The sequence below is a fragment of the Ixodes scapularis genome, unplaced genomic scaffold, assembly GCF_016920785.2.
Source record: "Ixodes scapularis isolate PalLabHiFi unplaced genomic scaffold, ASM1692078v2 PGA_scaffold2__306_contigs__length_199485367, whole genome shotgun sequence".
In the NCBI taxonomy this organism is placed as follows: domain Eukaryota; kingdom Metazoa; phylum Arthropoda; class Arachnida; order Ixodida; family Ixodidae; genus Ixodes; species Ixodes scapularis.
This window is the reverse complement of record NW_024609857.1, coordinates 87,803,004-87,875,092: the sequence shown is the minus strand read 5'-3', so window position 1 is coordinate 87,875,092 and position 72,089 is coordinate 87,803,004. Positions and strand designations below refer to the sequence as shown.

Here is a 72,089-nt window from a genome sequence, read left to right as displayed (position 1 = left end):
GCTCTGAAAGTGCTTGTGCATATTAAGGTAATCACACTTACTGTACGAAAAATATTCCTGGCTGCACGAGCCTCGTTGACGCAGCGGAAAGAGAAATGACACACCAAAAGAGGGATGGAAATGATCAACACGTGTCAAGCGGTCCACAATTGGCAAGATACAAACAAGTGCCGAGGAAACTAAAACAAGGTCAGGTATATTTCCCGCTGAGTTCTGAATAATATTGCTTTGTACAAATCCAAATAAATAAATAAAATCTAACAGGCTGGATACTTTCAGGCTGGTGACCTTGCTCGCCAACGAGTCATAACCTGCCAGCCAGTCAATTTCTGGTAAATTGAAATCCCCATAAATCTGAGCACGGAACTTCGTCATATCAAGCTGTTCTTCTAGATTTTGAAAATGACGTGCAAACACCTCAGAGTCAAAGTGTGGTGGAAAATAATTAGTCCCGTATTAGATAATTCAGCACGTCACAGGCCGTAACCTCAACCCATACAGATTCCCGGTAAGTCTCCAGGTAATATCTTCTACATTCACACAGTGACACGTCCACGGCAGTTGAAATGCCCGTAATGGCATAATTACGGTCTTTCCAAAAAATTGATTATGACGGAGTAATACTGTCCTCTAGGCATGTTTCTATAAGGCAAACAATGATGTATGGGTTGCCCACGATTTCCAACATAAACTCGGAGGATTTCGTTCTAAGGCCGCGAACGTTCGGGTATGTTGCGTGCATTCCACAGTAGAAGGTTAAGCACTTGCATCGACCGCTGTCGATGACGTGACTCTAAGAATGCCAAAAAAGGGCGAAAAAGACATCCGGTTGGCCAAATGTTCGGTACATTGATATCGTCAAGGTCGTCGTTCTCGACAGCCACGTGAAAGGAGGCATAGCTATCGTATTTCGTTACAAGCGTGGTGCACGTCACTGACTTGCTTCTCAGAACACTTTCCAGGGATTCCGTAATGTCAACTTCCGTTGTTTGAGGATCCAGCCGGGAGACGAAGAGCCCATGGCGTCTGGGTTGCGTGGCAAAGAGCTCAGCTTGCTGCCGGCGTCCTTTCCCTCGGCAGGCGTGGGACTTTTTTTCCTTGTGACAATCTTGAATCCTTCAGCGTCCACGGCTTCCTCGTGGCCTGGATGTGCAGATGATGACGATATTCCATGAGCCGTGGTATTTACGGGAACATCAGGACGTTGTTGCTGAGTCGCAGACTTGGGTCGGGCACCCAGAGCAATAGGACTGCGTCGTTGACCCCAGAGCGTCGGACGACGAGCTATTGGGAGCCCCCGCCATGGTCTTGTTCACAACTGCTTGGCGAAGTTGGGAGACATCCACTCGTAGTGCACTGTTTTCTGCGCGTAGCCGCTCAACCTCAGCCGTCAAAACTTCAAGTTGAGATGAAAGCCCCATGAGCAGACGAAGGATTTCCGAAGAAATCCCTGCATGTGTCAACTCACCGTTGTCGCATCCGCCGTTGTTGAATTCCGAGTTCCTTGTCGTGGGCGTAGCCCCGCTATCAATCTCAGCGCCAATAAGCCTCGTCGCAGAAGGATTTGAGCGCCTTGAACAATCCCTGCATTTTTAGCTACTTCTTCCAGACTGCATGAAGATGTCGTATTCTGCTGCCTGAATATCTAGGCACTTGCAGCGGAACCGACGAGAACATGACGCAGAGTGCAAAAATTGTTGTCTGCCAAAAAATTGGGCAGAGCACCAATTGTACACGTCCTTGCTCCCGGTCATTCGCGCCGTGAATGACGAGGAAGACGGAACGGTACAGGCGGGCGAAACCATTCAAGCGTGTCGTATTATGGGGCATCCTATACCAGCGTAATGAATCACGACGGAACCATGGAGGCGGATGAAACCATTCAAGCATAACGTAGTATGGGACATCGTATAGCAGCGAAAAGGCGATATCATAAAGGTCGAGCCATATGGTTCCACCGTGCTGGTATTGCCTTCTCACTGTTATAAAGGGCGATTTTTTAAGCTTTAAATATTTGTTTAAAAAGGTCGCGAAATCTATATTAATGCGGTTTGTGCAGGCGAGTCATACGTCCAGGGGTATGTTGTATAGGGGCCTAACCGTGACGATCAGTCGGATAATGAAATGCAATTTGTTAATCGACTTTTTAATTACTGAAAATGAACATATGGTTTCAATTAAAAACTTGCGGAAGTCTTCGAAAACCACTAAATCAACTTTTTTTAGAAGGATATAACGCAGGGGTAGGATTTTACGTGTTCTGTAAAAACGATTTATTTGGATCCGTTTCTAGGTTTCGGTTTCTTATCGGAGCGCACCTCTGCGCCCACGGTCCTGTTCCCAAGGTGTTTAGACGCGCAACACACCTGCGCCTTGCATCCCTCCATCCTACGAGGGAGGTGAGGGGGTGGCTTTGCGCTGCTGCCACTAAGCAGGAAGATCGCGGGCGCGAAAATGCGCCCTAATAAGAAACTGAAATCTGGAAATACGTTCAAATTTAGATTTTAGATGCGACATCTCTTGCTCGGGTCTATGTCCCGCGGCGTCGTAGTCCGCACTAACACTACGCATGCGCAACTCTCCTCCTTCCCTCTCTCCAACAGATGCGAGTTACTCTCTCCGCTCTCTCTCTCTACCAGCCGCGTGCACTTCGCGTGCGTTCGCTTCTACTCACACCGCGCGCGCATGCGCAACTCTCCTCCTCTAGTCTCCTCCCCTTAAGTGTGAATATACACGTTTGCAAGTCCGGCTTCAGGGCGCTGCCATCTTGCCTGTCTGGGGTGCGCTTGGACCAGTGATAATCCGATTACGAAGCCTTGCTAAGGCGTCGTAATCGGATTATGGCCGCTCTCGAGAGCGCACCCCACTGTGGAAGATGGCGGCGCCCTGAGACCGGACTTGCAAACGTGTATAAGCAGCGGTAGCGCGCTGCGCGCGTTCAGTTCACCGCTGTTTCTCTCTCTCTGGTGCGCGCTGCTGCCAGCTCTGCCAGCAGCAGCGACGGCGTGTGGGCACGCGCTTTTCCTCCTCGCCCGCCGGGAGGGAGGGAGGGAGGGCAGTCGACCCTCAAGGCGAGCGAGCGAGCTCGTCGGCGCAGCGCCGCTGTCCAGCCGATCGCTGGCTGCTGCCGGCGGCAGGCTCTTTCGGGGACGACGAGAGAGCCCCCCTCCACTCCCCGCCGCCGGAGCACCCACAAGAAGAAACGGTGGGGAAAAGAAATTAGACCATCTTCCCGAGGGGAACCATGGGGTGATGCGGAGCATCGCGGAGTTTCCAACAACGTTCACGCGATGTGTGGTAACCAACGCAAGTTAACAACGTAATAACACGCAAGTTAACAACGTTACTAACAACGTTACTAGCACCGTTAATAACACCGTTAATAACGATCCGCGATCCTCCGCATCACCCTATGGTTCCCCTCGGGAAGATGGTGTAATTTGTTTTTTTAAACGCCGTAAAATGTTGTTTTTGTCTTATGTCTACACAAAAAATGTTGACTTAGTGTTTTTCGATGACACTTAGCAAGTTTCTAACTGAAACCATGTGTCCATTTTCACAAATTAAAATTCTAAGAAACATATTATATTTAAAGGTAAACTGAAGCAGTTTTATATTTGAGGAAACACATTTAAATCTTCTTCAGTTGACCTCCTGAATCGCAAATATCAAAATAATTTTGTAATTTGGTGAATCGAAGCTGCATAGAATCACTTTTAAAGTACCGCTGAAGGCACTCTTTCACGGAGAGTGACGTCACGAAAAGAGCTTTCAAAATCTCCGCTCACGCATCTTCAGCGCCCATCAAAGGTATGCCGCACACGCTGTTTCTAAAAAGGGCAGAAAAAGACACCACGACTGGTGCCAGTGTGGGAGAATATACCCAGAAAGCTTGCGATTGCACGCGCGGCCCTCAAGCGAGACACGCTCGCCTATTGAAAAAACCCGCATACATATCTCATACGGGTCCTGTATAAATTTTATACGATGTTATTGCATACAGGATCTTGTAAACGTGTATGGGACCCACATTTACATACAGGATCCCGTATAGCTACATAGGATCTGGACCCGCATACAGGATCCCGTATAGCTATATAGGATCTGGACCCCCATACGGGATCCTGTATAGCTTTATAGGATCTGGACCTCCATACAGGATACCGTATAGCTATACAGGATCTGGACCCGCATACAGGATACCGTATAGCTATATAGGATCTGGACCCGCATACAGGATTTCGTATAGCTACATAGGATCTGTATCCGCATACAGGATCCATCTATATATTGAGACCTTAAGGCCTACATGAGCACGCTATACCTGCTTCTCTAAATGATCTGTGGCAACGTGCATTAAAGGGGCCCTGCAAGGACTTTTTTACTGATTTTTAATTTGCACCAAACCTGAGCGCACTGAACGTAGTAACTTAATGAAACTTTTATTTTCTCGAATTTCGCTTTATTTTAAATGTTATGGGCAAATTAAAGTTACAAAAACAAGCGAAAAAAAACCTCCTTCAAGTCGTCCTTGGTTGCTTGAGTGGCCGTGAAGTAGAGGAGGGGTAGTGAGCTCAGCGAGCGCTCAGCGCAGCCGCACTCCGTGTCGACGGTTCGAGAGGGCGCCACTAAAGCATGTTCTGGATAGGCTGCGTGAAGTGGGCAGCCAGGGGGGCTCGCATTGCATTCACTGCGCGATTAAACATTTATTCGGCATGACACGCCATTGGCCACAAACGACGGCAAACATGGGGTAAAGATCAGTTCAGAACGGGAGCCACTTTGCGCTGCCATACCACCAAAAGACCAAACCGCAAGCCAAAGCTGCTCGCCGAAGGCCTTGGGAACACTCGAAACCGGTCGTATCCTCCAGTCCGCATGACCGCAGCGCCGCCGCCTACATCCGGGACCTTTCTACGCTCGCCGCTCTTTGGCGCCTGATTCCACTACACCTTTCTAGTATGCGCCGCCTTTTCCACCGCTTAAAGATGGGTATGTCGATGGGTGATTTCTTGTTTCCGTACTTCCTAAATTGTATTTGTTTCTTTTCTGATCTAAAATAGTGAGCAAAAACTACTTTTATAAATAATTGAAACGGTTCGGCGCCACTTATATTTTGGATTTCGACAAAAAAGAAGCTTTTAGCGGCTCTGACCAGTAGTAAGCCCAGGACCTAAGACGTCACATATCGCGCGCTTACGGCACTGCGAAACGCCCCCGTTGGTGGAAAGGAGGAAATACGACGCACCGATATTGAGTTACTCTCTCCGTGTCCGCTGGCTTGCCCGAACCCCCAAAAAAAGGTAGACGCTTAAATATGATTGCAGGGCCGCTTTAACAGGTGTGCCAGAGTTGTCAGCAAAAGCCTTCAAAAGAATGCGAAGTGACAGCAATCGCTGCGTGGTGTTCGCACAATGTGGGCGAAATATTGGTGGAAACTGTGAAGACAGGGGTGTACAATGTTTCTTTTATTGTAGTGTGGGTGCACTATTTTAATGCGCAAGCATTAACTGTCCCGTGGAGCGAGCTGACGTCATCAGTTCGAACCGTGAAAACGGCACCTCAAATCCTTTATCCAAGTGAAGCCAGCTCCCAATTATGAAACCGCATGAAAAGCCAAGACAACGGCACCTAATTTCCAGTCTTGGGTAAGTTGCTTATAAAAAGTAATTCGTTACACTTACAGTTAATTTCAGAAAAGAGTAGCGAAGTTACAGCTACAGTTACCGCAACAAAATAGAAACTTGTTACAGTTAGTTACTTTTAAAAAGTAACTACGTTACTTTTCAGTTACTTTTCTATAACACAAAAATTAGGAAAAACTAGAAAACACCCCTCACCAAGTTTTATTGCATTACATTAAAAAGGTACGCTTTTCTGTTCAGATTGTAACTTAGCAGCAGTTGCTTCTCGAAATTAGTGTTTTTTGAAGTTTCCAGGCCGGAGTAGTGGCGATAATCAAAATACGAGACATGCGCAGTGCCCTCCGCATGTATTGTTGTTGCAGGGTTGATTCACCCAAATAACCATTGAAAAAAAAAAAACAATTGCAACATAGATAGTGCTTCAAGACACCAAAATGTAAGTGTTCAGTCACAAAGTAGAAGCGCGTGCGTAAAGATAAGATTTTTTTTTCGTCAAATCTACACATGGCTATTTTCGGGTCGTGACTCGATAGAAAGAATGTAATCCCAAGTTTGTGAAGGGTTAACTTGGCACTCTAAATGTCGGATCAGACAATGTGGAAAGTGCAAGCAATAGCTGGATTGTACTCGTTCAATGGTAGGTTATTCACTTAACAAACCTGAAAGTAGCGACAACAGTAACGTCGTTACCTTCATCGTTACCTGATAAAAAAGTAGAAGAACTACAGTTACAAGTTACATTTTTAAAAAGTAACTCGTTACAGTTCCAAGTTACCAAAAAGTAACGAAATTACAGTAACGCGTTACTACTAACGCGTTACTACCCACGACTGCTAATTTCCCCGATCCCAAAGCAGCGGAGTAAAGCTGATGGATTTTCGGCTTCAAACTTGTTGGCTGCACTCTAAGAAAAAGTGAGCACCCCCCCTAGTCATCATGCGTTTTGACGGCTGTAACTACACCACAGGCTTACGTAACTACCCACTGGGCTTGAGCCATTGAGCATAACCACCTTGTTGGCAAGTGACAAGCATGGGGAAGTCACGTTTTATAAACCCTTGAATTGAACATTCAAGTGCATGCAGTCGTTCAAAAGTAAAAGTAACTTCAAAAATCTCAAAAAGTACTTGAAACTTAATGATATTGTAGTGAGTGCGCCGGCGAGCTGGTGGAAATTAACCATTATTGTTGTGAGTGCGCCGGCGAGCTGGTGGAAATTAACCATTATTGTTGTGAGTGCGCCGGCGAGCTGGTGGAAATTAACCATGTTTTCTTCGTGCCGTTGGTTACCATTTATTCAAATTTGAACCGGGCGAAACAGGCGTGTGGCTCAGTTCGCCTAAACTGGCAGAAAACAAACATGCCAAAGAGTACAGGCAACCTTGGTAGGCACCCACTAAAACCCGAGGCAGATAAAAAGTATCGCGGTTGTCCTTTTTGGTTCCGTCGCGGGTTTTACCGTGTACTGGTAGTGAACAGCTGGCAGCTGGCGTCGTGCTCGAGGAATTTAACCAAATCTCTAGAAAAGCACAGGAAGCTACCCACAGGCGTGGGTTGACTAGAATGTTCGCCGGATGAGATACTTTTGTCGTATTTTATTCTGCAGTTCAGTAAAGAGCGTGCTCTCATTGAAGGTGTGATCGGTCAGTTTGCGTGCAGATCAGTTACAAATGGCCTGCTCGGTTCCGCCGAACCTGCACGCCTGTATACCCAATTTCTTTGCTTTCAAGTGCAGTGAAGTATGAAGCATTGAACACCACGACTGAGGCCGGACAGGACGAACGTACGCAGATATCTGGGATCATGCCCGTATATTTCAGTATTTCTCTGTCTCGGGATATATGATTCGCCTTCACTGGCTCATTGGGCAGATTTCATCGAGCATACTCGATAAAAAATGCTTGAAACAAAAATGCTTCGAAAAAGTCTGTGTCATCCAAGGTGAAGTACTTTGAAGGGGACTAGGATTTCAGGCCTTTCGGCACGCGTTCCTTTTACCTATATGAAAAATTCCAAATAAATTTAAAAAAAATAAGGCGTTGGCATACACGTGCTATTCGGTTTAAATTTTTTTTTCTTTTTTAGAAAAAGTACTGTTGGAGTAGCCAGCAGGTGCAGCGTAGAGAACTATGTTCTCGACGTTCTTTGATGCTTGAGGCCGGTTCAAACACTTGCGTTTGAATGCGTTTCACAGTGCTGCATCGAGAACCGAAAGCGACTCACCGGCACATCTGTGCTTCGTATGAAGCGTAGAATCTAATTCAAGGAGTCGTCTTGGCCCGCGATATACGCAGCAGGGATGTCCTGGTTTCTCGCTGCCGCAAGGCAGTCAAACGCAACTGTCTGAACCAGGCTTCAGATAATTTAGCATACGTATTTCGCGTTCGCTGTAGGTGAAGGCACGGGCCCGAAAGCGGCAATTCTGCACTGTCCTCTTGGCGCGAGCGCGAGGGCATAGAACGCATAATTGAAAGACACGCGCTTAAGCAAAAACAATTGTAGCGAAAAGAAGACAACTGAAACAACGCTTCGGACAGGACCGGCGGACGGGCTTTGCTAGAATCACCTGCGCGCGCTCAGTGTACTCAACATTTACTCAACCGCCGCTGAAGTCATTCGGGTGTGTAAAAAGAGAGAAGAAAATGCATCAGCGTGTTCAGAAAGTTGTGATTGCAGAAATTGGTTTCGATAATTAATACAATTAATTAAACAGGATTCTGTATACTTGAATTGTAGGCAAGCGAGAAAACGAAACTGATCAAAACGTGACGTGTAGCGACTATTCAATTTGATTTATAACCTGCAGTTCACTTTTGCAATGGATTACATTAGAGATACGACCGCTTTCCTAAGGGCACTAGAGGAAAATAATATATATGGATAAATCTTGCACAGTCTTTTCGTATTTATGGAAAATATGACAGTGGTCACCATCCTTATCGGTCACAGAAAATACAGCAGTATATAAGCTGGTGGTGTCGACTATTCGTGTGTATAGGAATGTAGAGTGTCAGTATCTCATGTTGTAGCTTGTGTTCTTATTAGCGGCGAGATGTTTTGGTGGCGCCCTCCTATGGTTCCCCCTTGTGACGTCATTACCTTGCGAACAACAAGTTCGATGGTGTTTGTAAATAGCACTGTGGAAGCTCGAAATCATTGCGCTCTCAAAGCAACACTGCCAACACCGTCGAAATTAAAGTTCGTTCATTCCTCTTATTTCCGTCGATGATATACCCTTTCCGACGTCATGGTCAGCTTTTGGGCCAATCGCGGAAGGCCGCCCACAGCGACGCTTTCGGTCGCGCACGTCGCCAATAGACGCGTTCGTGTTTGATATTGTATGGTATCTGTATGTCGCCTATGTGTGAAGTGTGGTGTGGAATATGTAGTACGTGCATGGTCTGGCGAGGGCCTCAGAGCAAAGACTGTTGGTTTCTTTTTTCTTAGTTTGAGCGCTGTCCGCTAGGTGGCGCGTGTCGCCGCCCAATTCAAGGAGTCGCGCGTTTATGTGTCTACTTATTTGAGTGAAAAACACGGAGGCGCTCCATGGCTCCACGGAGCAGCCAAAAGGGTTCGGTTCTAGGCCTCTCGTACCAGTGGGATCAGTCCCATAGGCCGCCGGCAACGGCCAGGCGGCGCCAGCAGGGTGAGAGCGCACGGTTATACCCTGTCTCGTTGATACTTGGCAAACGGCGAACGATAAGTCCCACATTGCGTGCCGAAGGCTTCGAAATGCGCGACGTATACGAGCGCAACGCACGCATATTGGAGCATAACGCAGGCGAAAAAGCCTGATACTTCTTCGTAGTTGAGGCGCGCTCCGGTGATACGCAGTCGCGTTCTGATTGGCCCGCCAGGCCCGTAGCTCCCGCTCTACTGGCAGGTTACGCGATCACGGCTTCCTGGGATACCCAGTATTTCTTGTTTCGGACACTAGGCTCAGCGGCGCCAACAGAGTAATAGCTCACATTTGAACAATGCAGCCGCCACTCCCAGGGGTACCCAATATTTCGTGCTTCAGTCGCTAGATGGCGCCAAACCAAACAGCATTGCAGGTTGCCTTTAGCCAGATGAATGGGTGTTCCGTGCGGTGAATAGTGCTTGCACAGACGCGGTGGGGATTACCAGGGACTTGAAAGTGGATAACGAACGCTAACAGGTGAGCAGGAGCGTTGAACGATCGGAACCGACGCCGCTTGAATCGGTGATGCCTCACTTTGCCGCTGTCAACCGAAAACGCCGGATCAATTCCGGCAAGCACAGCAAGCAGATTCTCTGTTCAATAAAGACAAAATTTCATTTGTCGCTATACGATTCCTTCTTTGAATGTTTTCTGGCCGCGAAGTAAATGCAGCCGGCCGCGCGAAAGCAGTTGCGGACAAACCCCCTCGAAAGCCCCCCCTTCACATCGCCGCCCCTACTCTAATAGGTGCGGTGCCGGTGCTTCGAGGCGCGTTTTGGGGTGCTTTAGTGCGCACGGAAGGCAGCGAACGGGCGTACCACTTGAGAATCGTATTTTAGCAAAAAGCAGTCCAGCTCACTAGGCCTTACTCGTATTGCTCCACTGTCGCTTGCCAGCCGCCATGTTGCTTTTGGGGGTGCTCACTGTGACTACCGGTTAATTGCATGCCGCGTGACTACCCATGGGGTCGTTAGTATTACTAAGGGGGTAGCGATATCTGTGACGGCTTCTGACTACCCCAAATGTAGTACCGTACGACTACCCTTTTGTTGAAAGTGTGGTGCATGTCGACGAGGCTCCCATTGGCTGCTGCGCGTCAGTTTCAACGATTGCTCACCCCATGGCGCTGCGTGCCCGTAAGCGCGCCGTTAATACAAAGCGTCCAAAGTCAACCTGTGCGCGCGCGCTGATTTGCGATGAAAAGTGCACAGCAGACGAAATAAGAGAGCGAACGAGCGGTTTCTATGTTTTCGCATCCACAACTCTAAGTGCTTAGGTGTACCTCGAGCCTTTTGACACACCGTGACGGCAAGGGTGGACAGTCACTGATACTTGAGTGTGCGTGCCACAATGTTCTTGTAGTAGTAGTCTGTAGAAGAAATTATGGCCGCTGTTCTGTGTGAACGTCACCCGCGCCACGGCCATTTTAATGGGAAAGCATTAACTGTCCCATGGAGCGAGCTGATGTCAGCAGCCGCTCCAAACGGCACATAAATTCGTGAAGCTGTGATATGAGGCATCCCAGCTTTGATGCCGCGCGAATAGCCACGCAAAACGGCAAATAAATGAAGCCGAAGGAGTCCGTCTGGCGTCAGTTTCAATCATTGCCACCCCATGGAGCTGCGTGCCTGTGCCGCCAACACACAAGCCAATTCCTGCAGCCGATTTCGTACCGCCGACAAAGCGGCGGCGCGGCCGATGTCAGCAATGCGCAGGAACTTCGCAAGGACGCGCGCAAGAACGACATTCCTGCTTTCGCATTCACAACTAAGTGCTTAGGTGTACCCCGAGCCTTTTTACAAAAAGGGGATGCGGTTTAAAGAATTGAGGTAGAGGAAGGGGGTATCTGCCATTGGAGGTCGACGTCTGTCCGCAAGCAAGTTCATCCTTCCTACTCGGCAATTTCCGCAGAGCGGGCAAGCTAGCCCAGCTGCCTGCATGCAACAGCGGCCTCGGCAGAGTATGCCCCTTCAACGCGACGGATCCTCCTCAAACGGCGCTCTCGCAAGCTTGTTCACCACGAGAGAAATCCCCGTGCATGACCTCTATCTAAGAAGGAGGAGGGTGCGCACATGCAAGGGCGCATACGAGCGGGAGCCCTCCACGTGGGAAGGAAGGGAAGAAAGTTTGCGTGCCCACAAGTTCTGCAAAGTGTCACCCGTAAAGTTATCACTTTAAAAGAAACAACACAAAACATACAGACCTGTTTTATTTCTAGCCCAAGACAACGAGAAAACAGGAAAAAAAGTTGAGCACACGACCGTTGACCTAAACGCCTGAAAAGATAACAATGGGAAGATCAGGTGCCTGCTCCACCACAGCCAGTGGCACTGCTAGTCAGGAGCATGGGCACATGCGTGCATTCTCCCACACTCTAGGTGCTGTAGATGTCAGAGAAGATATGGTAATATCCCTCTCCATGGATAAACTTGAATACGACTACGGATGTATTGCTACCTTAGACCGAATATAAATAAAGTTTTGGGGCTCAACCATGAGGCTATGTAAATAGCGTAGGCAGTAATAGCCCCCAAAACAAGGCAGTGACATGTCTCCTTCCTATCTGTCAGTCCCATAAAATATTACATATGACCCCTTCCCCTTAAAGACTGATGTTCGACCTTGATCTTCTGCAGAGGTGTTAATCTCTTAGCAATCTCCTCTCTTAAACTGCCAGGGGGAATGGCATTATGGATGGGAGACGTGGAGAGGATATAGGAAAGAGGGATATACGAAAAAATTGGCGCCTTTAGCCCAGAATGAATTTAGAAGTGACAGTGATAGCAGTGTGATATTCGTGCAATGCGGGTGAAATCGTGGCAGAAAGTGTGAAAACGGTGGTGTACAATGTTTTTTTTTTTTATTATAGTGTAAGTGCAATATTTTCACACACCGTGTGATGGCAGGGGCGTGTGCACTGTGCACCATCGCACGTGCACATAAATGTCGGTTTGCATCGATACTTCATTGCAGGTGCGATGGTGTTCTCATAGTAGCGGTCTGTAGAAGAAATTATGGCCGTTGTTTTGCGTGAACCTGGTCACCCGTGACACGGTCGTTTCTACGGGAAGAGGATGCGGATGAAAGAATTGGGGTATAGATATCGACCTCGCGGCAAACCAGTTGACGCTGCGAAAGCCTGTCCTGCCGCCGGTGGAGACCAACACGACGTCAACCGCTATCCGAGTTATCGCTGACCATGTGAACCTACCACCGCGGTCTAGTGTTTTCGTCACCATTATAACCGACGCAGCGATGCACGGCGAAGCTCTTCTGGAAGGCAGCGTCCAACTGCTCCTCGAAAAAGGAATTGGCGTCGCAAGAGGTGTAACGGATCTCCAAGAAGGGCGTATAACCGTTCTTGCGACCAACTTTCGAGAGGAGCCGCAGTACTTAACGAAGGGTACCACCGTGGGCCACGTCGAGGAGCTTCAGGCACCAGCCGTGGTCACCACAATCTCCGAGGAAACCTCGTCGCCACAGCAGAAGAGCACGACGCCACCGCCGCTCGACATCGACCCCGAGCTCCCAGCCCCGAAGCGCTGGCAACTGGTTGATCTGCTCGCCGAATACAGTGACTGTTTTGCCACGACATCGAAAGTTCGCCAAACACCAATGGCGAAACATCGCATTATTACTAACGACGACGCATTCCCTGTCCACCAGTCGCCGTATCGAGTCTCCTTAAAGGAAAGGAAAGTGATTCAAGATCAAGTCCAGGAGATGCTCGACGACGACATCATTCAACCCTCAAGAAGTCCATTGGCGTCCCCAGTCGTCCTTGTACAGAAGGAGGACGGAACCCTGCGGTTCTGCGTGGACTATCGTCGACTGAACGCTGTGACGAAGAAGGACGTCTATCCGCTCCCTCGCATCGACGATACGTTAGACCGACTGCGCCACTCCCGATATTTTTCGTCGATGGACCTGAAGAGTGGTTACTGGCAGATTGAAGTCGACGAACGTGACCGGGAGAAAACTGCCTGCGTCACTCCCGACGGACTGTACGAATTCAAAGTGATGCCGTTCGGACTTTGTACAGCACCAGCCACCTTCCAGCGCGTCATGGACACCGTGCTGGCAGGTCTGAAATGGCAGAGCTGCCTCGTCTACCTGGACGATGTCGTGGTATTCTCACGAGATTTCGACGAACACTTTAGACGACTTCGAGCCGTGCTTCAAGCCATCAAGACCGCCGGCCTGTCACTCAAGCCAAGAAAGTGTCGGTTCGCCTATGGGGAACTAGAGTTCCTCGGCCACGTCGTGAACAACAAAGGTGTTCTACCTGACCCCGAGAAGACCCGCGCCGTAGCTGGATTTGCGCCGACGTCTGACAAGAAGGCAGTGAGAAGATTTCTCGGACTCTGTGCTTACTACAGGCGCTTTGTTCGAGACTTCGCCAAACTATCCGCACCTCCACCAAAATGTCACGGGTGGTGACCAAAAAGAACAAATAAACAGGAAGAAATAAACGTTTAATGTGGCGAACTTGTGCCAAAAATAAAAGAGTACAAAAGATAATAATAGAGCGTCGCGGGCGTCGAAATCGGCGTGGCAGCAGAGTCGAACGCTGGAACGAGACTGAGTGCAAATCGCCACGCGGAGACCCTTATGTACACGTGTGGGCTTCTGGAATAATCGGCGTAGAAGTTTCGGCGTGTAGAACATTCTGACCTCGAACGAGCCGAACATGGTTCTCGAATTTACCACAACATTACTTTACAGAGTCAACAAAAATGCGCCTCCGCGGCCAGGAATCGAACCCTGGCCTTCTGCGTGGAAGGCAAACGCGATAACCGTTAGGCCACGCGCGCGCTGCCTACTTCGCCAGCTGCGCGCGCGGCAATATGAAGGGGGCATCTGCTATCAGGAGTCGTTGTCTGCGCGCTAGTTCATCCGTGTCCAACTTGGCACTTTTCGCAGGGCGGCCAAGCTAGCCAAGCTGTCTGCACTCGACAATGGCCTCGGCGGATTAAGCGCCTTTAAAGCGGCGGAGCAGTCACCCCCCGCGGCATCTTTCCTCCGCGAACAGCTCTCTCCCGAAACATAAATAAACACTAAACCGCGAAAAACGAGACTGAGGACACAGGACAAGCGCTTGTCTTGTGCCCTTCTCTTCCTTGTGCTTCGTCCTTCGCGCGTCAGTGTTTATGATGTTTAACCAACTAGTCCAACAGTTAATTTTTGTACAGTTTGCATGCGCGCCGTGTGGAAAGCCTGCGGATGTGCGCGGGTAAGCTCCTTTCTATTCGTGGGAGACCTCCGTGTAAAAAGGGGGAGGAGGGTGCGCACATGCGAAGGTAAATGTGAGTGGCAGTCCTTCATGCTGGAAGGACGGGGAGAAAGCTCGCGTGTGTGCTGTTGATAGCTGCGACGGCAGCCCACGAGCTCAAAATCTCCGGAAAGTGTCGCCCATAAAGCTATCGCTTTAAAAGTGCAAACCGTACGTCGACCTTTAAGAAAAATAAGAGCTGGTGTTGAGTCCGACTCGTCACAAATGGCAAGTTTTGGCGGCCAACCACTGGTAAGAATTTACTGGCAGCACAGGCAGAAATCTGTCGGAGGCCCACTGTGGCCTTCAAAATGCTAGACGGGCGGTTTGTTTCGCCTCTTCCCCGCAAGCAGAACCTCTGTTTTTTTGTGTGTTCTTTTTTTGTGCGCATTCCCAGGTCGCTGTATCTTGAAACAAAGCGTTTACTGTACCGTTCGATTTTCGACCTCAACTCGGGAACCCAGAAAAGAGAGTACACGCAGTTTGGAACACAGAATTGGCCCTCTTCCATTTCGCCACACTTACATCCGGCTGAACCAGTAGTAAACATAAAAAAATGGTAGCTGTTTTTCACACTGTGTAGCAAACTGTCTTAATCAGAATGCTGTTGGTATGTATTTAACTGATTCGCCAAACTGTAAAGGTACCCGTCTGAAATAAATTAAAGATAAGGGGTGTCTAGGAGGGCGAAACTATTTGTTGGTAGACTGCAAGGAGTGGCCAGTTGGACTAAAGTAGCTAATGTAAAACTGTGACGATGAAGCTGAGCACGTGGCACTCGGCAAAAGTGAGGTTACTTACTATAAAAAAACATTCTGCTAAACAAAACTGGTGACAGTCATGGCATCGACTTTGCAAGATGGGAGGTTCTCAAATCATTTTTGCTTATGTTGTGTGCCTCAACTCAAAATGGCTTAATTTGGCTTGATCAGTGGCTGCCGAATGACTACAGATGAGTTTGATACTTCTGTTTATTTATTCATTTATTTATGTTTGCTTAATGTGCCCACAAACAGCTCGAGGTCTTATTAGTTTAATTCCGTCATTGATCTATTCTTGTAATCTGGCTACAATCACACCGGATATTGCCTGGTACCCACCAGCAAGATTTGTTTGGTGCTTGGGTGAAAAAAAGTGCCAGAAAGTTACCTGCGCTGGTCAAAGAACGCCCACCCGAACGGCGCTTGCTTGCAAGATTTTGATCGTGCAAATGCTATTGCCTAGTGCCCGGTGTTAGCTTGCTGAACATTGACCATCCAAATTCACAAAGAGACTAGAAAGCAAGCTCATTTGCCTCAAGAGGTGCCACTCGCATCATCCATTAGGGACGATGCAAGATTAGTATTAAAAGAAAGTGTTGTGATAGCACTTACTGAATCTTCTCTTAGCTCCCCGAGGTTGAAGAACCACTGATGGGCTCCTGGAATTAGAAACATTTTGAGGACAGGATGAGATGGTTTAAAGGGGCTATACAATTATCTTAACATAGAAAGGATTTGCGCATTCACGCCTGTAGAGCGATTGTATTTCTGGACGTGGTAAGGATAACAGCTTCAAAAAATGAGGACGAGTTTTGCTTTCCTCAAAACTTGATTTTCTGAGGTCTCTCGCAGTGAGAACGCCCGTAAAATTATTATAAATAAACATTTTTCAATGCAATTTGGTACAAATCTTCCCTACACATTAGATTGTGCAACCAACTAAGATATTTGAAAATTACAAATAAGTATTGATGTTATGATGCTTGAATTGAAGCACGACCAACCAAAATGACAAAAGTTTTGGTATTTTGGCTATAGCACACTTACGACAATCCAAAGGTCCTAGTTCATCGGACAGCCCGCTCATACATCTACATTACGGCCAAGCCATTTCCCATGCCTGTGCCCGAATTGCGTTACGGTTGTTGGTGTAACACGGATATTTGGGGCCATGTTATTAAAAAGCATTATTTGTTCTATTAATAGTTGGATAAAACACCTGAAGGCTTTACGAAACTGCCCCTCAGAAGGCAGACATAATGTACAAGTTTTAAGATGAAAATCTAAAAGTATTTTTTAAAACTTGGCGACATACCTTTAAGCCCCAAAACATGTCATTTCGACTCCAAAACTTTTAGGAAAAAGAAATATCTTTTTCGGTGTAATATTTAGAGGGCCCCTCCAACAATCTTTTTACTGGTCGAAACTTGCGGTGAGGCCGACCTCAGACGATGTAGTAACATTAAGGAACAATTTTCATTCCAAAATTCTCATTATTCCAGAAGTTATGAAAATTTCAAAATGACAAAATCAAGCAATAAAACAGACTCCATGACATATCAAGAACCTCCAATGGTGGGATCATGGCACTGCTCCTCAGGGAGACAAGTGAACTATGTTCTGTTCTCGTTGTTTACACAGTTTTGAAACTCTGTTTAGTTCAACGCTCTCAAAACTCAACATAAACGACCGTTATACAGAATAAGGACGGTGAACACAATCGAACACATTGTTCCATGCCCAGAGAGAAACGCTTGATGACTCTGGTCACTGAAAAACAGGTTACTCCACGTCAACAGTCGCTTGCGTTTAGCACCACACAGCGCCACCGTACGAAACACAATTATTTTGTGGTTTTGTTTTCGTTCCCAGCATCTCCCAAGCCGCTAAAAAGGCGGAAAGCGCAAAAAAAGCAGATGCTTAAATATTGTTAGAGGGGTCCTTTAAAGCACCTTAAGGGATGCAGCATATCTAAAGAAACCCAAGTTTGACCCCCCCATCCTGCTTTATGACATTGTCTCCAAATTATCCTTCTTCCAACCCTTCACGAGAAATGGGCAATCAAAGTCCTAATGATCTTACCTCACTCTTCTGCACGAAAAGTGCCCGGGCAAGTTTGTCCCTGCAAGTTCAAAAGCAGAATAGAAACCGGATTGGTAATTTAGCTTGTTTGACTTGATCTTGTATGCATAGCCCTGAAAATTTTTACTTAATAGGAAATGTGTTGCATGACACTTTGGAAGCTCCACACATAACCCCCTCCGCGAAATGCTAACGATGACCCCTTCACTTTTCTGTCCTGGCTCACTCTTTGGCTTCCCCTATTTTTTGCTTCCTCTTTATGGCTTCGTTACAGGGTCAGTGTTAGAACTTCCCAAAAAGGGTCACGTGGGGCGTTTCCCAAGGGTAATGCTGACGCATTTCCTAATAATCGACCAATGGGTCCTCCTTTAATTTTTTTTCCAAAACAAGGCATACACACTCCGCACAGTTCACACTCGCCCCAGCAACTGGCGCCCCACCACTCGGCCTGCTGCGCCGTGACGTCACCCGTTCTAACTCCCCGCGCCGCGCGCTCATAGGCTTCAACCCTGTGATGTCGCCTCCCTCTCGCCTTGTCCTTCAGTACTCTCCTCCTCTCTACCCAATGCGCTTCCCACTCCATTGGTTTGTCGACAGACGGACCCTGTCATCTTTTCACTGTTATCTGGGTTCTAGTGCATTATATCAACGCAATCATAAACGTTGCCAAAACAGTAATCGCTACTCATACAGCCGAGTTATAACAGCTTATGACCAAAATAAAAATACAACTAATTACCTTCAGTTTTCATCGCCGTTATACAGTCATAATTGCATCTAGAATATTTTGTCCTGAAGTAGTGCATTTTTACCATTTATAGAGAGGTAGAAAGATTAAAAATGCAGGGAGACTAGAATACAACTTTCATCATAATCATGAGAAAGAATTAATCAAAATATACATTTTGCACGCTTTAACAGTTTTTAGTCGTTCCAACTCGGGCCAAACAGCTACTCCACAACCCAACGTGTCGCCCGGCTGCGTAGGCAGATTTTCGAACGAAACAATGGGAAGGCGAACGCAAAAGACGGCAAATGAATGGAGATATTCCTATGGGAGCTCAACAGGACTGGTGCTCATGAACATATCCAGTCGAAAATTCTCATTAGATTCCAATTGGAATTTACAATTGGTACAAGTTAGGTTTTCGGACAACCAATTGGTTACTGTAATGGGAACCAATGAGAACGAATGGGAACCCTTTGAAACCCATGAAGTTTCCAACTGGAAAATTTTTTCCAACTGGTGAGACCCGTTGGCCAGTGTGCTTCCAATTGGAACCTATTAAAACCGATAGGTTCTACTTAAAACCAGTTAGACTTCCAATTGGATCTAGTGATAATTTTTAGCAGGAAAACGTGTAGACCGGGAACAGATATGCTGTGCTAACATATCTGTTTGATTGCACTGCACCCAAAGGTTTACAACCAGAGCAGGTGATCATAAAATCCTACTCTTAAGTCAAATTATCCTCAATAATACATAAGTCAGGATTTTAACATAGAACATATATGGCCTTTTTTTCCACACTTTATGGGGAAAATTAATATGCAAATGAATGCTGGCACTATAACACACCCAACTTACTTCTTCTGCTGGTCGTTACACATTTCAGCAATGTACTTGTTCATGTTCTTGAGACGAGATTCCCTCATCTCTACGGCAGCAGCCACTCTCTTTTCGGGAGAGAGATTTAGGTCGACCAGGACGGCTCTCTCATTCACAGAGGGATTGTCCTGGGTGTACTTCCTGTACATATCTGAAAACAATAATTGGAATTTTAAAAGCTGTTTGACACTGCGCTGTATAAGAGTTTAGTAGTATCCGTTTCACTGTGAAACGAAATGAAGCAGTCCGAAATCGAGCACCCTGCTACATCTTGTCAAATTAGAATTTTAGAGATATATTTGCAATGAAAACAAACCTAGACTTATCTACTCTTACTCTTTGCTTAATCCACAATTCTTATCACCAGCATTCCACCATCAGAAGTTTATTCCGTCAAACTCCTGCGTGGTCGTCGTGTCAACTCCTACTACTTCCAGCGCATATCCGGTTCAACTAATCCATTTAACAACTCATTCCTACCTCTAACAATAGACCTTTTGCGAAATCCCCCAAGCGCCCCGGCCCGCGTACGAGGAATTGTGGGAGATACTGTCCCTCGCCTGGCCACTCTGCCTTGAGGTCGCGTTGCCTTGTCGCTTGCCTCTTCTTAATCCTCTGTGTTTCGATTTCATTAATATTTTTATCTATTCCAGTGTATTTTTATTGGTTCTAAGTGTTTCTATTCTCTTCTGCGCGCGATATTTCTTGTATATATATAGTATTTGGTGTCTTCATTTTGTCTTTTTCGACAGGAGTGCCGACAGGACAACCCGCCGCTTCGCGCGTCGTTCCCCGGGTGAGTGCTAACGTTGCTATCGATTCCTATCGCGCTGTTAGCTGTTCATTTTGGTTCAATTTGACCCGCGTGCAGTCTAGAGGAGCCGCTTATGAATACCCGCGCACATGTCATAAGGGTAGGCAGAGCTCTGAATCAACAATCGCGACGCGAGAGCCGAGTGCGCTTTGGCCGCCCGCGCTCGCTCCGTTGACTCGCACTGTAGCGTATGCCTTCGAGTGCCGCTTACTTGAATAACATGCAGCACGCCGCTTTGTCGCAGCGAATCATTTGTCCGAATGTTTGCGAAGCTGAGGCATATGCAACGCTGCGGCGCCTGACAACTGCGTGTTGCTACGCGAGCCTTTCGCAAGCGCCGGTGGCCCAACGTCGCGGTTTGTATGCGCTTATGGTATGCCTTCTTAATCTATCTGCTAAGCGGTTGCCAGTTGCAAACACCCTTTTCAAGTGCTGACAACTGCGCGCCGCTGCGTGCAGTTGTCAGGCGCCGCAGCGTTGGATATGCCGAACGGTGTTACGGTTTCGCAGGCCTTCGGACAAATGATTAGCGACGACAAAGCGGCGTGCTGTATCTTGGTCAAGCAAGCGGCACTCGAAGGCATACGCTACAGTGCGAGTCAACGGAGCAAGCGCGGGCGGCCAAATCACAGCGCACTCGGCTCTCGCGCCGCGATTGTTGATTCAGAGCTCTGCGTATCCCTAGGACATGTGCGCGGGTGTTCATAAACGGCTCGTCTCGACTGCACGCGGGTCAAATTGAACAAAAAGGAACAGCTAACAGCGCGATAGGAATCGGTATCAAGGGTAGTACTCACCCGGGGAACGACGCGCGAAGCGGCGTGTTGTCCGTCGGCACTCCCGACGAAAAAGGAAAAATAAACACACAAATACTATTGTCACAGGTTCGGATGTTAAAGATCCCATTTTAAGAAACAAATTAGGAATTTGACTGGGACCGCTGTCCAGGTGCTAGGACCACACCTTGACGATAGACATCCTGAGAGGCGGGAGGAATTGAGAGCAAAGCATGCCGACGTTAAGAACAGTATTTTATACAAAATAATTCAAAAGTAAGGGAAGGGCGCACAGGACGTACACACAGTCTAAAGAAGGAATGAAAAGAAAATATATCAAAAGTCAAATCGAGGTTTTTATACAGTTTTGGAGGGGGAGAGCCGAGTCAGAGTCCCAAGGTGCCGGTGGGGGTTCGGTTCGTTGCGCCGCCAGTCGGGGTCGAGAAGCCGTGATGACTTGGGTGTTGTAGTGACGCACAGCACTCACTCACAAGCACTCACACCCCTCTCCGTCGAATACTTTCTCGGTGGTCGAACAACCATACCGCCGCGGACCTGCTCAGCGCCGACCATCCACACCGTCGCAACCTTGCTCCGCGGTTTGTTCCACCACCCTCGCGCGCCCGGGATCCCGTCTTTTTTTTTTCTCTTCCTCCGATCTCGCACAAAAACAAAAATCCTAAGCCCGCGCTCCTGTCCTTGGCGCTCGCGCACCTCACTCACAAACATGGGAACGGACAACACCATAACCGTCTAAAGACAAAGATAGTTATTGAATTCTGTGACGACTATATATATACAAGAAATATCACTCGCAGAAGAGAATAGAAACACTTAGAAGCAATAAAAAGTACACTTGAACAGATAAAAACAGGTAATGAAATCGAAAAACAGAGGGTTAAGAGGAGGCAAGCGACACGGCAGTGCGATCTCAAGGCAGAGCGCCCAGACGAGGGACAATCTCCCCACAATTATTCGCGCCCGGGCCGGGGCGCTTGGGAAAATAGCAACTTCTCTATTGTGCACTGCAACAATCTTCCGGAGATGCTAGTTTCTATCACAGAACATGTGATTTTCAGGAATTCTATTATCTTGTATGCGCAGCATAGCTTTCCTCTGTTTTTGGTTGCTTCTATTAACTTAGTTCTGACAGCATGTCCTTTTTGTTCTTGTTTTCGTCGTCGTTGTCTTGTTTTTTTGTTTCTGTAGAAATTTATAACTTTCTGATATGCCCCTCCCTATAATACCCTTGAACTAGGGTGCTTTAAGGGGTACTCCACGAATTTTTGGGCTACCCGAACTAACTACATTTCCTGAATACACGGGCCTTGCCCTTTTCGAGACTCGGAATAATAATAGAGAAAACAGTGAATCAAAATGGTGCTAAAACAAAACATTCAAAATTACCTGCGCTTTCCAGTAGCGTCACATTACGGACACACCGACGTGGACGCCGAGAGGGCAGTCTAGAAATAGAGCACGTCGCAGATTTGTTTGGTACTGCTTACTAGTCAAGATTGGAATGGGATTCAATAGCATTTGCTTCACACCATTAAAATTCGTGTAATCAGTTGGAAACAAGATTAACCGCCCAAACACCGAAACTATGCCTATTACGGACATCACTTTTTCAGTGTTGTCCGTAGTGGCTTTCAGTTTGAAAAAAATAAAACGGTGCAACCCCATGCTTGAAAACTGAATGACTTCGACACAAAATTTAATTTGAGTTCAGTCGCGTCTATCGGTGTGTTGAACCAAGTACAAGGAAAATCAGAGATCATGAAAAAAATTGGAGGAGAAACCCTTAAGGCAAGCTTTGACGACTTCGCGGCACATATGAATTTAGTGTGAAACATGCTTTTATATGGAGTTGACGATGAAATTGAAAGCATAGAGCTTTCAATTTCTACACTGGAAAGACTTGCGAGCAGCTTAGAAAATTGAGCTATGAAACCACTTACTCAAAACAGCCCCTTTCTTCTCTGGGGTCATTCTCATCTCGCCCAAGGCACCCAGTTTCAGGTACCTCTTGCATGGTTTCCCACTGACGCTGCGCTCGAGGAGCTCTACCGTAAACCACATGGTCCTTGCTGCGTCCTTAACGTACTTCGAGGCGTTTTTTGCATCAAATACGAATTCGAATTTTTTTTCAGTAGAAACGTATTTGACCCATCATGAATCTGAAAAGATTAGAACATTGTTGCACAGCCTGTGATACATGCACTTTTAGATCGCAGAGAGCAGTTAAATTCAATCCACTATTGAGATCCCCACATTTCTTGTTAAGCTTTTAAAAAATGCACAGAGGAGGTAACTTCAAAAGCTGTGCATGAAAGCAGACTGCACTGATACATAATATGCTGTCTGAAAAACTATTTCAGTCATTTTATATATTCCATCAAATCAGTCAATAAACCTGCATGGCCTGCCCAATAAAAATAACGTACAAGTGCAAGGGGTTTCATTTATCATTAAAAGAAATGCACAACTGACTCAAGAAAGATACTTACTTGTCCTTCCTGCACTTGGAAAAGTGCAGTAGAAGAGCTGTGGTTCTCGCCGACGGCGTCTCCATCTGCGGCGCCACCTCTAATCTTTTCATCGATGTCGTTTCCATCTCCGCCGTCCTCTGCGAAGTGGCCTCTGACGTCGCCTCCAACATCTTCGTCAAAGTCCCAGTCGGCGTCCCAGTCAACAAGATCCTCCCGAGGTCAGCCTCAATATTTTTGTCCTGGTCCTTGCCATGGTCCCCAGCATGGTGTTCTGCTGCGCGCCCAGAATGCTGCGAAAACATGCTTACTATGAAAACAGTTCCAACCAAGATGAGTTGCAAGCAAAGAAAACTTCGTTGGACCCGACAGATCACCCACGCGTGCAATAAATTTGCTTCTGTGCATAGATGCCACAATCGTCCATAATAATTTTAAAGTAGCACAAGCATGATGATTTTCAGCAGACACCAAGAACAAATAAGGTGCTGAGCTCAGAAAGCTTGCTCAACATCATCCAGCATCCCTGCAGAACCTCTCTATTGTCTAATGTTCACAAGAAGTTGCCTTCTTGCGAAAAGTTGACTGCGACTGAACTGCTTACCCCATGGTGCCGGTGTCCTCTGTAAAACAAAATGGGGGTGGTTATCATTTGAGCCCGTTCTTGTTTCGCCCTTCTCACTTGGCCCTTCCCAAAACAACCATTCTCAAAAAGATCTTCTGTTGGACCTGTCGCATTTGGTCCTCTCTCGTTTCGTCCTTCGCATTTCAACCCTCCTCATTTGAGTCCGTTCTCGTTTCGCCCTTCTCAAAACAACCATTCTCAAAAGATTTTCTCGCTTCGACCGTAGCATTTGACCCTTTACCGTTTCGTCTTTCGCGTTTCAACCCCACTCATTTGGGCCCGTTCTCGTTTCGCCCTTCTCACCTGGCCCTTTTAAAAAAAGCCATTCTCAAAAATATTTCGCTTTGACTCGTTCACTTGAATCTTTCTATACCAAAATTGTTTTATTTTTTTTTGGGTAATATCAATAAATACATTGATATATTTTGCGCGTGTGTGTGTATGTACCACGCTACCTGCATATTCTCTCTGCTATGGATTTTAGCAGTGCGTCGAGGTCGTCTTGAAAAGCTACTAGCTAACAATAAAACAGACCAACTATTTACCAAAGCCAGATCATATTCCGAAATGTCACATTGTTTGAGGTCTCTCGAATTGGGACAATGCCACCACTTCTATAATGTATGCTATTTCTGTTCAAACAAAGTTTCCAAATTAAATGCTCATCGCTTTTTTTTCCTTTGTTTCGAGGAAGGAAAGCAGGCGTCATTGTACGATTCTCAGTGCGTACCTCTACACATAACATATATCTGGTGGTATCTTGGGGGCCCAAGCAAGGTAAGGCTCATCAACAAAGTGGCGAAGGCATAACGACGTTGGAAACATGCGGAACTAGTGCCATTCGGTCGTAGCGCGAACGGGCGAAATGAGAATAGGTCCAGTTGCGAAAAATACAATTGGATCTTATGAGAAGGTTCAAACAAGTCAGACCAAATGAAAATGGGACGAAATGCGCAAGGTTCAATTGCGAATGGGACATTTCCAGATAACAGGCAAAATGAGAATGGACCCAGTTGCAAAAAAAAAACGATTCGGATCTTACGAAAAGGCTCAAACGAGAAGGCCCAAATAAGAATGGGACGAAATGTGCAAGGTTCAAATGCGAATGGGACGTCTTGAGATACACCCAAAAAATTGTGCTTCATCTTTCTTTTCTTCACTTAATATACCAGCGTTGTGAGTGCGCACCTGTCTGTGTTCTGTGTTCCTCCCTCGTTCATCCTCGTCTCTTTGTGCGCGATTTTTAACCATGCTCTTTATTGTCACCAAGCCCTCACTGGACACTCGCCAATTTGTGTCATGTTACACCAGTTGTCGAACAGGAAAGTTGCAGAAATACATCCATTGCCACACATGTCTTTGCATGGTCTGCTTCTACTAGGCAAACTCCTTCGAGCACCAGCAAAAGCTTCTCTCCTTTGACTCGGCACAACAGGGTGCAAATTTATCAGCTTGTCATGTGGACTACACAATTAGCAAGGTTTTGATACATTTTTGATAGTACAATGTCTGAAATACCTGCAAGCTTGCTATACAATTAGGCCTTTCAGAAATATGTTTTAGACTGTACTGCAAATGCAGGTTAGAAAAACAGACACTTAGTTGCAGGGGCATCAGAGATAAATAGCAAGTTCTCACCAAGGCTTCAATAGGGGGGCCCATGACTTGCTCCAGAACCCTAGGACTCGGCTGACTGGTGTACATAAAAGGAAGAAAAATGTCAATGACAAGCTCAGAACACCAAGAAAACTATGCCTCATTCGTCCAAGCAGCTGATCAGCATAGGAAAGCACATATGGCAATGTTGATTTCTCAGGAAAGGGAGGCTCAAGAGCTTGCCCGAGCTGGCTGCCACTTGTAGCTGCCGCCCCTTGTGGTTTGTGGGCCGCATTCTTCTTTCCAGCACTAGGGGGCCTGCTGACGCTGAGTCGAGCCCTTTCGCGATGCAAATCAAAAGATATTAAAGCAGCAGATGTGAGTAATGACAAGCTTGTTGAACCTAAGAGAATATGGTTGAATTCTTGGAGCACCTGAGAAGCATGACGAGAAAATCTAAAGAAAGCAATTTCTTTTTGAAAGGAAGGCTCAAGAACTTCCCTGAGCTGGCCGTCACTTGTAGCTCACGCCCGTTGTGGTTTGTGGGCCAAGGTCTTTTTACCAGCACTGGGGGGCGTGCTGACGCTGGGTCGAGCCCTGTCACGATGCCGATTGGAAGATATGAAAGCAGATGTTAGTGATGACAAGCTCGCTAAACCTAAGAGAGTACGGTTGCATTCCCAAAGCACCTAAGAAGCATGACGAGGAAATCTGAACGAAATAATTTCTTTCTGAAAGGAAGGCTCAAGAACTTGCCAAAGCTGGCTGCCATTCGCAGATGCTGCCCTTTGTGGATTGTAGGTTGCAGTCTTCTTTCCAGCACTGGGAGGCTTGCTGATGCTGGGGCGAGCCCTGTCAAGATGCCGATAAGAAGATATGAAGGCTGGAGATATTACTAACGACAAGCTCATTCAACCTACGTGAACAAGGTTTAATTCCTAAAGCGCCAAAGAAGCACGACGAGACGATAAAAAATTAGTAATTCCTTTCTGAAAGGAAGGCTCAAGAACTTGTCCAAGCTGGCTACCACTTGTAGCTGCCACACCTTGTGGTTTGAGGGTCGGAGTCTTTTTTCCAGCATTGAGAGGCGTGCTGATGTTGGGTAGAGCCCTGTAGATGTCGACCAGTAGTTATGAAAGCAGGAGAGATGTTATATAATCGTGACTGATAAAAGAACACAATTTACTGAAGCTGCTGCAAATGGGCGAATTTCTCATAAAGAGGAGGAAAAGAACTTACCCCAGCGTGCTGACATTTGCCTGTTGTGGTAGGCGTGCCTTGGCGATGTGGAGTCCATCATCGTCTGTATGAACATTCACAAATTAGAGGCTCAGAGATCATTCTATATAATTGCTAACAAGCAAGCTTATCAGCATCATCACATACCAAACTTCGAAAGGAGCGTCCAAGAAAGGGCTGCTCTTAATCTCCGCTCTTCTTCCAACTCCTTCCTTGAAGCCGCTAGTTCTGCTCGTACTCTTTCCAGCTCCTTCTCAAGCTGAGCATTCGCCTGCTTCTCAATCGTCAGTAGCTTTCGAGGCACAAGCTCTTCGTCGTCATCATCACTCGTCTCACTCAGTGCCACCTGTCTTCTCTTTCCCAGAATTTCCTTCATTTATTTTTTCCTCACAACCTTCTGGGCAAGTGCCTTTTCCTTCCTTGAGATTGCATGAGTTGCCTGGAAAATGTATATATTACTACTAATCTGAGACATATAGGTAGAAGGTTACCTGAATGGCAGTCTTTGGGTCCTCAAAGATCACAAGAAGAGCAGTGCCTCTGGACTTCAGGAGGTAATGGATCATATCCTCCTTACTTTCTGTTTTAGAAAAAAACAAGAAATTAAGTTGGGAGATTTTTACTGAAACTCTATCATCGACTGCTGATCAACGCAGGAAGGACATTTGCTGCTCAGAATTTTTGCTTATTGCTGCACGAAGACCACCGCATAATCGGCTGTGCAGGTATGCTCTATTTTCCATGGCGACGTCACGATGCACAAAACAAGCAAGTCGTGTAAGCCACATATTCAATAATAAAAGTATAGTAGTCTATTAAATGCGTTTTTTATGATCACTAAACATCAAAAGATGCACTGATTAGCCCTTTCAGCGCGGAAGATGACCTGAGCTTGTCCATCACACGAGTACAGCTCATCAAGAGTCTGCGATATCAATGCAACTATCTCTAGGACGTATCAGTCCGTGTGTATCTCGAAGCTTCGTTGAACAGCCGACAGATGGCAGGGGAAGTAAAAAGAAAACAGAGCCGTTTATCGAGAGAGTTTGGCCATACATTGGTTTGAATAGGCGAGCATCTCGGGGCCAACCACAGGCCGCGAAACAGCCCCTAGCGGTGGTCGTGAGCTCTAAATTTGTGACACGACTAATTCAAGCCTTTTTAGCGTCGCTAGAGTTAAAAGGTGTAACTCTCAGTGACTGAAAACTTTGTGCGTGCGAGGTTTTCGTCACGCCAACATTCAAGTGTAGAATAATCGAACGTGCGCTCCAAACCAGGGCCAACTTGCTAGAAACAGCGTCTCAGCTGAGACGGTGAAAGAAAGCACTGCCAAAGCCAGCGCAAGAGCCGAGCAAGACACCGCGTCTCCAGGACGCTGTTCTAACAAGCCAACATCAGCAGTGCAGAGAAAGGCATGGGCACGAGCGCGTGGCTTTGGAAAGTGGCTCCTACGCACGAGTTCACATACAAACAAAAGCGTTTTGCTGAGCTAGGTTCACGCGCCTGTACCTTTGTCTTCACTGCCGACATTTGTGAGATGAAGCAGAGAGGCCGAGATTGAACGCCTCTATTTCACGCTTTGAATGTCGTTTGCAATATTCTGACGTCGCGGTCTCCTGATTGGTCGACGCTGTGTCACAAATTTAGTTTACGCTCTAAGCGCGGGGGGAATATTCGGCGCTGGCGGCGGCCTTTGCTCCGCCTGTTGGCCAAACTCTCCCAATACACGGCTCTGAAAGAAAAGAGCCAAAATTAGTAGATTAATTTAGACATTTTCCCATGAGGCCTGCTGCACTGGATCGCTAATTATTTTGTCATTTTCCATGTTTTGAATTAGAACTAGTGTCTCTCCATACGTGGATTGGGGTACAAAGTTGAGAATTTAGTGTCACGAAAAGGGTATCCTGGGGAGCGTCTTAAGGCAGCCCCCTCCCGCGTTCACGGTGCTTCGCGGCGACAGTGTGCGGCTGCTAATAACAAAACTATTAACCCACATGCCCGTCCAGCCGGCAACCCAAGCCCCGCTGTCCCCGATTGCACCTCCGGAAAGAAAGTCCCGCCCTACTTAGTTCAGCAAAACTTCCTCAACATTCTTGTTTTGAGTGTGTGTTTATTGTAATAAAAATTTTTCTAAATATCGTTCAATGCTCAACAAAAAGAAGGAAGAAGAAAAAGAAGGAAAAAAGAAGGAAGGAAGAAAAAGAAGGAAAAAAAAAAGTAAGCTTCACTGGGGATCGAACCCGACCCAACCGGGGACAGGAACATGTGAAGCAGAGACGTTACCACTTTACTGCACCACCGCTTCGAAGACTCTTTCCAACCAGTCGTGTTTCACGAGTTTCGCGTCATGCGTAAATCCATTACCGATCGAGGTGCATGACGTCGCGCGTATAGCTTAACTCATATTTAAAAGTGCCTTACCTTCCACCTGCAGAATTAGGGCTGAATAATACCCTTCCTCTGTTCCCTGGGGACTCCTCCAGTAGGTCTCGTACAGGTGCGCCTTGTCGTAATCCGAAACGCTATTGGGGCTGAAGTTTCGGATCAGCGTCACGGACACGACCGCCTTGAGGTTATCCTCCGCATAGCGCACATGAGCAAAGATCACTAGCGCTGCCGCGCTGCCACGCTGCTACTAGGCTATCAAAATAAAGAGGTACACCGAAGAACTGCTCTCAAAACAATAGGGTACACTGGAGAGCTTCTGCATCAAAGTACGAAGAGCAGATTCGTATGCGTGCGGGACGGGGACTAATCAACTTCACGTATGGACGACATAGCGCGCCCTCTAGTCATGACACCCAGGGAATTACTATTGAAAAATGAGGTATGGTAACCAAATGGGGAACCCAAAACTGGATGTAAACATGAAAACACTTAAACAACCATCGCTTTCACTTAAACTGACATGAATATTTCTTATCAGTCCACCATTCACTTTTGAGCAATGTACATCCCCGAATGAATGTGATATGTTGGCTATTCATGCCGCGAGTCAACGTTGGCTCAGGTACGCTTTGAAGTCGAGTTGAGTCGAGCGTCTGCATGCTCTTCTTCGTGACTCTCTTAGCCGAGTTGAGGTTGTGCACGGAGTCCCTTGCTGTTCTAGGTTTTCTATGTCAAACCAACCGCGGAAATGGTCAAGAAAGAAGTACTTGGAGCCTAATGAAGCTTTCATCGTTCCGTCGTCAACACGGCGTTTCCGAAGTAGGCTGGCCTGTACACCTCATGAGACTGCGGAAGAACATCAAGCCTCAACTACAGATTGCGAACCCGAGAGCACAATAAATCTGACTGGTGCAGTAGCTGCAGAAGCAACGGAAGACGATGCAGGCTCATCTGAAGGTTGACCCCAGTTCGGCGATGTAGGCAGCAACGGCACGCAGCCTGACAACTGGGACGATAGCCTGCTCGACGACACACTTCAGGAAGACTCTGCTGTCGATGCCGCGGAGATTGTGGCCTGCTGGTTCGAAAATTTGCAGCATGCGATTCTGCCGATATCTAACATCAGCAAGGCAGAGGTACTAGCCATGGTGATGACGTTTCTGACGTCCGAGAACCTGACGTGGAGCGGCTTAGATAAGCTGCTCCTAATGATCAACCTTATATGCGGAATGGAGGTGCTTCCCCGAACGAATTACCTGTTCCGGAAGCTGTTGGCCTCTAAACTGAATCGTTCAACAGACTACTACTACTGTGAGTTTTTCGAAGGTTTCCTTCCGACGCCGGAGGATGGGGCTTCCACGATTATCTGCACAACGTGTCATAAGCGTACCACAATCTCGGAGCTTCACAGCAAAGGGAACTTCTTCACAATCCTCGACGTGTGGGACCAAGTGCGTGAAGTCGTCAGCAAGACGTCAGATGAGCTGTACAGCAAGTTGGAGAGGCTGAAAAGCAATCCAGAAGACACGATGTCGGAAATAACCGATGGGAGTGTTTACAGAAAAATGAAAGCCAGTGGACCATTGCAGTGGGGAGACTTGACAATGACGTTCAATACAGAGGGAAGCCAGATTTTCATGTCTTCAAAGGCCTCTGTCTGGCCACTGCAGTTTGTCATCAACAAAGTGCCTGCTCCAGACCGTTTCTCAGCCAGTGGTGGCGCTGGCATCTGGTTCGGAGCGAAGCACCCAGACATGTCTCTTTTTCTGGTCAAGTTTGCGGAGCATCTGTGAAGCATGGATTCCATCATTTGGCAAGCAAAATCAAAAATGGCGTCATCCAAAGTTTATGCTATCTGTTGTTGCCTCGATGCTTCAGCCCGTGCCGCAGTACAAAATCAAGTGCAGTTCAACGGGTACTTCGGTTGCCCACGGTGCATGGTTGCTGAGGAACACTTGGAAGGTAAATATTTAATTATGTATGTCACATTAAGAGCTTTGCGCCAAGCATGCTTTACTTTTGCTTTCACCCAGTCTGCTTGCTTACTTGCTCTTGCTATTGTGGTATATTTCTTACCAGGTGCTATGCGGTTTCCAGAGGCTCATCAAATCGAAGAACGCACGCACGAGCTTGTTCTGCGGGACATGAAGTATGCGGTCACCTATGAAACAACGGTGAACGGCTTCAAGGGACCTTCTCCATTGACTAATCAGGAGAACTACGACATGGTGTCTGGCCAGGCATGCGAATATATGCACTCTGTTCTTCTTGGCGTCACCAAGCAGCTGACGGAGCACTTGCTGGATTCCTCCAACTCTGCCGTAAGGTTTTACATTGGTAAGAATGGGGATGTCTGTGTAGGCCTCATATTTACATACAGTTTGTAATGCAAATGACGAAGTTATAAAATACTTTAACTAAGACAAATCTTAATTCTTTGAAGCCAATCACCTCACAAGTACTATTAATGAAGGCATCTTTTTATTTTCAAGGTTCAACGCTACAAGTAGGGTTCTGCGTTTTCAAACAAATCCGATAAAATAAATTTTGTCGGTTCGAATTCATCCGAAAGATTCAGCATTTTCGGGACTGCTGGCTGTCATGAACTCGACCGGTAATTATATGTTTCCGGAATCTTCTAACAAGTTTTGTGCTTTCTTTTTTCAGCGCGATAGCTGTATTATGGACGTTTTATGGGGTTTGTGATGTCTGTTGTTGGTCGTAAGCGCTATCAACCTCGCAGGCTTCCCTGTCTTCTCACACGGAGTTCTCCTACACGCATGCTTCCCCACTCCCCCGCCTCCACCTCCTAGCTCCTCGTTTGCTGCAGATCATCCTCCTCACCTGTAATATGGCCACTGTGCGTCTGCACACGTGTACAAAACGCTGCCCCCATTGACCCTTGCTAGGAGGCGTTCCAGCTAGGAAGCTTATTCCAGCATGCGGCAGACCAGAGGACTCATCGAAATGGCATAGCCACGCAAAGTGCGCATCGTGTCGTGTTTGTGTGTGTGTGCGCGAAGGCGCCAGCGTATGTGCGCGCTTTATTGAACTGCGCCAGCACGAAGACCAATGGAAGTTCCTGGACGCTGTACTAGACAATAATGTTTTATTATTATTATTATTATTATTATTATTATTAATATTATCTTTTGACGATTTGTTGGGCGGAATCTAACGAAAACTATTCTTCACAAGCCCTCTAACGCCGTGCTGCTACCGAGCGTGCTCCGTTCCGTTCACTTTCTCTGCTGGTCTCTCCCTGGCTCGTCATCATCTTGGCCCTTTCGCCTCCGTTCTACATTTAAACGTGCGTCACCTCGTCATTGCTGCGCCGCTGACCAGCTCCCTCGTCGCCTACATGCCGCTTCGTGACGCCCCTTGCTGCGCTATTTTCAAAATATAAGACTGTGGAAAAGACGCGCACCCTTGCAGTCGGCAGTGGCTTCTGCGACCGAACATTTATGACAGTTTATTTGTATAGGTGAGAGGACATATACCTTCCCGATTTTCTTTGCTTTTTTGTTTTTGTTTTGCCCTCCGATATAACGTGTCATTTCTCAATTGATCATGAAGGCCTCAAGTGAGTGCCTCGTTAGTTTTAAAGATGTTTCGCCTGATGGCAAATACATGGTTTGTGTGGCATGTAAGCGCACTTGCCACCTGGGGTCCTGCGGGGGGTCGAAGAGTCTACCTACACCACAGTGGGTGCTGAGAAAAGAGCGAAATGGCGTTGCCGCACTTGCCGTTCTGCTGATTTTGCACCTGCGTCAGCAAGCGTGGCTAAAGTTCCTGAGGGCGACTCCCCTTCGGAAACCCAGTTCAGCGCAGTAGTGGCCAATTTGGACGTTTTATTGCCTATGAGGGCAAGTGTCGGCACACTGCTTACGCTCCCAGCTAAGATTGACGCACTGTTAACACTGAAGCCTGCCGTGCGAAATCTTCACGAGGCAGTTAAAAAACTCCAAGAGGCAGGAGATGACCGCACAACAAAATATCACTGGGAACTCAGCAAATCAACAAAAATGGGGAGAACGTTGAAAAAGGGAAAGTCGAACTAGCGGGGGTAGCCGCTACTGTGAAAAACCAAGAGTCAGCAAATTCGTAGTGACGTAAATTACATGGAACGACGCAGTTGCCTGACGAACTGGGAAATCAACGGAATGCCACACACCAGGGACGAATATTTATAAACGGTCATTGCCGAGCTCGCAGCGAAATTGAACCTTCCTCATTTCTCGGAAACTGTCCTTCTTGCTATTCACAGGCTATCGTCAAAGCGCGACGTCGTGCCTGCTATAATAATAAGGTTTTCATCCGCGAGGGTCTGGGAAGCGTAGATGGGTTGCCGTGATTTGCTGCGTACGCTTAACAAACCGGAAGACCTACCAAAGATTTATTTTAATGAAAACCTTACACGTCTAAACAGAGTACTTTTCTGGGTGACCAGAAAAAAGGCCAAGGAATTACACTTTAAATTTGACTGGGTCAAGGGGGGCAAGGGTTTCGTGAAAAATGAGGAGGGCGCGCCACTTATTCGAGTGAACACCGTGGACGACGTTGGAAGCATGCGATAGAGGAATAACAGCTCTTTTTCAACAATGCGAGTATTTCAGAGTCCTTAAAAAAAATGGCTAAATATTAAGCAACATCTTTTCTTGGCAAAACATGTGAATATACGAGGCATAAGCAAATATTGGGACCTCTCTAAAGTTTTGACTAAGAATGTGATGGTAAATACGGACGTTTTCGTACTAACCAAAAGTATAATATATCTGAGGACTGATGGAACCAATTCAAACTGAAGGGCTTGAAATCCTTCTGATTTTCTCGATCAAAAATGGGGATGGGTGTATTGTGGTCTCTGTGAAACACACGTGGCTGCTGTGAAGCAAGGTAGCGAAGCAGGATATATCTGAGGTATGTGATTATCTCAACATATTGGCTCGTGAAGGCGTGGAATGCGTCATCAATGCTACTACGGCAGAAAAAATTTTAGTAGATAAATTAGGTTCGTTATCAATTGACCATATTTGTGCAGGAGCTCGAAATGATGTGGCTATGTCTTCAGTTATCTCCCAAGATCTAGCCGATCATTGTTTTATTGCATGCAGATTTGGGACGATTACGGAGACGAGGATAGATGGTGATAATAAACATAAAATGCAAATCATAGACAATGATGTACTTGACCGACTTATTTCGTCCTTCGACTGGAGGTCATTCCGCGAGTCAGTTTCTGAATTCAATGTTCACGCAAAATTCGTAGAGCTTATCAAATCATTCAACGGCTTATCCAAACCTACTGTGACAATAAAAAAAATACGGAGACCCCAGTGTGTCTGGTTAATTGAGAACGTCCTCGCCGCCATTAAATAAAAAGACGTTCGATGGACTCATAGTTGCCGAGCACCGGGACGAATTACGTTCCGAGTTCCGCGTAGTGAGAAACAGTGCTATTGTATTACTTCGTTCCGCGAAACGACAACATTTTAAGGGAAAGTTTGAAGAGGCGCATGACAGCTCTGCGGAGACTTGGTCTATTGCTAAATATCTGCGAGGATGGAATTGTAGGCGAACTGTGGACAACGTGATAAAGTGTAATTTCGCTGAAAACTTCGCGGATGTAACGGAATGTTTCAATTCTTTTTTGTAAATCCCACCAGTGTCCCACAATGTACGCTTGAGCCTGAGGTTGATATAGAAAATTATGAGACCTCTGCTTTTCTCTTTCCAATAAAAGAAGATGACTTGCGCTCTTCGCCCTTCAGCATTAAACATACCAGGTCGCCTGGCACAGATGGCATAAATTCCGGTATTCTTCAGCGTAATTTTGAATATGTTTAAGTTTTCAGGATGAACAGCTTAATTCCTGACCAGTTAAAGACTGCTGTTGTTAGGCCCATATTTAAGGGTGGCCAATCTAAAAATATAAAAAAATTACCGTCCAATCTCGATTCTACTCGTGCTGGGACCAAATTTTGAGAAACACATTTTTTACATTTTCAATAATTTTACTTGAGAAGTGCTCACTGTTATCTAGCACGTAGTGCGGCTTTGTTTGTGGAAGTAGTATACAGCAACTTTTGGAAGATGTGGCTGATGAGATATATTCGGCATTTAAGGTAACATGTTCTCTTGTGCGGTAATCTCAGATGTTAGTAAAGCGTTTCATACGGTAAACCACGAACGTTTACTAAAAAAAGCTATGGAAATTCGGTTTCCGTGGTTGTTTCCATTCATAGTTAGCGAATCTGTTGGACAGAGGGGCATAGGACGTCTGTGTAAACAAAGTAAACAGTACCTTGCAGTTTTTACGAGCCGGTGTTCCTCAGGGATCTTTGTTGTTTCCTTTGTTTATTAACATTTATGTTAATGACTTGTAAACTGTTATTTATGAATATAGATCATTTTAATATTCGGATGATACTTTACTTGTTTCACGTCCTGTAGACATTCCCAAAGCTGTAAACATTGTGCAATCAAATGTTGTCCACCTAATGGATTGGTATAATTCTAATCAGATAAAGGTTAACCCCCTAAAAACCCAACTTATTTGTTTTCAAATCTTTTAAAGCCGGGTTTTTTCATGTTCCTTTTTGCCTGCAAAGTTCAACTTGTAAAACCTCCTCTTGTACGCCTGTGCCCTGGGAAGACTCCACTAGATATATGGGACTCATTTTTGAATTTGATATGTCCTGGAATAAACAGATGGCTCACGTATGTTGAACTCTAAGAAAAGTGGCTTGCATTATGTATAATACAAAAGTGATTGTACCTTTCACTGTTAAAAAATTATTGCCGTTGCATTTCCTTACAGCGTTTTGAGATACGGAGTTACGATTCATGCCTTTTGCACAGTCTCCTCGCGGGTTAACATTGATAGTATTCTGAAAGGAATCTTCCGCAGTGTTGCATATAATTCTTCTTTCTCATCCACTAAAAATTTGTTTAGTTACATGCAGATGCCTTCATTGCTTCATTTATTTCAGGAAACAGTAGTGCTCCGACATTTTTGGAATGACAATTTTAAAACGCTTTGTAAGACTACACGATTTCTTCGTGTTTCTCTTCGCTTTCATGTATAGAGATGTGTGACTACATGTGGGAAAAGACTGCGCCGTTCTTATGTTTCAGATGAATTTAATGTTCGTCTTGGGGATATATACAGTTATACTGGCAGCGCAATCTTAAAGAAATGGCTTTGTTCAAATATTTTTGAAAGTTAAATTGCGAAATGCTAGTCTTTGCAAGGTTTTGTTTATGTTTTTGTTTGTTAGCTTTGTTGTTGCTGTGATTTGTTTTGTTTTGGGGGCTGTTTATTGAAAGATTTCTTGTAAGTGTAAATGATTATGGTTCTATTGTTCCGCATGTCCAACTTGCCCCGTTCAGTCTTACAACCATATAACGGCTTAGAGGAACCTGTCGCTTATGTGCTGATGCCTGCTGTGACAATAATAATAATATTTATGACAATTTAAGCATGACAGCATGTCGTGTGGATCATACTAAGTTCAGCACTTAACACTGGTTGACTGATTAATTTTTCTTTTTGTCGGTCAAGATTTGTGACAGATACCAATCGGCCACCTACGCAAATAGGTCGAACATCCCGTGCTCTTCTAAATATCAGGCTTCTAACATACCTCAGTTTGATTAGCAGTTTGGTGTCACAAACCGCTTACTAGTTCATCCAGCAGTTCCACCGGCTCAACAAGCATTATGATCGGTTCAACCACCAGTTCGGCGAGCTAATATATATTTTTTTTTCTTCAGTTTGTCCAGTTAGCTATTTACTTGAGGATTCTCGACAGTTAAGCCGTCTGTTTGGCGAGTTTCCTTTCTCAGTTTGTTCAATTCCATTTTCATTTTTGAAGGCTTCAGCAGTGTGATTTCCAATTTATCAGTTGAATTACAGAATCTACAGCTCAAATCTGCTATAACCAATTAATATTGATATTTATATATTTTAATATTATATGACGAAGATTCGTCCATATAGCGGCGACAAAAACGTATGTAATATTCAATGGAAAACGTTTGCACTTGAAGTGGAAAGCTCTAAATTATTGTATCTAGTTATTTATTTTATTTATTCTCGAGTTGAAGATTCCCACCAACGGCTAAACGCCTCGCCAGTGTTACGCTTTAATACATTCATAACGAAACAAGTAGTGCGAACACTACAATAAAGAAGCACAAAGACAACATTGAAATGTAGGAGTCCTATGTCATTTTCGCTACAACTATGTTTTAATATCGTAGACATATTTTCAAACGTTACGCAAAACTGTTAAACAAGGTCACAATTATTGTGATACGCGAGAGGTTGGAATGTGTGGAAACACTAAAAACGTTCAGTGTATCTCAAGGAGCGGGACGGTACGCGAATGCCTATATCGGTTAGCAGGCCTGGTCCAGTTTGCTCGAAGCGCTCACCGCGGCTGAAGTCAGCCGCAGTACCTAGGAGAGGGATTTTGAAATCACGTGACTGGGCTCCGTAGGGATGCCGGGAAACATGGCGGTGCCCCGTTGAGTGAGGGCCGCTTGCTTTGGAACTGATATGTATCGGGCGAGGTAGTCAGCAACGAATGGTGCAGGGGGCTTTCGCTTTGCCTTAGCTTACTTAAATCGCAAAGCATGAGCAATTACATCACCGCATTTTTTAGATAGTCTTTCGACTCTGGCCATTCCAACGCTTAAATAAACGCGATAATTGTAGGCATGGCAACGACATTGGAAAGTGGGTTGCCTTGACTCAATCGGCCGGGTATTGATAGCACACAAAAGAAGACAGCGTCCCAATAGACCTTTTTCTAAATTCCCCAAAATATTGAGAAGAACGCTGGAAGTGTAATTCTACGCTCCGCGCGCGCTGGCCTCCTTCTTATAAAAGATTCGAATTAAATAATCACAATAAGTCTTTGACGAACGCGCGTGCAAGGAAAAATTTGCTTTAGACGTTTTGCTTTAGAACAATTAATACTGCAGACGCCAGCACTTGCAATGCGTGTAACTACACTCGTAGAATGCACCTTGCTGCTTCGGAAATTTAGAAAAAAAGGTCTATTGGGACGCTGTCTGCTTTTGTGTGCTATCAATACCCGGCCAATTGAGTCAAGCCAATCCACTTTCCAAAGGCTTTGCCTTAATTGCTTGCCGACAATTATCGCGTTGATTTATGTTTAGGAATGGCCGGAATCGAAAGACTATATAAAAAATGCGGCAAGGTCATTGCTCGTGCTTTGCGATTTAAGTAAGGTAAGGCAAAGCGAAAGCCCTGCTCCATTCGTTGCTTACTAACGCGGCCAATATTGCAGCTACAACGACATAACTTTAAAGCGAGCGGCGATCAATCATCGGGGCACCGCATGTTTCCCCGCATCGCTGCCGAGCCAGTCACGTGATTTCAATATTTCTCTCCTAGGTACTGCGGCTAACTTTAGCCGCGGTTAGCGCTTGGAGCAAACGGGCTTTGGGCAAACTACTTCGTTCTTAAATATTTTATGCGGAAATAACAAATCCCGAACATCTCTTCTCTCAGCAGGTGTGGTCATCTTAAATTTACAAAGTAGTCAGTTATAAGCATAGTAAACTTTTCAACGAGGTGTCGATTGTAAATCAAACGGATAACGCGTCTGTGCACGCCTTCAATGCGCTCTAGTCTAGACAAAGCCAATGAATTCCACGTAGTTGATGTCTTAGTTGACAAAGCCAATGAATGGATAGTTGACAAAGCCAATGAATTCCAATCTCAAGTGGACGTAGCAGTTAAACAGTTATTCAGTACTATTGCAGCGCGCGGGTTTTTAAAATCTCGTGTAATTCTGGACACCATGCCAAGCATCAATGATGAAGTAACTAGAGCATTGACATGTGCTTCCATTCAAAGGGTTGAATCCCATAACACACCGAGATCACGAATTTCAGATTTTCGTTCTATTTTACACTAGCTCAGCATGTTAGAATATGCATGCACAACATATTTTTGGCTAAATGTGATGACGTTGGTGTTTCTTGAATATAACTTAAGAGAACGTTTTGAGCACCGGGCGCTGGCCTGATTAATATCACTTTGTTATAAGTGCAAGCGATCTCAAGGGGTCTCAATTTTGTGGAATATTTTTACCTCGTCAGAATACCGCGACATCTGAGAAAACTTTGTACAGTCGAGACGAAAGTTGGAAAAAAATATGAATAAAAGGGGACTAAGATTTGATTCCCGAGGCACATTAGAATTAGTGACGTATGGGGAAGACATGACTCCTTGAATGCGTGCGAAATTTGCGCGCCCCGACAAATAACTTCTAAACAATTGTGCCTCTCCCTTACGCCATAATTAGACATGTTGACTAAAGGCAATTCATGATTGCCCATATCGAAAGTTTACGTCATGTCTATATAAGTTACACCAACTACTCTTTGTTTTATATGGTTTGGAGCGGAAAACTGCCCAAACTGGCAAAGGTTTGTTTCTACCGATCTGCCCTTTACGAACCATACTGGGCAGGGTCAATTTTGTGATCAGAAAAGCAATGCAGTCGTGTACAAACAACCATTTCAAAAACTTTCCAACGGGTAGACATCAATGACACAGGCCTACAATGAATGTTTTCATCCGTTCGGCCTCCCGATTTAAGACAGCTACAAAGCAGCGGCTTTCCATGCGGCAGGAAATGTCTTTGACCTTAAAGGAAAATCAAAAATATATCTTACAACGGATGCGGATACGCTACAACAACCTTTTCGAATAAAACTGAGAATGCCTTTGAGACCAGTAGATATTTTTGGCTTGAGCTTCCCTCCTGTATTTATAATTTCAGAAATCTCGACTTCATCCGCTACCTCTTAAGTGCCGCATAAGGCTGGCGTTCGAGTAACTTTTACTGAACCGATGCAAATGGTCGGCAGATTATACAGGTTTATTTGGAACGCAAATTAATATCGGACTCTATTCCACTTATGGGGTGTCTTGCGGAGAAGCCGAGATTTCTTCTAAAAGTAAAGGCGGGAAGCCTTTACTTTTAGAAGAAATCTCGGCTTCTCCGCAAGTCACCCCATAAGTGGAATAGAGTCCGATATTAATTTGCGTTCCAAATAAACCTGTATAATCTGCCGACCATTTGCATCGGTTCAGTAAAAGTTACTGGAACGCCAGCCTTATGCGGCACTTAAGAGTAACCTAAGCGGAACTAGATTAGGAACGTACAAAGGGAATACTACTATGACGTTTGGGTGCCAGGTTGCTTGACAAACAACAAATCAGCTGAATGTCCTGGCTGAGAAGCTTGTGGTAGACTTTTTAATATTGGTTTAGGTTGGATCGCTGCATCCCATTATAGTATTATTTTGGCAGTGCTCGTATTTAGTCTCCGTAAGTTGCCATGTCATTTATTTCTATTCGACGTTTGTTCGTTGTTACCTTTTAATATTTATAAGCGATTTTCGTAAATTTTCAATACAACGATTACTGCCGAAGAAGCCTATGGCTACATTAAGACGAAGGGACGTCAATACCCAGCAATGAACATAATTTTCGTATTGAAATGTTTAGAACATTACTTATGAGTTCCTTTAAGAAACGTAAGGGTTCAATCCAAAACTTTTGCAATTGGTTTCCACCACTAGCTTTACATATGGGCATGTGGGCGGAATCTAAGCATCCAGCGATGCGTGGTGTATTTTTTAAGAGAGAAAAACATCCTCTCCCTTTGCCTTGCTTCTCGCTGCCTCCATTTCCATAGGGCACCATCCCGCACGACGAACATTGTCAGCCCCTATCTTCCTCCGTCTTTCGTCGATTTTGAAAATTTGATAAGGGGTATGGGTAGCATGGGGCATAAAAAGCAATGACAACCGATACAACGCGACAATGTCAATGTGTTTTGACGAGCGAGGACCTCTTCGGCTGCCTTGTAGTTAGCAGACAAACCGCCATACGGCACTTGTTACTCGAAAAAGGTTCAGTGACACAAACTGTCGACTAGTTCTTTAGTTATGCTCCAAAACAATAGACGCACGAAGAAGAATGTTGTGACAAGCACCATTTCACTCGCAATGCTTTGTTTCTTTTCCGCTTTGCTTGCAGAGCACGTGAATTGGCGTCTCCAGGCACGAGCACTTGGTATTTACAGTGGTACTGCATTTAGTTTCAAGGTCTTCCCGCCCACAACAATCCTAATGCCAGCCAAAAAAAAAAAAAAAAAAAATTGAGCGATTTCGAGTTTTATTTTTATGTGCTCTAATTTAATTCAAATGGTCATTAGTTGAAATCAAGCACTAATAATGTAATCCAAGTAATAACCAATTTAATTCCAACGCCATACATTTTAACCGAAGAGCAACTTACTTTAATTTGCTTACATATGTGATTTAACGAAGGCTGCTGCTCATCTGCCTGCACAGTTTAAGAAGCCTGAGGTGCTTGCAAGTGATGAATGATTTCCAATGCAAATGCCTGCTTCATGACTGCTTTCTCATATCCTAATACCATGCTTCGCGGTATGCTCGCGCTATGCCATGGTTTCATGATCGGGCGTTGACTACTCTAAATCGCCTGCAAAAACTTGGCCGTATGCTTGCGTCGTGGCGCGGTTCAAGACATCGCATGTCGACTATCCTTCCACTAAACGTCGTTTGGCGAGCTGATTGCCAACCGAGTTGTCGTGCCTTTGGGTCAACGCTAAGAGAGAGTCAAAACATCCGGAGCGCTGAATTGAGCCGTGGCACAGCCTGAAGGTTACTTGGGGTCGGTAGTGAACGGGTTGTCTCTTGGGTTGAAGCTCATTGATAGGCCGATGAGGAGTTTGGGCGTCTCTGAAAGGCACTGCAGTAGGGTGAATACTTGGGCGAGTTACTTTTGCATATTGGCGATGACAATCAGCGCGAACGAGGCAAACGACAAGAGGAGACGTAGAAACATCTGCCCTCTCTCTGTCTACGCCTCCTCTTGTCCTTCGTCTCGTTCGCTCTTTTAATCATCAAGTCTTTGAAAGGAGCGAGGACCATGTCGACACCCGCCCTTGAGCAGTGGTGCAGCCATGGGAAAGGCTTATGAGGCTTAACCACCCTCCTCACCCTAAATTAGTCAAGCCGACTTTATAAGCTTGTAGCCTTCAAGTACAGGGTCGCAAAAAAAAATGTAGACGGTCTTTTTTACCGCAAAAATAAACTAGCCACCGGCGAACGCTCATTCTCCGCATAAAGGTGGAGCTAGAAGTCACAAGCAGACAGAGCAACCAGATCCCAATGTTTCAGCCCGATCCGATAACTTAATCAAAAGTTATAAGTGATTTTCTGAAAATTTCAATGGGAAAATGGAGCAAATTTTTGCCCGTTTTTGGTTTCTCCGTCGGCCGCCATTTTCTCATTGAAATTTTCCGAAAATCAGTTATAACTTTTGATTAAGTTATCGGATCGGGCTGAAACTTTGGCATCTGGTTGTGACCTCCAACGCTACATTTGGGTGGAGAATGAGCGTTCTGCGATGCTTAGTTTATTTTTGCCGTAAAAAAGACCGTGTAAATTATCTTTTGTGACAACCTGTATTTAGTAGCGCTACTGGCAAGAACAAGATAATATTTTTAGGTCTGGTTTACTTTGTATGTCATCATGCTCCTGTGAGTGGATCGCGAACGCTAAAAAAATAGAAACAAATGAGCGGAAAAGAATGCACGCTGAACGTTTCCGCAGAACGCTGAGGCCGCCACGTGAACATTTTGTTTTATTTACTCTTTTTCCAGTCACTCTTAGCACGCCTAGTCAGTCGCTGAGAGATGCTTGCATTGGATTCTACATCATGCATTAACTAATGCTACAGCGCCGGCTTTCTGGTCACGTCTCTGATGCGCTAACCATCCTCAAGACGCACTCGCGCCATCTGACCGAAAGAAAACAGGCCTACAATAGCTTCGTTTGGTTGACCTGCAGCTCCTGCACTGGTGCAGAAAAGCGTAGGGCAGAGTAGTTCCGGTGTGTGCATTCATACACGACCGGGAGTACCCCGCCCAACGCTTTTGTGCAACGGTGCAGGAGCTGCAGGTAAATCGAACGAAGCGAATATAGACATGCATCTTGAACCCCCCCGCCCTCGCACCCAAAGCTATGAACGTTACAACCACTTTAGTCCACTCCACTCCACTCCTCCCCTCCCTGGCGAAAACGTTCCTTGCTCAGTTACTGCGCTCGGGGCCCCTGCTGTTAGGTTAGGTTAGGTTAGGATTGGTTAGGGGGGGAGGAGTGGGGGGCGTCAAAGTTCTAAATGGAACTACAAATTGTGGTGGAGGCTCCGAAAAACGTATTGGCGTAGCCGCTTAACTTGTATCCAGCATGTGGGTGTTAGTGAGCGTAAGATGGCGAAAAAGGCAATTCTACGGAGCCCAAGGGCAGCTGTTGTCCTGCAGAGCGAGCGCGCGAGTTCGCTCTGCAGATGAAAAATTGGGTTGTGTGTGTGTTTATACAGCCTAGAACTTGGTCTGCCTCACAGGGGCGACGAGTTTCCCAGCTGTAGATGAGAAATTTAGCCAGTGCAGTACAACCGCTAGCCTGGGGTCTTTAACGTGCATCACGCAGTAGTGATACACGACCGCACGCCGGTACGATGCTCATCCAGATCGAAACGGGCAGGGGTGGGGCTCGAACTCTGCAGATGAGATGTGCATATGCACAGTGCGGTCTCATGCAAGTGGTGGATTGAATGCATACTACTTTTCAAAAACAGCGGCTGAAGACTTGAAGCCGGAGCACGCCGTACTGAATGCGTTCTCAAACGAGCGGCACAAGAGCTGGTTCGACTCGCTTCAGTGGCGTGATGTTGGGGCTGTCGTCCTCCGCAAGCTGCATGCTGCGGTTCGCGTAGAGACGTGCTCTCGCGGTTTAATAAAGTTTAATATAAATGAAGACTTTTTGGCGCGCTTTGGCTGCTTTGTAGTATGGAGAAAATCGACACTCATTATAAAAAGATAACCAATTTGTGTTTCTACGGCACAGTTCCTGTTTGTGAACGAAAACAATACATTGGGTGTAATGCCGAAAAACGGGACATGTTCAGTTCAGCTTTTCTTCGTTGTTTTATGGTACAGTTCCTGTTTGTGACCAACACAGTTCAATGGATGTAATGCTAAAAGACGGGACATGTTTTATTTGCTTTTATTCGTAGATTTGTGTATTTTTTAACAGCGTTCTGTCTACAGCTGTGTGCGCCCATGTTTAAATATACGTTGGATTTTATTGCATTTCTTATTGTAAAACTCAATAGATAAAATAAAATACGAGCGGCCTTTTAAAGAACGTAGATTTTGGTTTATAGTTTAGAGTCAGTTGGGCGTCTACGGTTGAAGGCTGTGGGGGTCGCAAGGGCTGAAGGGTCTGAAGGTTCTGAAGAGTTAAAAGGCCAAAATGGTTTGAAGTGCCGAAGGCTATCTTGGGCTCAAGGGGTTTGAAGGGCTGAAGGGTTATTTTCAATGCGAAGTTTGTTTCCCTGTTTTATGTTTCTCCTTGGCTTTTCCACGGGTTGGCGATATTGTGTGACGGTAGAGAACGGTAAAACCCCTCGCTCCCGCCGGCTTATTAAGCTTGTTTACACGCCAGCTAATGTCGTATTATTTCTTAATTGATCGGAAAGCAAAAAAATACTGGGGAAAAAGGGCGGTGAGGCCCGCCATCTAAGTACATACCTAAGTCCTGTTTACAGGTGATTTAGCACATTTCACACCTACAGCTGAGGTGCCTTGTTCCAAAAAATACTTCGGTAGGAACTCAGGAGGGACTGAATTGCACAGGCCAGCATGCAGTCAGACGGTACCAAGATCTTCTGCAAAAAGTAGAGTTCGACGTGTATAAATCGCGGTGCAATTCTGTCAGCCTGGAGCTTCGAAGCGGTGAATGTTCGTGCAAGAGGGCCTTGGACGCAGAAGGGATGAATGGGGAGATCAAACATGGGAAGGAAAGTGTGGGATAGGGAAAGGGAATTGTATGTCGCGTGACGTATATTACCCAGCTAAATTTAGCGGAAAAACCAAATTGCTGTATAGGTCACATGGTATCAGCTCACGTAACATCAATTTCTGCCGTTAAATCTAGCGGGGAAACTGCAATGGTCCATAAATCCCCCCCATGTGATGTCAACTTCCCCAGTAAATATAGGTGAAACATCACATAGGTCATGTGATACTGATTTTCCCGCTAAATTTAGAGGGGAATTTGATATTAGGATTAGGTAACAAGACGTCTGTTTTTTGCTAAATTTAGGAGCAAACTAGATTGACATATATGTAATGTGACACCAACTTTGCCATTTGGTGTCTATTTCCCCCCTAACGTATGCGGAGAATGCACGGACGGACTTAAAAAAGTTTGGGATTGGGGGTGGCGTTTTAATAATAAAAATGCATTACTGATGTTGACAATGACCCAATTATAATCAACGCGAAAAATTTTTCTTATTGTGCCCTTCGCATAAACTACTACAGGATATACGTATTTTCCTGTGGGGTAAGTAGTTTTCGCAGAAGTGATTTGCAATCATTGGGCGCACGACGCTCAATTACATTTTTGTCAAAATACTGGGAGCTGTACATAAATCGCGACTAGCGCTGTACCATCACCAGCAGAGAGCAATTTTAATGGCGGATTAGAAAACAGAATTTAGAGAGAGGCAGAAGCACACCAAGAAATACCGCCAAGCCAGAAGCGTTTGCTGACCAGTCGCTCGACATGTAATTCAAATTTATCGGTTGGTCTCTAGGTAACTAACTGAAATTGTCCTAGCAACGTTATCTTGATTTACTAATGCATTTAAAGAAAAAGCTTGTCCATCAGTCCTTTCTTAGCGAAGCCGGAGGCAAACACAAAAGTTGTAATCCTCTAGCAGCGTGAGTCCCAAGTTTACCGGCTCCCATGCGGGTTGTTGTACAAGCTACGCTTTTTTTATTTTTTAATATATATATTTATATCGTTCACAGAGACATAGGGGAACAGCTTTCGGAGTAATGTTACCAATATGAATAATATGCCTGGTGGCTGTCATTTTAATATATCGAGTTGTTTTCATTGCGACCGGAAACGCACGACAAAAAACTCCAGGTGCGCATCAAACAAAATTCAATTACAAGTTCCCTTTAGACATTAGCTATAAAAAGAGCACCACCGCCGCCCCATGGCGTTATACACTTCGCAGCGTTTTAAGGGGTATTACAATGTCGCCTGTCTTTACTTTGACCGCCCTCCAGATTCTTCTGGGATGTAGCGCAACGCCGAATTACCCGGAGCTTAATCCTAAGCTCCAAATTTACCAAGACGCATCAAAGGTATGTGGAGGTACACGCAGTTGCTCGCTGGTTAATAGGAAATTAATTGAAGTGAATAGTCATTAAAATATTTGTAAAGAAACTTACTTCGCCCATGAGCACATAGTTACTTGTTGCACTAAGCGCATTCCAAATGCAAATGAAAACGGTCAGCTAGAACAGTAGGGACAAAACACAGGCATGTAGAAAGAGAGACATGCACACCTCTGACTATCAACTGTCTGTGTTTTGTTTTTATCGTTCTAGCTGACCGTTTACTTTTGCATTATGTACCAACTCGGTCAACTTCAGCCTGTTTTTTTGTATTCCTAAATTGACGCTGTAAACTGAGTTGAAGTCACCTTTATCAAAGAAAAGTTCTAGCAGTTAATGTGTTTAGGGTGCGGTAAGATGACTAAGATGTTGACAACTTGAAGTATATTCCTGTAAGAAATATGAAGCACTTGATTTTAATACCACCTGCTTTATTTCAAAACATCTGTGAAAGGTAGGCTAATGCTGTTTGTGCAGGTACGTTATGTTACCAGGGGGACATAATATAGATGGCTAACCCTCACGATAACTGGGATAATTAACTTAAATGTTTAATTAACTTCTTCATCTGTTGAAATGAACATAAGGTTACAATTAGAAACTTGCGGAGCGTCTTCTAAAACCACCAAATTAATCAACGCTAGAACTATTTGAGGCACGTGGGAATAGCAGGGGGGGGGGGGGGGGGGGGGGGGTGGCACCAAACAGGGCGCGATGCCAGTGGCAGAAAGACTTGGAGGATAATCTGATAATCCATGTTTTCCCAGCGCCAGCTTGACGCCTGTTGCGCGCAAAGTGACTACGGTGCACCAACGCGCTTCCCACGTACTTCAAGCTGTTCGAATCTTTATTTAGGGATTTTAGATGACGCTCAGCATGTTTTTAATAAGAACCATATGTTTATTTCCGCCAATTTAGAATTTAATTAAGAACATCTAGAAATGAGTTTGGCTTATCTATCGAAAGCATTGGCCCTCTGTGCTATGCCCCCCTTGTCGTATAACTCACCTGCATAAACCGCATTGATGAAACTTTCAGGGAGTGTTTTCTTTTAGTACTAACTCTGCTCGGATTAAGAATCAAACACGTTGTACATTAACGTGTATTCGGCGAAAGCTTTTTTTATCTTGACATGTACCACCTATTTTCTAAGTTTTATACAAGCAATACAGTGAAATATTGTCCTAACGAGCCTACAGCAGGAAGGTTATTTGTTCCGAGTACTGAATCAAGGTTTTGTTATTGAAACGGCCACCTACGCGTACAGGCGTTCCCGCTATCTCAGACCTGGTACGTGCTGTACAGAAACTATGAGAAGGACCCGGCATTTGGAACATCCAAGTGTTTAAAGCACAATTATTTGAAGTCGGAAAAGGAAGGACAATATCGAACCTTCGCTCAGTACGGAAAAAACAATACAGCGTAAGTCAATCCTGTGTTGCGTTGATCTCTCTAACACGCGAATAAGTAGCAAAGTGTGAGTGGCACGCTCCTTGCGGCTGAATAGCTTTTTTTGCGACAAAGAAATAAATTTAGTTTGCTGTGGAGACAAGTAAGAGGTGACGTGATTCATTTACTTTCTGTCTGTGTAACGAGTTACGGTTCCTCGTTTTATTTTTCGAGGAATCTACACAACACAAACTTTGTCCTTGCCCCAACTCACCCTGTGGCTTATAATCTTCAAGTGAGCAGTTTGCAGAGGAGCGAACAAAGTATACCCGATTTATTGTTTGAGTCATCGTTAATTCCCAATTCATGTGAATAATGTCCCTTCGCCTGAGACCAGAAAAAGAAAATGAGGGTGTCATTGATGTTGTGTGTTCTTTTAAAGGATTGGGGTATAATTGTTTTTTTTTTGTCAAGATTCACTCTAACATAGTAAGGGGATTCCGCACTCAAATCCAATCCCCACAATACAGAGGGGAACGAAGGGGGGTGGGATTGACACGCGCCAATGATACCCTGTCTTTCCAAATTTCTCGTGCATCGCGAGAGCAATGGAAGTTATATTTTGGGTGTTTAGCTCTCACGATAGTTTTCAAAAATAGTATGCGCACCCAAAACCCAATCATTAAGCACATTCGAAATGGCGACGACGTTCATGCTTGGGTGGGAAAAGCGATTCCGTACAATATCCTTTATATTACTATTCTGTTTCTAAATAAATGAAATTAAATGCTTGTAACGAGTAAGGAATATTTCAACTAAAACATCAGCTGATACGAAGCAACTGACTAGTTAATGAAAGTTCTACTTTGGGATTATGAAACAATACTGAAATTTAGCTGACGTCAGCATTACGCAATTAACGGACTACAACTTTTGTCAGGAATGTAAAGTCAACAATTACCACCAAGTCATTATTATGAATGAATATTAAAATATTTCATTTCATTTCATATTCATTACACTGTAATGAATATGAACCTTGCCATATCCAAATTGAAAGGCGAAAGACGTTATTTTTAATGGAAAAACGCTCACGTTTGTAAAAACTACAACTTTCGTGTTTCACTCTACGGATGATTATCATTTCATTATTTCATTCATGTTTCAATATACCTGGCTTTTCTTTAGTAAGGAGCGGGTGACGCTAGGGTCCACTGAAGGATATACTGCCAAGAATGTGGTAACCATTCATCCCGACGGCCGTGAGTATTCGCCGATTATGAACCTCTAGGTAGTTTTTGAGTAAAACCAAGTACATCAGAGTTATTTTAATGTGTCCGCGAGGTTCGGTTAGCGCCAGTGTCTACGCCACTGAAAGTTGAAACTTGAAGCACAAAACAACCAAGGTGCTTCTGTGTATTCCTATAATATAGTCGACTGCAAGCAAGGCCACTGGCCGCCACCATGGCTCGGCGCGTCCGGACAAGCCCGTGCAATTTCAAGCTTGCCAAAGCTATGTTTAGGAGCAAGCTGCGCGTGCTTGCACTCATGTGGCACCCGTCGGGGCGCCGTGCTTGCAATTCCCAATGCTCGGACTCTCTTTACTTTACATGGAAGCTTAATAGGCTCTTGTAAAAAAAAAAGTGTTTGAGATGAATTCTAGAGTATTTTTATCCCGTGAATCTGGATATCAGGCTTGTTTTTTACGAAGATATAACTAAACGCGAGAATGCACGAAAAACCTCCGACAAGTTGCTGCCTTATACCGAGATCTTTCGGCCGCTAAGCGCGGGTCACTCGTATGGGCAACGCGTGAAATTGCAAGCTTACCAGGCATATTCCTCCGCACCGACACCAGTCGTCACTTCTTCTTCTGACCTTTTTTGAACAAAGCAAAAGGATTTGGACATAGATTTTATTGGCGCTGAAGATGCGAGAGAGTGGAGATTCCGAAAACTGTGGTAATGAAGTAGCGGTCTTCGGAAGGAGCGTGACGTCAGCGCTACTCTGAAAATGATTTGCTGCAACCTCCGTGCACCAAATTGACAAACGAAGACGATTTGAGTGTTTTTACTCAAATTCAGAACCGCTTCAGCTTCTCTCTCAAGTCCGAGAACAGCCGACGTTTGGATCCGCTGGAGCCAAGCAAGAAGCGGCAAAAGGATATCGCTGCGCTTTTTTGGTCTGTGTGATTGGTTTAGCTCATGATAGCAACCCTATAAAGACAACGAAAGCCGTGGTTATGCACCTTTCGCTCATCTTGATTCGCTCCCTTGAACTGCAGCGTCGGCTGCGATAGTACTTCAAGTTAATCGTGGGATCGAGTGTACACAGCGCGAAACTGCAACCTCCAATACGCGATTGTCGTTTTCTTTTTTGTTTTTTTTTTCTTCTTCTTGGAATGGGAACGTTCTTGTTGACTTTTTTAAGGTGGAATATTTTCGTTGGGTGCACTCACATGAGGGTTAGAGTCTGGTGCCTGCCAATACACAAAATTAAAACAAAAACGCCGATTACATTTTTGTTTTAAGAGGGTCGCGCAATGCACCCTCACTGAAAGTAGGTCAACCGAAATGAGTCCTTTTGAGCATGTTATTTAAGGCGCACAAAAAATGAAAAGTGTATCGTGCATCGGGAAGGGCATCAGAGCAAGGACACGAAATTGCTTGCTCTGATAGGAGGATAGAAAGAGCACAGTGCCTGTCAACCGTTTAACCTTTAACAGCATTACTGGGGATTGGGTTTAATGTGGTTGCTGTCTGCTTTATTCTGTTATACAATACTAGCGTTAGCAGAACATCTAGCATGCATTAATATAAGTGATTTTCGTCGGCCGTATCTGAACTATGCTTACATTTAGAAGAAGATCTACCATAAAAGATGCATTTTATTTCTGAGTAAGTGTTTTGCTTTCGGCTCGCCTAATATACAGGCTTTTCTTGTTTAATCTTTTCAGATATGTTTAGAAAAAGCCGTGGAAGCTACATTTATGCGGTTTGTGAAGCTGAGCTATACGGCCAAGGGGACATACTACATGCGACTAATCGTAACGATCAGTCGGCTAATTAAGTAATTTTTAATTAACATTCAAATTAGTAATATTAGACATATGGTTCCTGTTAGAAACTTGACCGTCATCCGAAACCAATAATATAATAGATTTTATGTATAGCTTGAGCGCGTGGGAAGCGCAGTAGTGCGCTATGTATACCACTGGTGCAACAGTTACAAAGTTGGGGCTACGATAAGAGACAGAGAAATCACTCGGCCGCCTTGTCGCACCGGTCGCCTTGCTCATGCTAGACCAGTGGTAACCTAAAAGCACAGCTGCGCTTCTCACGCACTAAATACCTGCCTGAAAACTGATTTTCTGTTTTTTGATGACGCTCAGTAAAGTTCTAATTAAAAATTTATGACCATTTTTACTCATTAAAAGTTAACCAACAAGTTTTATTTAATTAGCCGACTGATCATTGCGATTAGCACCCATCCTATGTCCCCGTGGCCGTATAACTCGTCTGCAAAACCGCATAAGTGTAGCTTTCACGGCTTTGTTGAGAACAATACTTTGAGCTAAAAAAAGAAAACAAAAACAATGTATATGGTGAATATAAAATAAGCTCTTCTCAACCCGTATATTGCAGAAAATATCACGCTTCCTCTGTACATCTCTTTTCTGGATGTGAAAACATGCGCAGTCACCAGGAACATCTACGTCAATGGTACGACAACTTTTTAATGTATGGGTTTGCTTTCAGTATCTGCGCTGCATGGAATATGCGAATCAATCTTTATGTACAGGCTTATATTTTAATTCCAACCTATTACTTTAAAATATACCGTAAAAAGTACACTACTTCGGTCTCTGCACGTGAGTTATTTGGCTAGGGGGTCATTTTACGGGGGGGGGGGGGGAGAGATGCCATGGGTCATATTAATAGTGATAATTAGAAATTGCTTGTAAATTAACAATTTAAATTAATGGAAATGACCTTATCTTTCTAATTAAAACTTGGTGAGCGTCATCGCAAACCAAGAAATCAGCAAACTTAAGAAAGAAGCGCGGAGGTGCGTTCAAGTTACAACTCGTGCAACAGGCACAAGGCTCGCGGTGCAAAAACGCGGAGCATGTTTTATCAGTGTGGTTTGCACCACTAGCTTTTTGTACGTTGCACGACATGTAATTAGTTAGGCACACATCTGCGCTTCTTATTTGCACTAAACCATTAGAACGTTTTGTTTACTGGTTTTGATGAGGCGCAGCAAGTTTGTGCTTCTAACCATTGGTTTATTTTTATTATTTATTTTACTGAACAAATCTTAGGTAAATATGAAACTTGTAATGATCAGCCCTTAGATTATGTACCCCTGACCGTATGATTCACCTAGACAAACCGACTTGTGTCCCTTTTATGACTATTTTTAATAAATAAGTTCAAAATAAAATTACACGCTCTGTATTTAAGCCCTTATGTGAGACGAGTTAGTGTGCGGGCCAGCTGAGTGAATTTGTCATACTGAACGTCCCGAGCCGCTCGACGACAGACAAAACGTACACAGCATCACGCAAAACGGGGTTGTGCTTTTGAATCAATATTTTATATGCATTCTAAAAGGCGTGCGCAAAACAGGTGCCGCCGCGGCATTGTTCCTAAGGGACCACACCGCGGCGCCACTTGGACGACTCGACATACAGCAAGAGTATTCAGTAGGCAGAAAGCGAAACTTTCAAAAATCTGTTACCTGAAATACTGCGTTGGTAAGTGAGCAAATCAGTACAAAAATATCCATACAGAAACGATTTTTTGTATCGCTTTAGTCACTTCAATTGCGCTAATAAAAACAAGAAGCCATACAAATTAATTAGTTTTCGCAATCCCGGCATAGGCCAGACCGGCTGTAGTAATCTCTTTAAACAAATGTCAGCTAAGCTGAGCACCGTGCAACACACGACGCTTCGTGGTACAGTCTGTGCGTAACCTTCTACACTATGGACGACAATGGAAAGCACACAACCACTTCATGCGCTTTTGAAAGCCACGGAAACAGCAGCGACCATCTCTTTGCAGCTATGCACCCTCATTCCACTATGAAGTGAAACGCTACTCGATAAAAAGTGGCAAGGACTACTTCTCATATCAATTTCGTACACTCCTGTGACTGGTGAATTTTGTTCATTAGTAATTTACAAATTTCAGAAGAAATGAAATTCCTTTAATTGAATGATGGCAATTTTTGCAATTTTGAAACAATTTTGAATTTTAAATTATGAATCCCACTAAACGAATATTGCTTTTATAATTATGTAACGCTAGCTTTGTTTTATAAAAGCATCGAGACACATAAAGACGCTAAGCACCTGACTCCCTGCCTTCCCTACCGAAAAACCCAGTATAACTTTTTGCTATCTGGAATATGGAACTGGAAATCTATCTACATTGTATCTGGATTTTAGGTTTTTATAATTCATTTCTTTGTCTGCAATTTGAATTTCGAGTTTACAAAAGCAGATTTCCAGTTCCTTAATCCGGATAGGGAAAAGTTGTACTGGGTTTTTCGGTAGGGTTTCTGCCGACCCGTGTGAATTACAAAGCATAAACCTTGACCGTTTGCGCACAGCTGATTAACATTAAGAGCCACATTACGCACAGGGGAAAATAAAAGGTGCCACATAGAAGTGCAAAGTCCTTTATTCTTAGGATGAAGAGGAATTACACACATAATAATTTCGGTGTTTCGATTGCATATCTTACAGGGACGTATGTTCCACATTGGGTAGAACTTGTATTTCACTATTTCAGCGCTGACAATCATTGTTGCATTTCTTTTGCGTTTTATTCACGCTGTCGGTTGAACCACATTTGCGAGGTTGTTGCAAACATGATTGGTTTAAATTCCGTTTAGTTTTACGCGAATGTGACGAAGAACCCCTGCGGATCCGATTCGGTGTTGGGATTTAAACGTTACTGTAAAAGCAGCTTAACTTTTACCCACTGAGAAGGAAAAGAAGACTAATAACTTCATTATTAATGCGGATGCATTAACTCTCCCACGGAGCGAGCCGTCATCAGTATGAAACGCGCCAAACGGCACCTTAAATCCTTTCTCCAAGTGAAGCCAGCTCCCAGCTATGAAACCTCGAGAAAGCCGAGACAACGGCACCTAGCTTCCTTGATTCCAAAGGCGTGGAGTAAAGATGATTAATTTCGCCCTCGGTCCCATTGGCTGGCAAGCGTCGACGAGGCTCTCATTGGTCGCTGCGCAGGTCAGTTTCAGCGAAAGCCGAAACACGGCGCTGCGTATCCGTGCTGCGAGCGCGCCTGTAACACGAAGCGTCCAAGGTCAGAGCTGCGGGAAGAGCTCGGAGAGTTCTCGCACGGCCGTCGCAAATACGCCGCACACAAAAACACGGGAGCGGAAGAACGGCACGCATGCTTTTGCATTCACAACTCATAAGAAGTGCTTAGGTGTACCTTGAGCCTTTTGTTTAAGGGTTTATAAAGTAACTGTCATTAATGATGCTATAAACTCATCTTCCTATTACGCCAGTTGAAAATAGGTGAATCGAAATCCCAATATATGGTGAAGGTAGGGTTCCGTATTGATCAATACACTGTTTACACGCAAGCCCGCGTCCTTGCCCACAGCGGGAGTGGGCACTGCGCGTACGCAGAAATCAGATTCGAGTGAGGCGAAGCATCTGCGAAGGCGCAGTGCAGACAGCAGCGCCACCGCAGTGGCGTGACGTCACAGAGTTGAGTTGGTCAGTATGTACAACATAGCATACAAATCCCTCTCTGTCGCGGCAAAAACTTACAACTTCACCTCGATGCGGAAAAGTACAATAATATCATTGAATGGTGTAGTATGAAGAAGAAAGTAATTGCAAAATAATTTCATCCCTGTAGCGAAATAAGGAACTTTTGAAGTACATACTGTTAGCTAGTAATTCGAAATCTACGTGATTAACAACTTTTGTAAAAGATTACTTCGCAATATAATTATAATGCACTATTTGTGACTTGATTTACCCCAGTATTGCAGTTTCCTGGCAGACGTATACACGGTCACTTCATGGAAGCAGATTAAAGCACCACCTAACCGGAAACAGACACATATATAAATAAATACCCCGACAGTGTGTTGCCGTATTCGCTGCGGACACTATTGGACCCAAGTTACTCCGACGAGTCAAATCACGTGAGAACACAGGTTCGGAAACGCATAGCGGGTAGGTTTTCCAACGATAAGACAAACAAACCTTTACTCTGGACTGAGAGCGACAACAATTGTGGATACGATCGCTGCAGGCAGCGGGCTCAAAGAACAGCAGAGCGACGACCTCCCGCGGCATCACACCCACGTCACTGTTGGGGCGTTATCACGGCAAACCAGAGCGCGCTTATGAAGCGACATCTCCCTTTTCGCTCACAAACATAACTATGCTAAAATGACGATTTCGCTCTTTAGCGTTTTGCCTAAGGTAGCGTTCTTTTTACGATTGTATCCCCAACAGTGGCCCCATTTGTAGCATATGCCTGAGACATCCCTCAAGTGAATATTTCTTAGGAACCATCAAATACTAATTATGGTTGTCATTTAAACAGTGCAACTCATAAACATTTTATGAAACACTGCTGCAAATATTTAGGGTGGGGGAGGGGGGGAAGCGAGAACAGAATTCACAATACTTTAGCTTAACAGATTTGCTACCCCGAACAATATCACTAATGTAAAAACAGTGTTGTGAAAGAAAGGGCAACCATAATACAATTCACGACAGAACATAAAAGGCGCACATTTTGATTCGTCCAATGAACTACTTTTAGGAGGTTGTTCAGCAGAGAGAGGGGGAACAGATGGGAATAAAGACGTGAATGGAGTTTGATGCCTGCACTAACTTTGTTTATGTGAAGCTGACATATTTGTTTCTAGTTTGCTTTGTTCTCGAACAAGTGTGGGTGTAACGCCGTATATTTAGAGGAAGTGAAGACTCTCATTACACGAATAATGCAACTTTTGTTTCTAAAGGGGATAAAACAACCGCAGTTTACGTCTTTAAAATAGATTCAAGGAGGGTTTCTAACACATGCCTTTGAACCACGCAGAAGATGCATGCAGTGTCTCCGTTCCCGAAGACCAGCTTGGAAAAAGTGCCACCTGCTGCGATTTCATTTACGACCTGCTCTGCGGTACTAACAAATATCAGATATCAGACAACAGCTGCAAGAACCAATACTGACGAAAACACCATCACCTTTTTTATGTGTATGTCCCTTAAAAGTCAACTTCGCTCAACTAGAAAACAAGTGATGATTGGTCATATCGACTTGAGCGACGCTAATGACATTAAGTCAAAAGGCATAAGTAAGAAAAATCGAACGGAGTATCCTTTAATGCCTCAAAAATGGAGTAGTTTAAATAAAGTTAACGCCACTATCTTCTTTTTGGCAACAGTAACACAAATGTAAGTTTTTGTTAATGAAAGCTAAACGAATAACAACTTTTTTCAATCTCTTACTCGACATTTTCTTGATTATTTTGTCAAAATGGTGGAAAAAAGTCTAAAGTTGAGTTGTGCACAATGACTAATAAAAATGTTCAAATAATCATTCGTGTGTGCATTTGTACATTTTTGTGTTGACTGGTTTTGGTAAGAATAGGCTACCTACCTGATGAAAAATACTTTGCAGCCACATGTGTGTTTACTTTCAAGCTAACGTGGTAGCGTAACCTGACAAACACAATCACTCTTCTGCGTTCTCAGTGTAAGACAACGTCAAGGCCGGAATTAATCTCTCCAATATACTCCGTCTTTTATCTCCCTCTGTTTATCTCTCCCTCTTAAAGCTGAAATTGCTACTGAAGTTGCTGGCATTTCATTTACGATAAGCGGCTGGTTAAAATAAAATTTTGAAATTGCAGCAAAACGCCAGATGTAGGTAGTTTCTAATCTATAATCAGCATCCGGTGCACAGTTCGCGGTAGAAAATCTCATTTAGAAATAAACAAAAAAAATTTCTAGCAATTTTCGAACACAGCCCGCACCCCGCGCATGTACCGCACCCAACGCCTTCTCCGCACAAAAAAAAAAAAATATATATTGTACAAAGCATATTACGAGAGAGGGTTGTTTTAATATCTTTCAAAACGCTTTAATCAAGCAAAATTTATATTTGGCATGCTCTGTCATTCACATATTACGACACATCAAAATAAGCAATATGGAAAAATTAAATCCTTGTATAGAACGCACATAGAGGGAGTCTGCACCACGTAAAATATTAGCTTTTACAGCGTTTGTAGTCCGCGAACTACAGTATGGAACAGAAAATTGTCGCCTTTCATTTTTGGTCTGAGCTATCATTATACTGTGCATGACGTGATGTTCAAGGAGTGATGTGATCTCATGACAGCTGAAGCAAATTTGTCAATATAATGAAATTACCGTTAAGATACCTTGTGATTGGGGTTTGTGTTATAGAGATACGGTCCATTCGTCACATGCACACTCGTCACAGGACGATTGATCACAGGACGATTCGTCACACAGGAACATTCGTCGTAGGATCACTTGTCACGTGGCCAACCGGTCCCACACTAGTTCGTCCACCCAAAATTGTATTGTTCAATTTGGTTTGGGCGGACAAAGAGGCTCACCTCATATCTCAGTATGTGTTTGGCTTCTGAAAGGCGAAGAATTTGTAACAAATGTTTTAGCTCCTGGTTCGGTCCCGAACACTGAATGTTGGTTCGGCCTAACAAAGTGGGTCACCTCTTACCCTAGCATGTCTTTCGCTTCTCAAGGTCAAAGAATTTGTAACAAACGTTTTAGCTCCTGGGTCCGTCCCGAACGGTGAATGCGGAGGCTATACAAGAGCGACTATTTTTGAACTCGGACTACATTCAAAATAATGGAGGTAATCGCAACAGAGTAAGGTAGAGCCATCATGTTGCACGAGGGGTACTCGTACACAGTCAGCAGATAGAATTCCGATAATTATTGATTTTGTCGAATAGGTGTATGCAAGGCAAAAGTAAAAACTGATTTGGCTGTCAGTCGGATTATTGCTCGTTCAAACCAGCAACTGAGATCAACCTGCCGAAGACTCGTGATATAATGAAAGTAAAAGCGGGGGTGTATTGTAAGATTAGTTTTCCTAACCATTGGTATATGTGACAGTGGGAAGTCGTGAAACTCCTCATCAGGGAATGTGGGCAGTTGTTGAAATCTCAGATTTACTAACGTCCCCTGCCCGATCGATGTGACCAGTGGCCCGCATGACGAGTCATCCTGTGACGAATGTTCCTATGTGACGCATCGTCCTGTGACCAATCGTTCTGTGACGAGTGCGCATGTGACGAATCGTCCTCATCCCGTGTTATGTAGGTCAAACGAAGCGTTGTCTTAATGATAGACTAAACGAAGCTAAGCGATGTGTCAAAAACAAATATCCATTTTCCGAGGTATCCAAGCATATTCAGGAATGTAGGAATAGCATGCCACTAATGGAACTCGACAACCACAAATCTAACGGGAAGAAACGACCACAAGTGACTGCTGAAAGAGTCAATCGCGATAACGAAGCATAGGAATTCAGTAGACAAGCCCTCTTTGTCTTTAGAAGCGGAATGGAAGTGCTTTCTAAATCTCTAGTAGTAATGTTAGATCTAAAAAGTTTTCTTTTTTTTTTTTTAGTTTTATAGCTGACTTCCTTAGTGAAGGGTCCAGTGCAGTCTGGAATTTTCCTGCGTGTTCTTTTTCTTTTTTTCATGTATAATTTTTTGGTGTCGTCAGTCGGTTTGACCCAATTGTTAGAGGTGCGGTGTCGTATCTTATGTTGAGAGAGGTGATGTGAAGAAGGTTTCCCTTTTTTTCCTTCTTTTTTCAACCCTATATAAAGGGTTCTGTTCTCAACAATGGCTTAGTTGTGTTTGAGACGTTCTCCTTCTTTTCCTTGACGTCGTCTGTCAATGCCTCAGTCTCGGTTTGTTTTTTTTACTAAAATGTTAAGAACTACGGCCTTTTCTTAAAGTCATGCGGTTGGCAATCGCAGGATACTTGAGTTCACGGCTGCAGCGTGGAATACTAAACGGCGTGTTTCTGACGAAATGGCCGATTAACAGAGGTGGGTCTTAGCGCTGAGCGTGCAAATAAATTAAGATTTCTCGCATGCAGAGCAATGTAGATGATATCTGCAAACATGCTAAAAATTCTAGTGGTCCAGCATTTCAGTGCTGATTTAAATCACAATTAAGATGATTCACATTATTCTAAACGTTGGCATTTCTTCCAGTCAATAGCCGCGTGCCTCAGGACTTTCCATTACTGCCGATTTTGTTTCTTATTGATGTCAATGGGAGAGCAAGTGCATTTCATACCTCTGTTGAAGTTCGTCTTATCGCATTCAATTGCCTGGTGTATATAAACGTTAATTTACGAATAAAAGCAAACGTTATAAAACGAAAATATATTTAGTAAGCATGAGTGCTGTAAAAGCAAGTTTATATATTTAAGAAAATTAAGTCTTCGTTCGTTGTAGACACGAAGAAAATGTCGCTTTGTCGAAGTGCGTTTGTATTATCCAGATACCACAAAAGGTGATTGATAATCTTATCCTTTATTAAATTGGCGATGCAACTGACGTGGCCGGTGTGACTGACTATAAGGTTATAATCGGCAATTATTGAAAACGAGAACCAGCCGTTACTTTTTAAAGGCTTTCAGTAAGCTGGCCGGATCCCCATGAAAGGCTGTACTTTTGCAGAAACTAGTCTATCCTTGTAGTCCCAGACAAGACAATATCATGTAGTTGGCTCTGCCCGGTCCTGGACAGGCGTGAGTTGTGCTCTCCTGAAGGATGTCGAAGAGCTTTAATTCTAATATCATAACTAAGCTTCGAAAGTAAACAGGCGGGGTCGCCTTTAGAGAAGACGATTTCTTACTTCTGGCTGACGTGTACCAGTTTTTTTTTTATTTTCGCTGAAAGCATTGGTTGCTACGGGCTACGTGTTGTCCTCAGAAACGGCCAGAGCGCAGAAATAACTTTTTTAGCACTTAACTTTTTCAGCCCTCTATCCGCCTTCATGAGTCTCGTTGAGGGCTTGTGGGCGTCTATTAATGCACATGTGCCCCTCCATCTCCACCTAGTAAGGCAGTGAAGGTGTCTTCGCTCCACCTTCACTGCACTTCGAGATTGCTTCCAGTACACCGGCTCACTGATTTAGATCGGTGATGTGGGCTAGTTGGTTCATGATGATAAAAGTGCGAACAGGGCCCAAAAATAAAAGACAGAGTAAAAGTGCACACAGGACAATAACTAACTCTTTACTGAAAATAAAATAAGATCAACATTGGCAACACTAAACACGAGCTGTGGGTGGCTTTGGGTGTCGACCCATCCTCAAAAATGTTGACATTGCGGGCAAGGACCGAAACCGAATGACTAGGGTAGTGTTCGAAGAATGTGCGATTAAAAAAGGGGATTGAAAGTGCGTCAGGCAAGCCTCGCTACATTTACACAGCATAGATATTGACTTTCAAGGCATATGTTGTATGATGCAAGGTTCTGCGCCAACGGTAAGTGTGGATAATTTTGATAATTTTTTTAATATGCACATCTGCCGAGCAGGGATGTAAGACGCGTTTGTTTTTTGCCGATTTTGATTTTTCTAAAGCGTAGCGTTAAGGAGCTTGTGTCGCGTAAAAGCCAGTGTCGGCGTGGGTGGCATCGTGACGGGAAACTCTTGACTGGTCGATAGGGTCATGACGTCACCGACGCCTCCCTTCGCGCGGGATTACCAAAACAACCCTCAATGCTCACTTTAAACTTGACGTGACGCGTGTAATAAAAGTGATTAAAACACATGACGTGTAGCTCGAATTAGAGATCACCGCATGTCTCGAATGATTTCGCTTTATAGAGTAAAAGGAAGATTTGAAGAATTTTTCGCAGAATTCGAAGACACGACTCTTCGCTTGCGAACCAGACACCCTACTGACTCGCCATATCGAACACACTACCTGCTCACTGACAGGAAGAGACTGTGAAGCGAATGAAAAGCCGATGCGAACGAGGCCGGATAACCCTATCCCGTTTCACTATTAAAGGCGAAGCTTAATCGTCCTCCAAGTTGTCTATGTTCATTTTAAAGAAAGCGCTTGTCCTGGTGTGCACTTTTGCTTTGTTCATGTTTTTTCCGTGTGGTTTGCCCTTTTGTCACGGATTAGTCCAGCCGTCGTTCTGCGCGGCCACGATCTCTGTGCAGCCTTTCGTGTTGGATGTATGCTGCTCGCAATAACAAATAAAACAACGGCGTCGTTAAAGACCGCGATTTGTCCTCGAAAATGGTTTAGAATATTACCGCGATCAACCTCGCGGACAGTTTCGGGAAACTCTTCTTAAATCGCGCCAACATAAACTTTTAAAGAAGTGTTATATACTTAAATTTGGTTCGTTTCTCTAGAATGTTTGCGGCATTGTTTGTTTCTATAAATTGCATCTCGAAAGGAAAAAAAATAGTTCAGTCGACACGCCGAAACATACATGATACATATAACTCTTTGTAGGTTCTTATCAGCGTAGTTTCTTTGCCAAGTTGCACACGTGGTGGAAGCAGAATATTTCAGGTTTCATGTCACCATACCTCCTCTCCAAATAAATAGCCCCCCCAGTTATTGCACGTGTCAAAATGAATATAAACCTTAAAACGACGCAACGGGTGCAAATCGGGGATGGGTTAAAACATATAAAACTATATTTATTTTGCACGTTAATATTTTATAGGACCCAATTAGGCCTTCAATTGTAAAAAACCATAGTGTATGCCACTTGAAAGTGTGCGGCATTTTTTTTTTTTTTTTATGAAACAAATAAACAGGTTGTTTCAGGAAATGGTAGCAAAATCGCTCCTGCGAAACCTAAGCACCGCGGAGACAAAGTTGATCCCGTGGTTGTGTGTCTCAAAGGAACCATTACGGGAAATTATTAGCTTTCAATATATTCGGGTAAGTAGTATATGTTTAGAAAATGCATTGCTAATTATTGATTTAAAGGTATGGTTTTAATTAGAATATTGCTGTGCAAAAGCAAACACTACTAGATACACCCACATTAAAAAGGTTATATGGCACACGCAGCATTTTACGACGTTCCTAAAGAAGGCTAAATTCGGCGGCGTTTCTGGGTTTCAGTCTGTTATCGGAACGCTTCTATGCCCAAGAAATTCCACCCCCATGTTCAAAGCGCGTAACGCCCGTGCGCCGCCACGCATCGCGCATTGATGAGGCTAGGTAAGAAAGCATCCGGACTGTTACATCAGGTTTCATTTTTTGACATCGATGCCAGTTTTAAGACACCCTTAAGACACCCAGTTTTAAGACACCTTTGAAGACATTGGAATATTGGAATATTGCCATATAACATTTTAATGTAACAGAAAGAAAGCACAAAACAAACAGATGGACGAGAACCTGCATTCTCTACATGCATAACGTGGCGCACCGCGTCAAGTCTCTCGCGTCCGGCTTTGGCACCAAGGTCATTTTTAAATGCAGGTTCAAACTGGGTTCCATGTGCAAACTGGCTAACAACGCCAGTTCCCCCCCAGCATGTGCAAAAAAACACAGCTCTCAATTCGTCCGATGCGCAAAAGAAAAAGACTACTCGATTCCTTTGACCTGCGGTGCCAAATATATCGGCCAAACAGGCCGATGCATAAATGATCGCCCCCGAAAACACTACATTGAACGCGCGTCACAGCCAGAGGGGTCATTGGATCCTATTATAGTTCACGGTAAGGAGTGCCAGGCATGCACGCCATTGTTCAACGAGACCGAAGTGGTTGGGGGCAAAGGAGTGCTATGGGAGGTAGACAATTGAAGCTTACAGGATGACTACCACCAAGAAAAACATTGCTTCTCCATCCCTCTCGTTGACAAAACCAGAACTGGTGTTTCTGAGGCCGGCGTTTTCTCGGACTCCAATTGCACAGCCTTGAACAACAAGACCACCCCTCGGCCTTCGGCCGTCAATTCGCTTCGTATGCGGAAACGCTATCTTCCCTTCCCTCCCCCTTTTCTTCCCTCTCAACCTTCTCCCCCTTCTTTTCTCCCTCTTGCTCTTTCCCCCCTTCCCCACCGACGGTTGTTGATGCAGACTTCGCTGGCGTCAAAAATATGTTTTTGTAAACTGAAAGCTTGTACATGTCTGTTCTCGTCCATCTGTTAGTTTTGTGCTTTCTTACTGTTACATCTGTCCCAACACGCTCGTCAAAGTCAACATTTTAATGTTGGTGTATTTAGTAGGGCGTCTGTGCGATGTGTAGCTTTCGCAGGGGCCCTTTTGCCCTCGTTTCCGGAAACACCCTCTATTTAGCCCATAGCTTACACGAGCATTGTATGATACTGAAACGCAAACCAATTAACTCATTACTTGTCAGATTCGTCTGTTGTTCGGCCTCAAACCTATTTGAAAACGCGCAGAATTATTCTAAAGGGACAATAATTGTTTGTATTAAAGTTGTTTTGCTCCAAAAGGCGAGCCAATTTCGCCCGTATGATTAATTGCGACAGGTTTTCTGCGCAGATGGATAGCTAGTTAATGAGCTTAATTATCGGTCCTGCCTTGCTACTATCAGTCATTTTTATAACCTGCAACAAAGCGAGCGGAACGGTAAAATTTGCAAAATGAGGTGACCCGCCCTTCTAGTCCACATGTGTTTTGTGATAAACACGATCTGAAAAACAGACCGAACATACATAGCTCTATTCTGTACGCTCAAGAGTTGACATCTTCAATAGAGTGATATTTTAGATTAAAAATGGTACACCACGACTGCGTCATAGACAAAGTAAAAATCCGAAAGCGTACTAATAATATTTCGCACTTCGGATTCTTTTTCATCAGTTTTTCTTCCGCAATTGGGCAGGCTGATTAAAACAAAAATGTAGTGCTCAACATAATAACGCCTCCATAGAGGGCTTCGCGGCCGCCTCTACGAACCATTTGATAATTGCTAATTTTAAACTAAGCAAAGCTGTCATTCAACTCGCACTTTGCCATTCAATATTATCGATTTACCAGATACTGTGTATGGTAGGAGACAATATTATCGGTTCACCAGATATTGTGTGGGGGACATATAGTGACAAAGAAAGAAAACTTCACGAGCAATAAATCAAACTCATCTTGCAGGTAAATGTTAAGATGAGGCAAGTAAGCACCTGCTCACCAATCTTAACAGAAACATGCAAACCGTGCCTTATCTCGACCGAGCGTTATCCTGGCGGCAGCCGAATAATTGCTCCATGACGTAACGCTCGTGGGAACAGCGTAGGCAGGAGAGGCGATTCGCTAAGAGGTCGACTCCGCAACTGGACCGTTGAAAACACTTGTGCAATGTAGCGGGACGGGTGCGCCAATAAATTTCCGGCAGGTGAAAGGCGTGTTTTCTGAATCCTACCGCAGTTTCGATCTTAAGCGAGCGGCCTTCCCAGCTCTAGCTCTTCAATTGACCGCTACGTCATGGACGAGATTTTCTCCTGGAAACAGGCTCTTACCATAAAAAAGTAACTTTTTTTTTTTTTTAGTTCGCTCCTGTATCGACTTTTTTTAATGATAGTTTCGATTGGAACCATATGGCGTTCATTGACTGATCAGGTTACGGGAAGACAACATTTCTGGGATTTTTCGCCGGCAAAGGAGCTGTCGAGTCTGAACCTCGACTACCCTATTGGCAACTCCACAGGACACCATTATTTCATGTTTCATTTTCGAATTTTACTTTTTTGGCTTCTAGAAGTTTCATAGTTTTTATATCAGCACTAATAACTCGACTAGCTGTTTTAATAGCTATGCTTATTGCTTATTTGCGTTTCTTGAGCCATAATTCAGGTGCAAAAAAACCTGTCAGCTTTGTGGATACCTTAAAACGCTGGACAAAACTGCATAAGGAAGACAACCGCGTCACAATAAACCTTTTTATTGCGATACATTTACGAAAAATAATATTCTAATTACAGGCTAAATTTATATTGATATTCAAACACCTTTTTTTTTTTGGGGGGGGGGAGCAGGTAGGCAACGGAAAATGTAAATAAGTTATTACTTAACAAGCATCTGCCACCGCTACGACAGAAAAGAAAACAAATATAACATGCACAATATTGGTATTTATAATACTGCTGAAGCACACAAATATAAAGCATGATGTTAAATATTGCATTCCGGCAGTGCTTTTTCCGATGCTTTTGTAGACCTTTGCCTTGACTTTAATTTTTCCAACGTTATCACTCAACCAACCAGAACTACCAAAATCTGCAGCAATGTGCTGGACTTGTGCCTAACGCAAGAGCCAGACCTTATCAGTAACGTTACATACTTACCCGGTATTAGTGACCATCTTGTTATCGAATTAACACTCTCCCTTACCACTCCTCACAAATCACGCTATACAAAATTCATTCGGAATTACGCGGGTGCCGACTATAGCTCTATCAACTCGCAACTGGAACACTTCTACGACACGTTCTCTCACGGTTTTGAGGAAAGATCTGTCAACGCTAACTGGACGCTGTACAAAGATAAACTAATTCAACTTATTGAGTCTTTCATACCACTCACTCGTGTCATCTCTGATAATAACAATCCGTGGTATAACAAAACCATTCATAAGCACTCCAACAAAAAGAAAAGGCTTTATAGACGGGCTAAGTGTTGCGACACACTGGAAGCCTGGAACAAATACCACGATTGTGCAACGGGATACAAAACAGCTATAAATGAAGCGAAAACTAAATTCTATACTCGGGACCTCTCCAACATTTTGGTTAACAAGCCAAAGAAATTTTGGAAGATTATTAATCCTTCTACGTCGTCTCCCTTGCAATTCACTGACAACAGCGGGCATAATCTTTCCGATCACCAAAGTGCTCTTTCACTTAATAACTTATTTAGTTCTATCTTTACAGAAGAAAACCTGAGTAATATTCCCGTCCCACGTCAGTCATTGCACACTCCTATGGGGCCCATCACTTTTGACTATGCCGGCGTCCTGAAAGCAATTGAGAACTTGAAGCTGTCTTCCAGCTCAGGGGATGACCAAATCAATTCGAAGGTTCTAATAAACACGAAACACATTTCCGCAGCTTTTCTTTGTGACATATTTTCCCAGTCAATTAAACTTTCTGAAATTCCGAGGGATTGGAAAACTGGAAACGTAACCCCTGTGTTCAAATCTGGTGACCGCCACCTAATTACAAACTATCGGCCCATCTCCCTAACTAGCGTATCATCTAAGCTCATGGAACACGTACTTTACTCCAATATAATCAATTATTTAAAAAATAACAACCCACTTTTTAATCACCAACATGGTTTTCGGAAAGCGTACTCTTGCGAAACCCAACTAACGGAATTTCTTCATGACATTCACGCAGGTTTTAATACCAACATTCAGACTGACGCCATTTTTCTCGACTTTTCTAAAGCGTTTGATAGGGTCCCTCATCAACGTCTTAAAATAAAACTTAACGAATTTAAGATCCATCCCACTATCGTAAATTGGATATCCGAATTCTTGACTAACCGCACCCAGTACACCACCATTAATAACTCTAAATCCCCCTTGTGCCCGGTAACATCAGGCGTCCCTCAGGGTAGTGTACTCGGGCCCTTACTCTTTTTAATCTACATCAATGATATTCATGAGCACATCTCCTCATCAGTTCGGTTATTTGCAGACGACTGCGTAATTTACAGGCCCATTCTCTCACTCGACGATCACCATACCTTGCAAACAGATATTTCACAAGTCATTCAATGGTGCAATAAATGGCAGATGACTCTCAATTTCGACAAATGTAAATCCCTTTCCTTTTCTCGTCGTGTTCTTCAACCTTTTTCTTACCATTTTGACGCGTCCCCCATCACCGTTTGCAGTTCATATAAATATCTCGGTATTCATTTAACATCTGACCTTTCATGGACGTCTCACATCAGCAATATAGTAGCTAGCGCAAACCGTACCCTCGGTTTTTTGCGCCGAAACCTGAAACCCGCAACAGCAGAGATAAAACAATTAGCATACTCAACTTTGGTTCGGTCTAAGCTTGAATTCGCTTCTTCTGTGTGGTGCCCTTGGCAATCTTACCTATCTAACAAACTTGAATCCATCCAAAACAGGGCTCTTCGTTTTATTTTTTCTGATTACTCACCATTCACGAGCATATCTGGATTGCGCGAAGCAGCTAACCTTCACACACTTTCATTGAGGCGCCGAGTGTCCCGTCTCTCTCTCCTTCACCGAATCTTTCACTATAACATGCCTCTTCGTGAATCTCTGCTTTTACCCCCGTGGCAGATTTTCCCCCGCTTTGACCACTCCTGCAAGTTGCGGCCCATTTTTTCGTCAACTACTTCATACAGTAATTCAACTTTACCTTTGGCAATAAACGATTGGAACATACTACCAAATGACATTGTTACCATAACTGACACACATCAATTTGCCGCCTCTGTAACCACTTTCATCTCTTCATTATCCGACTAGTTCCCTCTTCTATTGTGTTAAAATTGCGTGCGGAAGTGTTCGATTAAGAAAAATAATAACAAATGTACCACTCCCTTGTGTAATGCCCGTAAGGGCCTTCAAGGATAATAAATGATGATGATGATGATGAAGAGGAGGAGTGTGCGCGTTAAAAAGGACCGAAGACGAGGAAGTCCGGAAAAAGAGGCACGTGGACAGAGGAGATCGAGACGATCGACGCAGGGGTGAGCGTTGTACAAATCTGCTAATTAACCGCGATTTTTCATTTTTACAGCTTGGACATCGTTACTCTAACTATATGAAACATGTGGCTGATATGTTTTCGGGGAAGAAACGAAGCGATCGGCTAATTTATGTTTTCGTTATTTACAAGACCCACGATAAGAAAAAAAAATTAACATATATTTTTCTGGTTTCATTCGGGATGTTTATAATTAATTTATCCGATCAAAACATCGGGGTACGTTAGCGTCAACATATGATTACCATTGGTTTTTTGAAGTGCGGCACAGCCGCATTTACTCACAGTATGTATCACCAACCGCTTTCCTAAGTTCAATTAATACGAAAACATTTGTTGTCCGCGAGAAAAACTTTATACGTCACATTGCTTTGAAATTTTCAGAATGTTTATTTCATTAAGAATGACTTTGTATAAGAATATAAAAATACTTACAGTATTCTTCTGCTTTTCTGAAAAATGAGCTGTCTCGGTATTTTGGTACCAACAACATGCTCCGTTTTGTTAAAATTGCTGAAAGTGCACTATTCTGCACTCGGCATAGAGCAAGCCTAAAAGGTTAAATTTTTTTTGGACCACGAACTGGGTATGGCTTTTTCATCCTAAGGAATTGGTCAAACGGGGCAAGCCACTGATAAGCGACCGCTGCTGGGAGGCCCCAACTATGAAGCACAGTATTTCTCCGGAAAAACTGCCATAATCAATGTCCGACCTAGTTTTTTTTTATTTTTTCATTTGAGAATTTACCATTCTACTTGACACATTTAGTTTGCCATGAGGCTCATATTCCTTGAAAAAAATTGTTTAATTTAAAACAAGGCTGCGCGAGCATTACCTAGTTAACAATTATATTTTCGTAGTACTTAGTATGATACTCGCTTATGTTCCACATACAGTACTCCACTCGTTGATGTTACGCCAAAATATTCAAATATGTGCCTTTTTGTTTTGGTGTTTGTATTGAGCACGGTGGAAGCTTAAATACATAGCGTTCTGAAACAAACACTGCCAACGCCGTCAAAATTAAAGTTCTGGCATTACTGTTATTTGTGACGATAATAAATCCTTTGCCTACGTCATAGTCAGAATTCGGCCAATCGTGGTATGCCGGCCACGGCAATGTTTTCGATTGTGCACGCCACTAACAGCCAGTAGACGATAAACAAAAGCTTCAAATCGACGGAACGGTAAATGTCACAGTGCGGCTCTTGTGTTGTCGTGGTGGGACTGTTCCGATCTTCGGTGTGGAGAAGATGATGGTTGTAGCTGTGGCTGTGGCGTTCCAGGAAGGCGGGTTTGATAAGGTCGATGGTTATGACTTCCTTTTTGCCTTTCGCTTAGAAAGACAGCGTTTTCAATGTTCATTTTATAACCTTAAAGGGGCCAGTACGCCTGTGTCAACGGCTTTTTTACTAAATCGCGGCGTACCAAATTACGTGTGCAGTTCTTAAGTTCTTGGGACATCAAGACTTCGCGGGTGGCAGGAGTTCTCGGAGGTGTTGGCTGCAGTCGCTTGAAAACTTCTCGTAATCGGTTCACATAGTCGCACGGTGCTGGAACGGTTTGTTCGTTTAGGGGAGCGAAAAAGTCTGCTGGTAGCATTGGTGTTGTACCGAGCCATAGTTCCGCTGATGTGCGCTCCAAATCTGGCTTGAAGGCACGTTTCATGCCCAGCAGCACTAGAGGCAAATGCTAGAGTGCAGAGTCTGGGAATCCGGCGCGGATGGATCGACTTTCCCCAGACAGCCGGCGAGAGGGACGACGTCGAGAGAGGCTTACAACGGTTTAGCGGATACCCGGCGTCATCGATCGCGTCGACGGGACGATGATCGCCATCGTCGGCCAGTCACAGAACGACCCCACGGTCACGAAGGCGGCGCATTGGTGCCGCAAGCAATACTACGTTCTCAACGTAATGTTGGTAAGGGTTACCACATATATACTTCTCACCTTAGCATGAACTGACAAGGCTGTGCAAGTTCAAACAGCTAAACTTGACTGTTTTGACGAAAGCACTCGCTGCACGAGCGCTCGTGCTGCCGCCGGTGCTTGATCCAAAGCAGCTAGCTCGCGCTTTAAAGGGATGGTAAACCGAAATTTGGATTTCAAAAAAAATATATGCTGGAAATGTAGGCGGGACGCTACAATTCCTACAACACTACTAGTAAGGCGATATCTCAAATGGACGGCCGTATTTCTGAAAAAAGAAGTCGTGATTGAACCAGGCCGACGAGGCGCGTGACCGTCAAGATACCTAGTTTCCTCCTCTTTTCGCTTAGCTCTCTCAAGGCCGCGAGGCGGAGAAGAGGCGATGCCGTTCCGTCCCCTTCTCGGAGAAACATGACGTCAACATTCCTGCCAAATGCGCCTCTTTTCTTGAAAAATACGGTCATCCGTTCGAGATATCGCTGTATGAGTGATGTCTTGATGTTTGTAGCATCCCGTTGCACGCTGTTGCCGCGTGTTTTGTGGAGTCCAGATCTCGGGTCAGCATCCCTTTAAGAATGTGTGGCTGACAAGAATACATGCTAAGGTGAGACGAAGTATTGGCGACGTGCGCGATCGAAAACGTCGTGGTGGTCGGCCTTCCACGATTGGCCGAATGCTGACTATGACGTCAGCAAAGGAGTTCTTATGGAATGAAATAAGAGGAACGCGAGGACTTCAATTTTGACGGTGTTGACAGTGTTGGCTCAAGAACGCTCTGATTTCAAGCTTCCGCCATGCTAATTACAAAAGCCATCGAACTTGTTTTTTGCAACATAATGATGTCACGAAAAGTAATCATATGAGGGCGCCACCGGGACATCTCGCAGCAAATAGGTCAATGCCCGTTCTGAATGGATTTGAAAAAGAGCGTAACGCTAATGCGGTGTTCATATGCCATTTTATAAATGAGAGTTATGAGTTCTTAGTACTCGTTCATCCTCCACACGACCGTTTGCTCGACGGAGGGAGGGAGGCTTTGTCACCTGAAAAGCTTCCGATCTCAGTTACTTTTCATGGTGCGTATACCTTTTATGCATTAGTTCCTGTCTTGCAAAATAAAGTGTAAACTCTCCTTGCCTAAACTATTACGTGGATCAAGGGTAGTGGCTATTTATCTCATAATTTAATCTTTGTCAACCACATAATTTATGGCGGTGTGTCAATCAGCATACAAATAGTGTTTGATAGGGCCCCATGACCATGAGTGCAATCAACTGTTTGTGGATTCAGTTAAATTGATGAGGACATATGTCCCACTATTGCAGGTGTGTAACGCCGACAGCCGGGTTATAAGCATCGACCCGCGATATCCTGGGTCGGTGTACGACTCCTGCGCGTAGCGCTACTCGTGGCTCCGGAGGAACTTCGAGCAAGGCCGGCTCATTACGACGGCAGGGTCCAACCTGGTAAGCATACTGCATTTGTAGGTTCTGTACATGATGGCTCTGCACCACTTATAAGCTACAATATCACACATACTGTTCCGAACATGTATAACTGGCATGCGCTCTGGCCATACCCGTAACACGTCTCCTTGAAAACGCTCCGACGCAGCTGTCAAGTACAGGGGAGAAGGTTGGAAACAGCAGTTTGATGCTGTTTAGCTGACCCGGCCTAAGTCACCCGCTTGGGGGAATTGCCGCCGATCCTCTTCGCCCGTTTAGGGGTGTCGGATCCCTGCCGCTTCGCCGCCTAACAGGCCTGCTGGACGGCCCAGAGTTAATTGTCGAGGCTTGTGATGCACAGGGCAGCGGACAGCCGTGGCATGAGGGTTCGGGAGTTAGCGCCGTGCAGATCTTGGGACCAGCTTGTCGCTGGGGGGGGGGGGGGGGGGGGGGGGGGGGGGGGAAGGGGGAAGGGGGGAGGGAGGGGAGGGAGGGGAGGGGCCTAGGGTCCGTCGGGACAGGCGGAAGGCCTTGGTGATTTGCTTGTAGCTCGTCATGCGGACCTTGGCGCTGTACCACGGACGGCCGTCGCCCGCGAGTCTGTTAGCTCGCGCGCCCTGGAGTGTGCCGTCTCGTTGCCGTTACGATGCTTCTCGGAGACTTCCCCCATGTGGGCGGGGAACCACAGGAGTCGGGTTGGGGGTTCTGGTTCTCGGCGGACTTGGCGCTGGCTTATGATTCGGCCAGCTAGTGGCGATATCCGTCCTTTGGAGAAGCTCCTGAATGCGTGTCTCGAGCTTCAGAGGATCGTTTTGCACGCCGGGTCTGTAAGGGTGAAGGCGGCTGCTATTTTCTCCGCTTCTTCGGCGCCTTCGCATGCCCCCCTGGCTGATATCTTCGTTTTCCCGTCTAAATCGACGACGGTCACGGGAAATCGGGAACCTCTCTCGTACTCGGAGATGTCCACGAATCGAGTACCCACAAAGGTGCTGTGGGCGTTGAAGAGAGTCTTGGCTCGGGCATTTCTTCTGCCTCGGTTGTACTCCGGGCAAACTTTCCTGGGAATTAGTCGACTCTTATTGTCTGCCAGATGGCGTCTGGGACTTGCGCTTTGTTGCCCTGCTGTGTGTGGTATCCGATGACAAAGTTCTCGGGGATGCCGCGGCCAGCGTTCCTGCCGGACAACCTCTCCAGTTGCGAGGTGCGCTGTGCCTCTG

At 44.8% G+C, this 72,089-nt stretch overlaps 1 protein-coding gene and 3 pseudogenes across 1 annotated transcript; 2 read left to right on the top strand and 2 right to left on the bottom strand.

Annotated features, from left to right (window-relative positions):
- Positions 1–625: 625 nt before the first annotated feature.
- On the bottom strand, positions 626–1,304 carry LOC115308515 (annotated as a pseudogene).
- A 14,679-nt stretch (positions 1,305–15,983) lies between these two features.
- Positions 15,984–29,368, bottom strand: LOC115313666 (annotated as a pseudogene).
- A 183-nt stretch (positions 29,369–29,551) lies between these two features.
- LOC120836832 lies at positions 29,552–30,771 on the top strand. The gene is made up of 2 exons (XM_040205909.1): positions 29,552–29,600; positions 29,960–30,771. Exons 1-2 carry the CDS (start codon positions 29,552–29,554, stop codon positions 30,769–30,771), a joined length of 861 nt encoding a protein of 286 aa, XP_040061843.1.
- A 15,402-nt stretch (positions 30,772–46,173) lies between these two features.
- Positions 46,174–55,948, top strand: LOC120836828 (annotated as a pseudogene).
- The last annotated feature ends 16,141 nt before the right edge of the window (positions 55,949–72,089 follow it).

Coding starts and splice junctions, on each gene's coding strand:
- LOC120836832 (XM_040205909.1), top strand. CDS start 29,552: ATGAATGTGATATGTTGGCTATTCATGCCGCGAGTCAACGTTGGCTCA. Junction 29,601..29,959: donor GCGAGTCAACGTTGGCTCAG/GTACGCTTTGAA, acceptor TCGGCGATGTAG/GCAGCAACGGCACGCAGCCT.